We start from the raw sequence: 72,089 nt of genomic DNA on the forward strand, positions 1-72,089 counted from the left end.
AATTTAAAAAATTAGATGGCTGCCATGCAATCAGAATATAATGCACTTATAAAAAATGACACATAGACTTTATGTGATTTGCCTCCTCACAAAAAGGCCATTGGTACGAAGTGGATTTACAAGTTGAAACATAAGCCAGATGGTGAAATTGATCGCAATAAAGCTCAACTTGTTTCAAAGGGTTATGCACAACAAAAAGTCTTAGATTTTAAAAACAATTTTTCTCCCACTTATAGTATGACTACTGTGCGTTTTCTATGCAATAAAATTGGCCTATTAAGTTGAGAGTAGCGGAAATTAATGAGAGTACTTTTGAGAAATTACTTTGTGAGCATAGCGGGTGAACATAATTGAAGTTAGCAACATAAACATAGCATTTAGTTAATTTGGCATGAACAATACTTTTGCAAGAGAGAGAACTTAGAGAACATGATAACAATTGAGGATCGGATTTATGTGGAGCCGGTCCCCCCTCCAATAGGCATTTGTATTATGATTTCTCCAATTAAAAGAGACTTGTTACAATACAATCTCTGTGTTCCTTATGACCTAGGTGATGCAATGAAGATGGAAAGCTTCATGCATCACAAGCATAACATAAACTTTGTGGAAAGCATTAACTATCCCAAGCCTCAGTCCCAAGACCTCAAACACCTTTGAAGGTGGAGAGAGTAGCAGGAAATGAGGGCAAGGAAGAGGAAGAAGAAAAATTTCATAGGAGAAAGAATTAGTTCCTCACTTATCATCACTCTTCTTGCTAGCATACATAATAGCATAGTAATGAAGATGGAGAAGATGGCAAGCTTAAGCATTGAAGCATGGCTCTTGGTTGGATTGCACTCCATAGCCAAAAGTGTTGGTGTAGGCTCTCAACCTCTACTTGCTTGGAGAAGGAGAGGGAGCCCTTGCACTTTGCACAATGAGAGTGTGTGTGAGTGTGTGGGAGAGTATACCCCCTACGCAAGCCCCCTACTAGCTTTGGTCGCCCCCCCCCCCCCCCCCCCCCCCCCCCCCCCCCCCCCTCCTTGTAGCTCATGCTTGACGCTCATTGAACCCCTCTAGGCATAGCCAATCATAAGCAGGAGTCATACCAAGCAACAAAGGTAGCCTTGGGACAAGTGTCCCCCTTTCCCCTTTGAGAGAGAGGACTTGATAAATGCTAAACCAATTAATTAAATCTTCTAAATTATCATTGGACCCCTTGGGTGGCCAACCAATAGGCTTTAGGAACACCATGAGGACAACATGAGGAGGAACTTGACAAGTGTCCCTTTAGCTTTCTTTGTACTAGGCATGCCTTGTGTGAGTGTGTGTGTGTGTGTGTGTGTGAGTGTGTTCTCTCTGATCCCCCCTCATGTAGGGCTTGCCCCCTCCTTGTAGGGATTGGCATTGACTTTTGCACACCTCAAGCCACTCAACCTTGGGCCTAGTTCTCACCACAAGCTTGGCCCTTAAGCCCCTCAAGTTTGGGATGGGTTCTCACCTCAGGTACAACCCTTGCATCACAAGCATGACAAGCACCTCAAGCATCTCAGTCATCAGGCACCTCAAACACCTAAGTCATCAAGCATAACAAGCACCTTAAACTCCTTAAGCTTGGACCGGGTTCCCACCTCAAGCTCAACCCTAGCTTATCTACGATCAAAGGACTTTTACACTAATTATTGGAGGTCTTCAATGAAGCTAACCCTAAGGTCTTATGCTCCATTGGTTAGCTTTGCTCTTTGATAGACCATCTCTCATTTGAGCCCCTTTACCATTGGCCTCGTGTTGAGATAGATCTATAAGCACATGTCTATATCTTAACCCTTGGTCCCGTTTTGTTCTTCCACATTAAGTGATTAGTTTAATACGAGAAAATCGTTTAGGTTGGTTAGATATTAGATTTTATGGCATTCTATGTGCACTGGCAGCTCATTTTGGATGGGATGTACATCAATCAGACATTGTTACTGCTTTCTTGAATGGTGATATGTTTTAGGAAGTTTATGTAATGCAACCTCGTTGTTTTGTCATTAAAGGGCAGGAAGATAAAGTGTGTAAATGTAAGAAAGCCTTGTATGGGTTGAAGCAATCTCGTTATGCTTGGTATGAGAAAGTTGCACTCATTTGGTTAAACGAGGCTTTCGTAACAATCCAAAAGAAAGCACTTTGTATGTAAACCGTGAGGATGATAAACTTCTCATCGTTGTTCGATATGTGAATAATTTGTTGATCATTGGTCTGAATGAGGCACATTGTTGAATTTAAGGCTGATTTGAATGCTACTTTCAAGATGAAAGATTTAGGGTTGTTGCATCATTACTTGGGCACACAGTTTAAGCAGTGTGATGGTGGTATTGCCTTGTGTCAGACATGTTACATAGAGACATTACTATATAAGTTTGGACTTGAAGTTTAAAAACCTATTGCTAGTCTCATAGAAATAGGTTAGAAATTGAGTTTTCATGATGATGGTGATCCTATCAATGTCAATCTTTACCAAACTGATGTTGGATGCCTTATTTATGTATGCAACACCAGGCGGGATATTCAATTTGCAGTTTCACAAGTCAACACATTTATGCATAGCCCCCAGGTTCTAAGCATTAGCAAGCTATCAAGCGCATCTTTCGTTACTTGAGTGGCACTTTACATCTTGGATTGTTTTATCCCAAGGGGGGATCATTGTCGCCAGATATACATGCTTTTTCGGACTCATATTGGGCTAGTTATAATGACCCATGAGTGTCCACAAGTGGTCTTTGTTTCATGCTCACCAGTTCATACATATCATGGTTGAGCAAGAAGCAACCTACTATGGCCACTTCCGACTGTGAGGCTAAGTGCAGGGGTGTCTTTACAGCTCTGGGTGAGTGTGTATGGCTCAAATGCCTTATGGTTGATTTGGGTGTTGGACACGACACTGCCAACACCATCTACACTGATAGTTAGAGCACATTGGCAATTGCGAGGAACCCAGTTTTTCATTCTCACAAAAAGCACGTTGAGGTGCATTACCACTATGTCAAGGAGAGACTCTCGACAGGAGAGATTAGCTTGGCTTATGTGCCAATGCAAAACAACCTCGCAGATCTTTTCACAAAGGCATTCTCTTCTGAGAAATTCGAAGCTTTCCACAAAGCTTTGGGCTTACTCCCCTTTGTGGATTGATCATGTCCTCAAGGCATGGCACTTCCCTATAGTCTATGTGCCAGCTCTCGTTCACTACATCACTCCTAGAGGGGATTTGTTACTATATACATGTGGTAGTGATGTGTGTGAACACACTTAGGACAGTCGGGGCATTTTTTTCCTTATTAGGTTTTTTTCGCCGTGCATTATTTTTACGCCCATCACTCTAGAGCCAACTTATCTTTCCATTGCACACTAAGTAGTATACACTCTATTGTGTGCCTTGAGCTTCCTTCATCTTCTACAAGATGTGTGTGTGCCCCTGTAACCCTATTTCAAACAATGATGTGATATCTCACATCAATCTTTTTGTTTTTGGAATGAAACATGAAATTACTTGTGAACACAATGACACTTTGACTATCACAATGTAGCACTAAAGTCTGTTAACCCTGGTACAAGTCTCCCACTAAATGTGCCACGCATAATGCTTCCTTGCTAGCACCTAACATTACAACATATTTGCCCTCTATAGTGAAAGAAGACATGCAATATCAAAGACATTATATCCAAGAGATAGCCCCTCTATCAAATATAAAAGCATGGCCACATGTAGACCTCCTCTTATCTACATTCCTTACATAATCTACATTTGTGTATCCAACAATTGATGCATCATTGTTACCAAAGCATAAGCAATTACTTCTTGTATTTTTCAAGTATTTAAATATTTACTTCACTACTTTACAATATTTCTTGCCAGAATTTTCCATGTTGTGACCCATCACTCCCACCAGAAAAGCAATGTCCGGACTCATTCCCACCATCACATACATAAGACTACCCAAAGCTAAGAAATATGGTTACCTTGTTTATCTCGGCTTTCTCGACATTCAACTTAGAAGATTCTTCTTTGCTGAGTTTTACATATGCCAACAATGAGATGCTCTATGTCTTCCCCCTTGCATATTCAAACAATGTAAGACCTTTTGATTGTATGATTCGTGAGATAGTTGAAGAATCCGCATAGAGTTGTCACACATGAAACACATACCAAGAAAATGAAGTAGTTTCTCTCCAATCCTTTGTAGCAAAGTTTTGACTCAACATTGGCTCCAAATTGGCAATTATCTAAGTGCATTTCCTAGTGATAGGAATGTCATCAACACATAAAATGAGAAGTATCAATGAACCATCATTGAGATTCCTCATGTATAAGCAGTAATCCTCTTGACTCTCTCTTATAACCATAACATTGCATGAATGTACCAAACTTTTGATACTATTGCTTGGATTCTTGTCTCAAGCCACAAAAAACTCTTTTAATCCCATTTGGACCAATTCATTTCCTTAAAAGCTACTAAACAAAGTACCATGTGCAAAGTAGTCATCTTAACCACATGTGAGGGGGGAGAAACTTTCATTTAAATTGACACTTTCTCCACTTGAATACCTTAGCAACTAGTCCAGCCTAATACTTGGGCTTAACATCCCTCCAATGTATACTTCTACTTGTAAATCCATTTGCAAGGTAAAACTTTCTATCCAATAGGCATTTTTACTAATTTTCAAGTCTAAATCTTCACAATCGAGTCATACTCAAATTACTCGAGTCATACTCAGATTGCATAGCATGCTCTGACCACAGCTTATCATCCATATGCATGGCTTCTTGGAAGCAAGATAGTTCTCCACAATCATTCATAGAATTGCATAATCAACACTTGATTGAAACTCCTCATGTGAATTTGAAGATCTATTTCAATGTCGCAATGCCTAACCACTACTCTTTAATCACTCATGAGCATCACTAGTGCAAAACTGATCACTAGACTTTTGAGTTCTTACTCTGAGCTTATTTTGCGGCAACATCCTCAAAAGTAGCTTGCATGTATTCAATATCCTTTTAATAGTCTTCCTGTGCATCTTTGACTCGCTACTAATCATGTCAAAACTCTTGATAACCTTACAAGATTTTACATGCTAGAGGAAATAACCCATCTCAACGAAGGTGCATTTATGTGGCTTTGGATGAAGCTTTGAACATGCCTTGCAAACAAAGATACGTAAATGACCGTAATGCACCTTCTTGCTTGACCACAACTCTTTTAGAATCTTGTTATCCAAAGACGTTTTAGGAGACCAAGTAATGTGTGCCATAGAAAGCATAGCTAGAACACGTCTTGGAATTGTTCGTTTCATACGTTTAGTAACCTCATTCTGGGTGGTAGGTGTATATGACACAATGAACTGCTATCAAATCTCTCGCTTGGCACAAAAGTTTACCATCTCTCCAAACATACTTCCCATCATTGTCAGCCCTGAAGCCTTTAAGCGTCTTTCTCAATGATTCTCAACTAGTGTAAGGAATTTCTAGAACATAGAGAAAACATCAAGCTTATGTTTCAAAGGGTAAACCCACACCTATCTAGTAGTCATCAATAAAAGTTACATCATAGCTAGCCCTCCCTAGAAATTTACTCTCAACATAAAACCAAAGATATTACTGTGGACAAGCTCTAGTGGCTCTACACATGTTCTACTCAAAAGCAAACAAACACTCCTACTCTACTTCCCGTAAATGCAATGTTCACAAATGGAGTAGGCATTAAAAACCTTTAAGACAAAATAGAAAATAAAAATGTGAAAGATTCATCATTCCTTTTTGGCTCATATGGCCTAGCTGGCTATGCAACAACTTATAGAGACGACATGTTGGCTATTGCAATAAAATCATCTTTTACACACTACACATGTATGGAATACAAGGAGTCATACTTCTGACCTTTAAGAACAACCAAATTTCCCTTGCTGACAACTCAAGACGCATAAAACCACAGGACTAATTATGAAAGTTCCTGCATCCTTTGGATTCGACACGTCATCAATGCGACCTCTATGTCACTGAGACTAAGCAACATAAGCACTAGCGGTCTTGGTTGGCTCAAGAGATTTCTTGCAAATAATCTATATAAGCAAATTACCAACATTGTCATTATTATAGACTAGTTCTCCATTAGGTGTCAACGTTCTTATGGTTGAACAAAATGTATCACATGAGGAAAGTAAAGAAATTCATCAACAGAAAATTAGCACGAACTTCAAGGTCAAATTTAAGTCCCTGCAAAATGAGCTGACTAAAGACAATGTTAAACTCAAACTAACACACCGCCAACTTCCTTCATACAATGCTCACAAAGCTTTCTTATAAGGTAAACCTTGTTACTAGCAATGTTCTTCTCATGAGTGTTGAATGTTGCGTAACTTTATCCATAGATCTTGAGTGGTAGCTTCACCTACAATTGTAAAGAACACTAACTCTACAAGGTATAACTGAGTGGTAGAACTCCCTTTGCATCAAGTAACTTCCGCTCGATCTGTGTAATGATCACCCAGGTGGTTCAAATAATGACGCTGATTGGAGATTTTAAATCAACACATCCTAGATTTGTTCTTTTCACATAGAGAGGTTTGTGCCATCAAACTTCTGGATATTATAGATAATGACAAGGCCATAGCTACCAAGAGCCAATTTTATGGCAAGAAATAGTCTATAGAGCTACCAAAACATTAACTTTGTGCATAGAGAGTATCTTAGTGACCAAGCATATTAAATCTGACCCAAGCTTATCAAATTTGACTCGCCAACATGATGTACAAAGCACCTAGTCCTCTCTATAAATAACCAATGGTAAGGTCACGAAAGGGGTAACTCCAACTACCTATCTCCACAAAGAGATTTCAACATTTGAGAATCTCCTAGTCTCCTAGCTCAAACAAAACCTCACCGCAACCCTCTCAAAAAGCTACAAAGACTTGGCATCAATTAGTTTACCATATAATGTGCTACACAATGACTATACAAGAAGGCAGTATACATAACTCAATGTACATGTCACAAAATCTTTGCTGATCCAACCTTGAGAGGCTTCAGCATGTGTCACAGGTCGAGGTCTCCTGCAAGGAGGCCTTCAAGAGATATCCTATATGTATCCATATGAAGCACTGGTTCGAGATACGAGGGGAAAGCTTACGACCACTTGTTCTCCAATAACTAATGATCTCCAAGATCTAGGTACTTGCTCCTTCAAAAAGAAAACACGCGATAAGGCAATATTCACAAATGTTTCCACAAGGAGAGAATGACTCTTGTTTTGAGATCAAAACCAAAATGCAAATGCTGTAAACTCTAGTGAGCAACATGCCTTTTCTATTTAATCTAAAATAAGTGTAGTTATTCTACACCTTGTGCACTAGTTGACAATCAATTTCACTGGACTAGCATGCATGCATACATACTGTTGAGAAGTAAGACCCTACATGTATCTAGAATGGCATCCATCACTAATCAAGTGCAATTACCCTACACTTTGTGTACTACTTGAGAATCAATTTCATTGGACTAACATACATACATTTTAAGAAGTAAGAACTTAGATGTAGCCACTCACATCCGACACTAAATGACAGCCTTGATTACGCGTAGGAGCCATAGAGGCACAACTCGCTGAGTCTCTCTTCCGGTTTGCTTCTTCCTAGCAATCTAGTTCTCTATCTGGACACCCCACCCTCCGCGTATGATTTCCTAGATTTTTCACCTCCACCCTCTCCACCGTCAATGGGGTTCTTTTCCTCTCTGTGTCACCACAGAGTAGAAAGAAAGTATAGACGTGTTGTTGTCTTAAGATACTATTTAGACACAGCGAAACATTTTGTTCAAAAGACAATTGGCTTTACACATTTGGAAGATAGTTTGCCAAAAAGAATTCTGCATTTGACTCTCTGTACAATATGATAAGAATAACATAACTTTGAAGTTAATCTATCAAGACCTCATCATTTTATGAGGAAGAAATATGCCTTTATGAGCATGAAATACACCTTCATCTCTGAGGTTGGGACTGCAACAAAGCTAAACTTTTTAAGCAAAGATATAATTGTCACCTGCAACAAGACAACAGACTTTCTTAGACTTGGCTACGCATGCCAATGTTTATCCATGTATTACTTAAAAATTATCAGACTATCTATTGTCCTAAATGTATAAGTGTATGAAGGGCTTTCACATGCTTACCCTTATTCAAAAAATAACTCAGAGATTTTCATTTTACTTTTTAACAATATTGTTTGTTTTGAATTCTTATCCTCAAAGAAAATCCAATTGAGTTCCCCATGGCTGAAACGTTCCAAGTTTACTTCAGACAAGAACAGCAACCCTATTCAAAAAATGCTCCCAATTAACTTAGATAAAATAAAACCAGAGTTCCAAATTGTGTTGTTTTGAAGAGACCAATCAGGGAGGTATTTGTTACCTGACTGAGCTACCATTACTCCTCAAAGTTCTACTTTTTGAGCATTGTAATCAATTTCCTTAGCTTGGAAGAAAGAAAACTCTATTTTTAGAAAATACACAAGGTCAGAGACCGGTAGTCGGAGCAACAGCCTCAATAATTCAAATATGTCAGAGTACCAGGACCACTCATAGAAGTAGACTCAAAGTTTCTTTTAACCCCGTGACCATTCACTGTTTGATCATCAATAAGGCACTAGAAGCCCTATGATAAGAGTACTCAGATCATATCTAGTCAAGATCATCAGCTGCCCAAATCGAACCAAGTGAAAAGAGCCCCTCAGGTCATCAAGCCATTTGTTGTTTATAGCTCTGAAACCATAGCCATAGGGATCTGCTATAATAGAGCCAGCAGACCATTGGAGTGAGCCAATACTAGTAGGAAAGACTCCGTACATAGTACCATTAGTAGCAACAACCAACAAAATTTAATTTTACAAGTGAATGTTGACAAAACTTATTAGTAAGGCCAGAGCAGTAACCAGTTTTTGTGACGAGTGAATCTTCACAAGTGAGGGAGGACGCTCCCCCTACAGTATTCAATATTAGGGTTCAAATACAAGTATGGCAGCAATCTCAGGCATTCCCATTTCCTTCTCTCATTCTCTTCTTTGTAGTTAAAAGAACAAAAGAGCATCAAAAACCAAAGCTATCTTCCTCTCCCTCTCAGTTTCATTAATGAGGAAGAAAAGAAACTCAGTTTCCAAAAATGAGGGTTTCCAATCAGCGAGCAAAGAAAACCGAGCGAAGCCAATTTTTGAGCAAATATGAGCAACACCCCTGACAAATTGATGCAAGCGCAAGCAATATTGAAGAAAATAATCATGGCATGCTAGATTCCACCACCCAACACCTCAACGCATATTGAAGCGTACCACACCTTTAAATAAGTCACGCTGCAAGTCACATATTTTGTCCAAGAGTTCCCATCAAATCGTTGTTTCATACCAAACATGCTTGAGTTGTCACATTGTGGCGGCATCTCAAAAGAAATATATCCATCATATTGTAATGGAAGCTCATGGACATGCTTTACTTTTTGAGCTTGACTAAGCGCGATGGTAACGTTGGTATGCAATGGTAGGCATCTAATGATATCAACTACACTTGTTTAGTAATGGATGTTGTCTTGGAGATCCTCTTTGATAAATATTGGTGAGATCTTGGAACAAACAGTGCTCTATAATGGAGGAAAAGATAGAACCTTGTAGAACTAAGAAACCTCATGATCAATAGCATATACATGCTCTCCCATATTATTTTATCTGTGCCAAAGCTTTACATGCTCTCCTAACAAAGTGATAGGACCTCACATGTTTAGGTGTGTCCAAATGCGCCTCGAGTCTTTGGCCCAATGGAATAGTGCTACCATAGATAGCTAAGTTCTCCCGCCCTCTCATTTGAAATTCCTTTCCTCATCAATCAAAGCTTGGCTACTCTTCAAATTATTTCCTTGCATTAAATGGAAAAAACATGCATACCGACCAACAAAAAGCATTGCATGTTAGAACCTTATAGAAGTGCAAAGTCTTTAGGGGTTGACATGAAGGACCTTCTTATGAGGCTAATGGGCATGTTCTTTTTTGTTGCAACATGTAGGCCAAGAGAATTTTCTTGCGGGATGGCGACAACAGTCGATGTCGAGGGAGCCTCGACGAGCAAACAACTTTCTATAACTATTTCTGGGCTTGCAAACTGCAACTTTAATGTACCTGTTGTACATGCAGGCAGAGAGAGAGAGAGAGAGAGAGAGAGAGAGAGAGAGAGAGAGAGAGAGCTGAATGTGTATGTGTATTTGCCTTCTATGTGAGAGTGAGACATTGGGAGAGGCCAGCTGAATCTTGAACGAGCATGGCCTGTATATGAGCTCTCATACTCGTTGGATTTTTCTATGATGGTTTAGATAAGCCATCATAGCAGTCCTGCTACCTTTCTACTAACAAGCTAACAAAGAAAAGAGACTCTGAAGCCAACTAATTGCATGGTTTGCTCTAGTATCCAATCTTCCACATCCTTTTGAATATTGTGACTAACATGAACCACTACTTTTTTTGTGTCAAAATTGTCAACATGAACCGGTGCACCGTCGGTGGGATGGCCGAGGCCGCTAATTTGAGGAAGGATGGTATTCCTACAACCGGAATCAAGACAGAGTTTTTTTTTTTTTTTCCTAGATTTGCTTCTGGAGTTGAGCCATAGTGACAGAGATGAGCACAATGAACACTCCAATGCAGATATCAATAATTATCCAAAGCTTGAGCCCCAAAACTGAGGTTTTTTCTGACAGCTACACGTCTAGTAGAAAACCGCTGCCCATGCAGTCATTGGGCGAAGCAGACAATGCTAGTGACAAGGGGTGGAAGAAAAATGTATTGGGTAGCTGGAGATGGGGAGAGGGAGCTAAAGCTTGAGCTACGCATGACTGGGATGCTGCATTGTGAAGGAGAGCTGCTTCCATGGAGTTAGGGTGACCAACGTCATCCATCACCAGCAAAGAAGCTTGTACACAAAAGAAGCATATACCTCGTGAATTTTGGAGCAGAGGATCAAAGAGAGCAAGCTAGATCGAGCCGAAATGGAGTCAAAATATTAGTGATCAATACTCGACTGTGGCCACCCCCCTTCCTCTGTCTTCGCCCTTGTGAAACATGTCAAAACCAATCCTACTAACAGGACTGGAGTGCAACAAATCTGCCTGCTTGAGCTTGTTCATGCCACCAACTCTTGCATCATGATAGTTCCAACAACTCCGACCCACCCCCCAAGACTAGTCATAAACTTCTAGGTCGCCACGGCATTGTATCTTACCACTCATCAGAAAAACTCTGTAATGACGATAAGACAGGGTTTGTAATGAGATCGTAAGAAATTGCTTCCGACCCCATTTCTGAAGCCAATAGGTGTGCTCTAGGAGAAGGGGTAAAATGTTGTGGGAGCCAGTAAGAGGATTCAGCAACACCAAGTAGTAGGCCTCGCAATTGAAGCCCTGCCTGAGCATAGTATCGCAGGTGGCCTCGAACTCAACCACGTTTTCACCATCCGTGTGACGCCCCAGTTTCTGGGCGCGTCGGGGAGGGGGCCCGGCGGGGATTTATACCCGCGCGCGGCCGAGGGACTTCTATCTTCAAGGGCCCGGCGGGGATTTATACCCGCGCGCGGCCAAGGGAACAAGGTGTTGCTTCAAGGGGTCCTGGCGCGGACGGCACCGGCTCAGGAGGGCCCGGCTCGGACGGGACCGGCTCGGGTCAAGTTGCCTTCTCGGGGGGCCCGGCTCGGACGGGACCGGCTCGGGCGTGGTTGCGTTCCATGGGTCGACGGCCGTTTGCGTTTCACGGGTCTTCGCGGGTCTTGCGTTTCGGGTCCCTAGCCCCACGTAGCCTTAGGCTCCGCCGCACCGCCGACGGGTCATAGCGTGCCCCGGGGAACCTTGCGTGGAGTCCCCACGGTGCGCGAGTGCGTGGAGTGAGGCTACCGTGTCTAGGTGGGGGGTCCCCTCCCGTGGCCGGTCTTCGGGAGGCTCATACCCCTTATATACACCCCCGTTTGAAGAGAGTTCGACGACCGCGTCGAACGTGGGAAAAGAGTGCTCGGCTATGCATGAGGCCGTGGGGACAAAGGGGTGCATATAAGTGCAAGTGATCAAAAACTGTTCCCAAAAATGCAAGTAAGTAGGCATGCTTATTTTTGTACTTTTGCGAATAAAGTGAGTGTGTGTATTTTTGGGGTTTTGGCAGAAGGCTGAAAAAGTATGCTTTGAACACCCAAGTAGAATTCCCCGTACTTGAGCGTTCCCCGAATAGGTAACCCGATGTGCGCGGAGCCACCTGCTGCGTTGGCCCGCGCGGAGGCTTCTTGAAAGCCGAATCTGAAAGAGCGTTCCGTCGCAATGCAGCACTTGCGAGTTGGTCCCTGTTTGGACGTCATTTGGAGGACATAGCTCGGGGCCCTGTGGTCTCTTTGTAGACTTGAATGGGTCTTCAGTTCAGCATGGGCCACAAAAGTGGCCGGGGCGCGACGAACACCGTTGGCTTGGTTCGTCGCGTTTTTGGTCTTTCTCTGTTTTTATCATAAAGAGCCCTGTCTGGCTCGCATCTGCCTTTTCTTCATGTGGAGAGCCCTGTCTGGCTCACATCTTTGCTTTTTGTGTTTGGAGGTGCCCGGCTCGGATCGGGGCCGGCGCGGGTCACGGGTGACGGCCCGGTGTTTGGACGCGTCACGGAGAGCCCTGTCTGGCTCGCATCGTTCCTTTTTCTCATGGAGGTGCCCGGCTCGGATCGGGGCCGCGCGGGTCACGGGTGACGGCCCGGTGTTCAGGGAACGCGTCACGGGGCGGAGGGCGTGTGGTTGCTTTCTGGAGCTCTCTTCACCAAGATTTTGACGACCCGGGCCATTGCGGTTGGAGTCATCGTGAGGATCGTGCGCGTCGGGCACGTCGGTCTTCGGCTCGTTTCCAGAAGCTCGTTCTGGAGCTCTGATACCAAGTGTGACGCCCCAGTTTCTGGGCGCATCGGGGAGGGGGCCCGGCGGGGATTTATACCCGCGCACGGCCGAGGGACTTCTATCTTCAAGGGCCCGGCGGGGATTTATACCCGCGCGCGGCCAAGGGAACAAGGTGTTGCTTCAAGGGGTCCTGGCGCGGACGGCACCGGCTCAGGAGGGCCCGGCTCGGACGGGACCGGCTCGGGTCAAGTTGCCTTCTCGGGGGGCCCGGCTCGGGCGTGGTTGCGTTCCATGGGTCGACGGCCGTTTGCGTTTCGCGGGTCTTCGCGGGTCTTGCGTTTCGGGTCCCTAGCCCCACGTAGCCTCAGGCTCCGCCGCACCGCCGACGGATCATAGCGTGCCCCGGGGAACCTTGCGTGGAGTCCCCACGGTGCGCGAGTGCGTGGAGTGAGGCTACCGTGTCTAGGTGGGGGGTCCCCTCCCGTGGCCGGTCTTCGGGAGGCTCATACCCCTTATAATCCGCATTCTTGTCGAAGGGGCTGCAAAGAAAACAAGCAAGGCCACCTGTAGGGTATGCCGTTGCCATGAGGTCAGAGTACAGGGAGTTTTCAAACCCGGTTTTCTGTGGGTTGGCAACAAGACAAAAGGAAAACACTCCCAAGGCTGCAAGGGCATCCGAAGAGCAATTGGTACTAACAGAAGTTTGAGACAAATTCATTGGTTTTAGTAACTGTTCAGTATTATTATCCATTTGCTTATTTTGTGAAGAAAACATTGTCGGCAAAGGGGTCGCCTCCCAGGTCACATGAATTTCATATTCTCTTCCTCATCCTTCTAATCTATCTAGCATTTATAATGTAGAGACAAGCTTGGAATAGCCGCGAGGCACCTTGAAAAAGGGCTTTCCACATGGTGGTTTTAGAAGCTGCTCTATGCACCTCCTGGAATCACTCGTGCAGTGTTGGATCAGTATATCATTAGCTTATGGCGAATGACTTTGAGGTTTCGCATGGTGATTATTCGAGATCGGATGGTAGCGAACGCTCACCCTCTCACTGGAACTGTTCGCAACAAAGTTGGGTTGGGTATTGAGGACGAGGGTGGCACCCACGTGTGCAGATGTCCTCTTAGCCAAGCTTAGTAGAACTATGCCAAATGTTTCACAGCTATGCCAAAATTGGCATAGTTGAATAACATTACTGCCTTGGATTTAATGTGCAATGCATAGTGAAGCATTGAAGTGGAATCTCTCTCTCAATTGTCCTACAGATTCATTCTTAGTGCCCATAGCTGTTTCAAAACAAAGTTCATGTGACCACAACAGAGAAAAGTGTTGCTTGCATTAACTGAGAGAGAGAGAAGGAATCGTTTCTCTTGCATTCCATTGGGTGGTTTGAGAGCGTCGAGGCCACCATGACGACCATCACAAGGCTAGAGGTAGCGTCAGAGTGCCCTGCAAGCAACCCCCATGTAGCCGCTCATAGTTATATGGTGATAAGTGATACAATAAAATGGATTAAAAAGTGTAGCAAACTTGGACACTCCAAGTCAAGAATCAATCACCACAGCACCAAATAACCACTTCAAAACAATTCACAGATCACAATAGATTTGCTCTGGCCCGACGGAGTTTCGTCCCTAGAGATATTGGCCCCAAAGATTGGCGCCCCTTTCTGTATTTCTTTATGTATTAAATCAATGTCAAAGTACAAAGAGCGGTTAGGGTTTCACGCTGAGACTCTGCGTCCAGATGCTCTACAGAGTGAGCCCTAATCCGCGTATTTAAAGATTACAAGGGATGCCCAAAAGCAGAGCCCCCAAAAGCTTCCAGTTCAAAAGCAAAATCCTCTCACAAGCTCTCTCTCTCTCTCTCTCTCTCTCTCTCTCTCTCTCACATCAAATCAGCTTGGAGCTCCGTAATTTCCGAAAATCCGTACCACTTGCCACGTGGCATTTCAGCCTCCAAATTTAGGGTTTCCAGCCACTTAAGGGTTTCAGCCAGCAGTTAGGGTTAAGGTTTCTGCTAATTAGGGTTTTTGGCAGAAATTAGGGTTTGCAGGAATTAGGGTTTCTGGCAGAATTTAGGGTTTCTGCTTTCAGTAGGCACGTCATCACTTTGTGACATACCCCCCTCTTGAAAGCATTGTAATCGACCGTGATTACGCCTGCAAAACCAACACTCGCCATAAACCGTCTTAGCAGACACAGATTGTTAATACCTATGTACTAGGAACACACATCTAGCACATGTACCAAATCGACAGTCACATCACACGACATCACAGGACATCACCTGATATTCAACATTCATTCGGATCTTAGACCATGATTTATCGGCAATGTAGCTAGAAATCGCATCTAGATCCAATCGGGACCTCATCGATGTCCGATTGACTAACCCCTATTGCAACCATGTCTATTCGAAATCAATCAGACCAAAATGCTACAATCATTTCGCCTATCAGTTCCTGCACTCAAAAGAAGTCAAGAACAAATCAGTATCATAATCAAGAATTCCATTTCATAAAGTCATCCAGCAGAATACTGTCAGCTCTCAGTATCCCTGAAGCTCAAAGAGACATCAGTGACTTTAGTATCAAAATCAAGGCATCTGTTGACAAAGGAGCAGAGTGACTCCCCTCTTGTGCATCCCACTGCACCAAATCTCCGGTCAAGCTGAATTCTAGGTAAGCATCGAGGTACAATCTGAGGAGTATCTGCTAGGTCCTACTCCTCCATCCACTTCGCATCAAATGCAGGCTAGTTCTTGGACTTAACCAAGAACCACCTTCGGACTTTACCTTTCTTCGTATCCTTATGTGCCAAAATCTGTTCAGAAACAAGGATCTCCTCGTTTTCTTCCACTTCGGGTTGCTCATTAGGCTCCCCATCATCAGGCACATCATCTTTAAAACGTTTCAAGAGACTCACATGAAATGCATTGTGAATCCTCCAAGTATCAGGCAGTTTCAGTCGGAAGGAGACATCGTTTATCTTTTCAATGATCTGGAAAGGTCCGTAGTATCGCATACTAAGCTTTGAAAAAAGCCTCTCCTTTCTCTTTTCCTTTCTCAGGCGTGTCTTCTCAAAACGTAAGAGCGCCCACTCATCCTCCTTCAACTTCAAGTCGCGACGATGGCGATCCGCTACCTTTTTTTGTCGTTCTTGAGACTTCTGCAAAGTCTCGCGAACCTTGGCAAAAGCCGTATCCAAATCTCGCGTACATTCATCCGCTTCAAAAAATCTTATCTTTCGTGCTTAGGAAGGCTGGAACCTTCGCAACACCTTCAACAATCTCAAATGGCGCCTTCCCCGTCGAAGAGTGTATCATGTAATTGCAGGCAAATTCCACCAAAGGTAAGTACTTTTCCCATTGAGTCTTCTGATCCGAGATACAGGACTTCAATAAATTTAAAACCACTGAATTGGCAATCTTAGATTGCCCGTCAGTCTGCAAGTGGAACGATGACGAGAACTGCAACCGCGTGCCAATGTTCTCCCAAATTGCCTTCCAAAACAAACTCGTAAAATTGGGGTCTCTGTCGGAGACAATCGTCTCAGGCATGCTATGTAATCGGAAAATCATTGTGATCATTCTGTGTTCTCGAGAGATCAAAAATGAAATCCATTGCAATACTTTCCCAGGGGTGGGTGGGTATGGGTAAAGGCTGTAACAATCCCTATGCCTTATGCTTGTCAAACTTGACCTTCTGGCATACTAAGCAACTGCGCACAAACTCTTCCACATCCTTTCTGAGTCTCGGCCACAAGAAGTATCTCTCTACTCTTTTCTTGGTGGTAGCAATGCTGCGGTGACCCGTAAAAGGTGGACAGTGACATTCAGTCATAACCTTTTCCCTCAACGGCTATGTAACGCACAACATGGTTTTTATCATCAAGTAGCCTTCCCGAATGGAGTATCCTGCTACTGTCTCCCCATTCCGTATCCGTGTGAAAATATCTACAAAATTTGTATTTGTGGCATACTAATCGACTATATCCTCGAAGCTCCTATGATGTATCGCGGAAATAGCCAGAACCAACGGCTTTCGAGACAAAGCATCTGCCACCACATTCTTCTGTCCTTGCACATGGACAATCTGGAAATGGAACTGTGATAAGATGTTCGCCCACCGCATCAGCTTTTCCGAAAGCTGCTTCTGTGACAAGAAGTAGCGCAAACTTTGATGGTCTGTAAAGACCGTAAAATCTCTTCATTCTCCTCTATCGGAAATAAAGCTTCGATGTTGTGACCAAACAAGCATATACTTCGACCAAAACAGTCGTAGATATAGACGAGAGTCTAGCATCTATGATGCCTTGGGTCCTAAAACAACATAAGCTCATATCACAGGAGACTCATGGGATCGACAATATTAGGGCAAAGATAATGCTATCTACAACTTGACTTGGGGAATAATTTGTCATGTTTCACGGAGATACATAGGAAACTATACAAAAGGTTTACAGATGCCAAACATCAATAGTGCTACCCAAAGTGTACCTTCACAATCCCAAAAGGTGAGACTATGTACTATGGACACCCTCCATTCCAATCGAGGGGGGGAGTATATGTCTCATGAATTTAATGCATTTTTGGCTAATCGTGGGATAAAACACCAATGTACAGTGCCTTATACGCCTCAGCAAAATGGTGTTGCTGAGAGAATAGACAGGTCACTTACGGAAATGACACAATGTATGGTCAAAAGTCAAGCTTTGCCGCATTCGTTTTGGCTTGAGGCCATCATGTGTGCCACTTATGTACTAAGCATGTGTCCTACAAAAGCTTTGTAGTTTGTCACTCCATATGAAGCATGGCATGATAGAAAGCCTTCTATTGAGCACATGTGTTGACAAGTGCAAGTGTAAAATGGACCCAGCGGCCTCTACGCCAGGACCGTGCATGCCAAACTCGTCATGGGAAGTGAACATGGGGCACCACCTAGCTTTGAGCGGCTAGGATGCGGACAATAGTGATTTAAAATAACACTAATACTGCACACCCCGGAGAGAGAGAGAGAGAGAGAGAGAGAGAGAGAGAGAGAGAGAGAGAGCCTATAGTACGTTCTCTAGGGAAAAAATTTTCATATACACGGAGATTCTACTCTTGTGTGTGGAAACCCTTGGAGTCAGGGTGTGTGCATGGCTTCCTTCTCAAGTGCTGACTTGCAAGTGCTACATCTGATAGTGACCTATCAATGTTCTTTTATAGGTACAGACTGCATTAGTTTAGGATAATTTGATTAGGTTAGGGCCCTAATCAGGAGAGACAAAGCAAGGAGCCGGGTCCCAGATGGTTGACCCTTGCTTTGTTTTAGAAGAAGTTTAAAATGGTATCTCCTAGGTGGGCCTTTGTGACCATCACCTAGAGAGAGGTGGCAATATACAATTTGGTTTTTATACAAGGTTTTGGCTTGAAAAGGGAAAAAATAGATTAGCCTATGGATGTTTACAGCGGAGATGCATCGTGGACGAAATGTTGATGAATACGAGCTTTGCTGGTGCATCGGTGTAGCACGTTTGTCACTTTTGGGGCAGGTTGGGGCATGCCTTCGGCGTCATTTCTTGATTCGCCGTCGCCTTCACGTGATTTTGTTGTTCTTCTTTCATTGTTTTGGGCGTCAATGTCAAGTTTCTCCCGGTTTTCTTCTTCTTGTGCGTGCGTATGGCGTGCCTGTGTACCTGGGTGAATGGGTGCGTGCGCTCATGCGTGCAGTGTACTTGTGTATGTATGTGCATGTGCTTGTGAGTGTGTATGTGTATGTAAGTGTTTGTGTATGTGTCGGTAAGCGTGTGTATGTGGGAACGAGAGAGAAAGAGAGAGGTTTTTTACATGCTGGTGTCGATACAAGACAAGAGAGAGAGAGCGGGCGTGAGTGCTCAAGAGGGAGAGAGGAGGGAGAGGGTGAGTGTGTGTGTATATATGGGGTGTGGGGTTTGTGTGTGTGTGAGTGTGTATGGGTGTGTAAATAATGAGAGAGAGAGAGAGAGAGAGAGAGAGAGAGAGAGAGAGAGAGAGACTTATGCACCTGGCGTGAGTGCACAAGAGGGAGAGAGGGAGGGAGAGGGTGAGTGTGTGTATATACGGGGTGTGGGGTTTGTGTGTGTGTGTGTGTGTGAGTGTGTATGGGTGTGTAAATAATGAGAGAGAGAGAGAGAGAGAGACTTATGCACCTGGCTGCCGGCACAGGGATAGAGAGAGAGAGAGAGAGCAGCAGGTAATGCCGCCACTCAGTAAGAGCATGGATAACCGCCAAAAGCTCTTTCTCAAAATCTATGCTATCATCTCCGGCCTAGAGAACAATCGGCTCTCGTAAGCAATGACCTGGCCTTCTTGCATTAAGACCGCACCCAGACTACGACCACAAGCATCACAATATATTTCAAATGACTTCTGCAAGTCCGACAAAGTCAAAACTGGTCCCGTAGTCAAATTCTCTTTCAATGTCTGAAAGGCAGTCTCCTCTGTGGATCCCCACGAAAAAAGGGACTCCTTTCTGTGTCAACATATGCAAAAGGGGAAGCAACCTCTGCAAACTTTCGAATGAACCGCCTGTAGTACGAACACAGTCCCAAGAAGCTTCCAGCTTCATGGACATTCTTCAAATCGGGCCAATCACGGATAGTGTCTATCTTGGCCAGATCCATTTGCACTCCTACTGCTGAGACAATGTGTCCCAAAAAGTGTATCTCTGAAGCGGATGATCTCTGTGTTCTGCCTCATTCTTGGAGAAAACAATGATATCATCAAAGAAAGTGCCAACAAATAGCCTGTACTCTCGAAAAATCCTGTCCATCATCCGGTTAAATGTCGCAAGAGCATTGATTAAGCCAAAAGGCATCACCAAAAACTGAAATAACCCAAAAGTAGTCCGAAAGGCTGTCTTGTAGACGTCTCCCGACGCGATTCAGATATGATGATATCCACTCTTCAGGTCAATCCTGCTAAAGCACGAGGATCCCTGTAACCTGTTGAGTATATCATTGATCCCAGGAATCGAAAATCTGTTCTTGATGGTGATTTTGTTGAGAGTTCTATAATCGATGCACATTCTCCAAGATCCCTCTTTCTTCAAATCCAACAACAGTGGAGAGCAATACGGTGAAGTACTAGGCTGGACCAAGACCCTTTTTCAAGAGGTCTTTCACTTGGTTCATAATCTTTTCATTCTGTACTCGGCTCACACGATAAGGTGGCCGGTTCGGTGGCGTGCTTCCAGGTATCAGATCAATGGTCGGATCTTCAGGCCCTCTTAAAAGCAATCGGCGTGTGGAGAAAAATCTTGGCGTTCTTTTGTTCAGGTCAAAACATATTCAACCTTTATCCATCGTTCACTTCTCTCCCACAAGAATGAGTAAAGAAACTGAAATTCATCAAGTACAATCTCTGAGCCCTTCATTTGTCAAAGTCGCTTTCTTGGCCCGGTAGTCAACCACGGCATAGTTCTTGTGGTACCAAGGGATTCCAAGTAGAACGTCACTCGTGTGCCCTGAACACCCCTGTCATTGCAAACAAAGTTTGCCAATGCTCGGTGTAATGGCAACATCCCATCCGGGTGCCAGTCGAACTACCTTCGCCTGTGGCGTCAGCCTGTCGGGCATAATTCCAAATCGAGCCGCCAATTCCAAGTGAAAAGAAGTTGGCCTTGGCTCCTTCAAAAGAGCTTCCTGATCCTTCACTTTGCCCCAAAAGCGGCAAAGTTTGTATTTCATTTATTTGATTCGGTTCAGGTCCCACGCCATGTAGTATCAATTCTGCTTTTCTATCTGCCTTTTCTGCCACGTTCCTCAACTGCTCTCGAACTCTCAGGCCTGTCATCGTCCTTATCATTCTCTTCTTTCGGTGCCTTTTAGGGCACTTCGCGGAGATATGTCCATGTTCCCCGCATTCAAAGCACTTCCCCTCTCTGATGAAGAGAGCTCTCTCCTCAGGAGTAAGCTTGGGTCGTGTATCCTTTGTCTCTAGGTTGCTCTTTTTCTTTCCACTTTCATTCCCAGAAGTTTGTTTGGCTCGTTGTGTCATGGCCTCATCTGTGGGCTAGGTCAGACTCCCAGAGTGAATGGCAAGGCCCCGCTTCGCATGACTCATCAACTCCTGAATAGAAGCTGACTTCTATTCCATGCAGTGATCTCGGATCTGTGTAGGTAGACCCAAAGGTAAACCGCTCAATCTGTCCTATGAACGAGATCTTCTTGAATGAAGAGGCGGGTAGACAGTAAGCATTGATTGTATCTTTCTTGGTCATTCGAAGATGGTTCCAAGCAGCTCGTATATCTCGTTCATACTCTTGCGTCAAAAAAGAAGAAATAAAAAGCTTCTTAAATTTCAGCCATTTAACTGGCGCAGTCTTGTTTAAAAGAAGCGTGGACCACCAAGTACGAGCATTCCCCTTAAAGTAAGTGGCAGCTCTCCAAATCTTGGAGTACTCTTAGTAGCGTCCTCCCGCGAAAGCGATGTCAAACTCTTGTATAAAAGACAAAGCCTTCGAAGCATCTGAGTATCCTGAAAAATTATCAAATTTTATCGAGTGTCAACCTTCCTTAAACTCTAGGACTTTCTTGCTTTTATCTTCCAGAAAGTCATACTAGTTGGCTTTATAAAAATTCTTCTTGTTCGCATAAAAGTTTCCGTCATCGGAATCTGAGCTGTCTGTAACGAGTCCTCAGTAGAACTGTCAATCTCTGGGCAAGATTTAGCCTTCTTTCCCTTTTTCTTGCCCTTTCCGAAGCGTTGTTTCTTGCTTCTCTTTTTACCTTTTCTGTCTTCTTCGCTCGAATCTGAAGAGCTAGAAGAACTGTTGGAAGAAGAAGAAGAAGAACTGTGTACTCCTTCAAAGTGAACACGCTTCTTCTGTTTCTTTGCTTTGTCAAATGTCGACTGACGACCCAAATAACCCGGGAAGTTAGTGGCTTTCTTATGCTTTTTGCCATGCTTTTTAGCTTTCTTTTGCGCGTCAAACAGCTGAGCAATCCGTGCATCAACCACCTCTTCTAATTCCTTCTCTGAATATTTCTTGTGAGCAGAAGGTTTCTTGAGAGCGGGTTTCGGGGGTAGTGTAGTGGTTTTCTGCCACTGCTCGTACACTTCCTGAAAAGAAGTCTCTCTCATATACTTTGCAAATTTTGGGTCCTTCGCAAAATTGAGCATCATCTTCGTAGCATCGCCGATCAAACGACGACGCTCCATCTCTCATCGCTCCGCCTGAGTAGGCCGAGGCGGGTCATACTCTCTGGCAGAATCTTCGTTGTGATCCTTTCCCGCATCTCCAGATACAGAGGGAGTCGATTGATCCTTACGTGAAGACATAGGTGCCGTGGAAAAAAAAATGGGGATCGGATTTCCCGTAGAAGAGAAATTGGTCGTGCTCTGATACCACTGTAACAGACTTGGACACTCCAAGTCAAGAATCAATCACCACAGCACCAAATAACAACTTCAAAACAATTCACAGATCACAATAGGTTTGCACTGGCCCGGCGGAGTTCCATGCCTAGAGATATTGGCCCCAAAGATTGGCGCCCCTTTCGGTATTTCTTAATGTATTAAATCAATGTCAAAGTACAAAGAGCGGTTAGAGTTTCACTCTCAGACTCTGCGTCCAGATGCTCTGCAGAGTGAGCCCTAATCCGCATATTTAAAGATTACAAGGGATGCCTAAAAGCTTCCAATTTAAAAGCACAATCCTCTCACAAACTCTCTCTCTCTGTGGCTTTAATAAAATAAAGCAAGTATCCTTCTCTCTCTCTCACATCAAATCAGCGTGGAGAAAAACAAGAAATTTGCGTCGCCCAGAGGGATCTTTTTTCAGCTCCGTAATTTCCGAAAATCCGTACCGCTTGCCACGTGGCATTTCAGCCTCTAAATTTAGGGTTTCCAGCCGCATTAGGGTTTCAGCCAGTAGTTAGTTTCCAGAAATTAGGGTTTCTGAAAATTAGGGTTTGCAGGAATTAGGGTTTCTGGCAGAATTTAGGGTTTTTGCTCTCGGTAGCCATGTCATCACTTTGTGACACACAGATTTAGAAAAAAGTTTACTACTCCACAAGTTTCACTGACCTATTTGTGAATGTGGATCAGCTCTTCTCGCTTCTAGCCAATGTTGTGGATGTCACACAATTCAGATACTTCAAGGTGCTAGGTAAGAGAATTTTATTGAGGATTTGCAAGATGAATTTTATGTCCTGATGACGATTGAATTCAGCAGAATCTTTGTTAATGGGAAGGCTCTCCATTACTACACACACACACACACACACACACACACACACACAAAGGACCGGTCATAGACAACCTGAAAAGTTGAGGTGTCCATGCTAGCTGGATTGTATGTTGTCCACATGAGGTTGTCAAGGGTGAATCTAGTGCAGTGGGTTTGCACAAGCGGGGAGTTACTCCGCTCCTTTGTCAACATATTACCCCAATTTTTGAATAAGGTCATTGATGTCCCCTTTGAGTTTCAAGGATACTAATGGGCTGACTAGTATTCTGATGTATGACTTTATGACACGGAATTCCCGAAAATGAATACGATTGATTTGTACTCTCTCATTTGACTTGTTTGAGTGCAGGAACTGAAAGACGAAATGGATACAGCATTTTGGTCTCATAAATCTCTACATGCGTGATTGCAATAAGGATTAGTTAATCGGGCACAGGTGAGGTCCAAAATGGTTCTAGATACGATTACTAAATACATTGCCGATAGTCATGATTTGAGATTTAGAATGAATTTTTCTGTGATTTGTCATGTGATGTCGTGTGAGGTCAAGTGATGTGCTATGATGTGACTGTCGTTATGTACAACTGCTAGATGTGTCGTGTCTAGTGGGTCACTACTAACATTTAATGTCTACTAAGACCTCTGTCTGTTTTGCAGGCGTAATTGAGGGCGATTACAATTCTTTCAAGAGGGGGGTATGATAACGTGGCAGTGCCCGGACACTCACACACACGTTAACTTGCCTGTACGGAAGCCCGCGATACGCGTCGACAAGCTGACGTGGCAGCACTACGGAATTTCGTAACTTACAGTGACTTGCTGACATTGCAGAGCCTACAGATTTCCGCAGATTACGGTGACGGCTTTTTGTTGGCAAATTTTAGACGAGTTGTTTTTGGGACAGTTTGCTTTTGAGTTTGAAAGCTTTTGGGGCTCTGCTTTTGGCATCCCTTGTAATCTTTATAAGTGACCCTAGGGGCTCACTCTGCAGAGCATCTGAACGCAGAGTTTGAGAGCGAGCACCCGCATGTCGGTTATACTTTGCTCAAAGATTAATACCGAAAGTGGTGCCAATCTTTGGGGCCACAATCTCTTGGCACGGAACTACGCCGGGCCATGTCGACTCTCTATTGATCTGTGAATTATTTTGAAGTGAATCTCTGTTGTGTCGAGGTAGAATCTTAACTTGGGGTGACCAAGTTTGTTACAGAACCTAATTCTTTTGAGTTTTGAGGGAAGGAATTCTTGTCGAAACTTTGTGTGAGACCCAATTTTCACGTTCCAACGCATGATAGCACCAATCCCTGCAACCCCTCTTACAGCTTGGTGAGACAGGGCCCTTACAAATGAGCCGTTCTCACCAATGGTGTCAAGCTACCTGTTCAACTATCTTGAGCACCCATGTCTGCCTCAAAAAACGAATGTTTTCTTTAGTAGGCTTTTCTCTAGTCCTCCCTTGAAATAGTTGGCATCTTTTTCCATCTCTATGTCTCCTTCACGCATGGGGCATGCAAAACGTCCTGATTAGAGTCATTTTTTTGAACGAAAGGAAGCGCAATTTCAATTTCAGACGGTCTTTATGATCGTTTATTTTCACGAGTCTTAAACTTAAAATATGTTAGTGAATAAGTAAATGAAATGATTTTGATTCATACAACGAAGGGCCTTTTTCTTCCCATTAGCTGGCTATCAATGAACTAGACAGAGAGAGACAAAATAATACATCAATTGAGCGTTAACACTAGGGTTGTGTGAACATGAACCACTTTTGTGGCTATAAAAAACTTTTTTGTGAATTCTTGTTCTCATAGAACACAAAAAACCTCATCAAAACCTTTCAAGGATTTGTTCTCAAGGCATGTAGGGAGTTGAAAAAAAATAGAAATAAATAATTTCATGTAAATTTGTTCTTTTTTAAGAGCCATCTTTTAGGTACAATTGAAAAAAAATCGCTCAAAAGTTGATATCCCATGTAGACCTCTTAAAAACCTTCAAAGCACATTGATTTTTTTTTTAAAATACATGGATATGTATACAATGAGAATCTATGCATATACAATTTTAAAAACTGCCGACTTGTTTTAGGCCTCAAAAACATGTATGTTGTTAAATTTAAAAGCCATTTTTGTGGCTTCTTACTATTTTTAGAAAACTAAATTTTTTAATTTAGCACTTTTTTGGGATAAACGGTATACCAAAATTTTTCTCTATTGCATAGGACCTCAATGATATCCTATGATCAGGGTTTCTTAAAAAATAAATAGTCTTAGAGCCAATTTTATAGAATGGGGTGCCAAGACACTATTGTGGCTCAAGCCACTTAAGTGGCTTAAACACAAACCTAGTGTTAAAGCCAAGGGCCCAATTGATCTTTTGAAGGGACGATTGATGAAGAGGTGGAAGAGGTCTTCAGTAACAGAATGACACAGAGGGAAAACACCATTCTCATTGTCAAGTATTATTATCCATTTGCTTATTTTGTGAAGAAAACATTGCCGACAAAGGGGTCGCCTTCCAAGTCACATGAATTTTCAAACTAAAATGTTAGCGAGTCCTAGTACAAGTTTTCTAACCATTGGTTAAAGCTTAGATTTTGGTTATAGAAACACTTCGAAAATCATTTTGAGTGGACATGTGCATGAAAGAAGGGTATGATTAGCAGGAGCCTCTATACTGAATTTAAAAACAAAGTTTAAAAACAATTTCAATAGCACATTTGTCAACCATGACATCTGGGAAAATAACACGCTTTTGCAAAGATGTTGCCACAACCCTTCCATTATGAACCTTCTACAAAAATGTTACTTTTCCACTACCAAGAAATAAGTCCTTACAATCACCATGCTGCTTACTTCAAACCAACAATCTATTACACATAAGGGCAACCATGTGACCTGACTTTTGTGGCCCAGAGTAATGGAAAAGTGATTGAGCCATTAGTGGCAACTAATCTTCTGCATTTTATGCCACAGCCACAAGGTTCGGCGCACGTCGAAAACAGCAGTCACATCATGGCGTTCTTCATGGACCGGTAAATGATACCACAGATCCTTATCCAAATCGTACACCACAGGGGCATGATACCTTGCATCGTAGAGAGGATTGGGTACGCCCCGTCATGCAAACGAGGTTGCCACATGCCATGATCTTGACTAACATCTCATACTGGTTGCTCTGGTTACTGGTGCCCACTTCGTTGCAAAGATGCAATGGTGTCCGTGCAACCTCCACCCACCTAGATGTGACACCACCATGCATGGTCTCATCGGGAAGAGCCTTTGCATCTGGATCAAATTTCCAGATTGTGAAACCCTAGACAACAAAGTCGCCATGAAACTCCGGTGCCGCCAAGAGGACATGACCCCTATGCCTGATGAGCGCCCAATTTTCCACCTACCACCAACTAGAGAGTCTCGGAAGCTGGCCATACACTTCAGCTTGAGTCCACTCATCCTACCCCTCCTTGTATGCGTAAATCCTACTAACAGCACTGGAGTGCAACAAATCTGCCTGCTTGAGCTCGTTCATGCCACCAACTCTTGCATCATGATAGTTCCAACAACTCCGACCCACCCCCCAAGACTAGTCATAAACTTCTAGGTCACCAGGGCATTGTTTCTTACCGCTAATCAGAAAAACTCTGTAATGACGATAAGACAGAGTTTGTAATGAGATCTTAAGAAATTGCTTCCGACCCCATTTCTGAAGCCAATAGGTGTGCTCGAGGGGAGGGGGTAAAATGTTGTGGGAGCCAGTAAGAGGATTCAGCACCACCAAGAAGTAGGCCTCTCAATTGAAGGCCTGGCTGAGCGTAGTATCGCAGGTGGCCTCGAACTCAACCACGATTTCACCATCCGCATTCTTGTCGAAGGGGCTGCAAAGAAAACAAGCAAGGCCACCTGTAGGAGAGGCCGTTGCCATGAGGTCAGAGTACAATGAGTTTTCAAACCCGGTTTTTTGTGGGTTGGCAACAAGGCAAAAGGAAGACCCTCCCAAGGCTTCAAGGGTATCCGAAGAGCAATTGGTAGTAACAGAAGTTCGAGACAAAATCATTGGTTTTAGTAATTGTTCAGTATTATTATCCATTTGCTTATTTTGTGAAGAAAACATTGTCGGCAAAGGGGTCGCCTCCCGGGTCACATGAATTTCATATTCTCTTCCTCATCCTTCTAATCTATCTAACATTTATAATGTAGAGACAAGCTTGGAATAGCTGCGAGGCACCTTGAAAAAGGGCTTTCCACATGGTGGCTTTAGAAGCTGCTCTATGCACCTCTTGGAATCTCTCGTGCAGTGCGATCAGTATATCATTAACTTATGGCGAATGGCTTTGAGGTTTCGTATGGTGATTATTGGAGATCGTATGGTAGCGAACGCTCACCCTCTCACTGGAACTGTTCGCAACAGTGTTGGGTTGGGGTATTGAGGACGAGGGTGGCACGCACGTGTGCAGATGTCCTCTTAGCCAAGCTTAGTAGAACTATGCCAGATGTTTCGAAGCTATGCCAGAATTGACATAGTTGAATAACATTACTGCCTTGGATTTAATGTGCATAGTGAAGCATTGAAGTGGACTCTCTCTCTCAATTGTCCTGCAAATTCATTCTTAGTGCCCATAGCTGTTTCAAAACAAAGTTCATGTGACCACAACAGAGAAAATTGTTGCTTGCATTAACTGAGAGAGAGAGAGAGAGAGAGAGAGAGAGAGAGAGAGAGAGAGAGAGAATCGTTTCTCTTGCATTCCATTGGGTGGTTTGAGAGCGTCGAGGCCACCGTGACAACCATCACAAGGCTAGAGGTAGCGTCAGAGTGCCCTGCAAGCAACCCCCATGTAGCCGCTCATAGTTATATGGTGATAAGTGATACAATAAAAGGGATTCCACAGATTTAGAAAAAAATTTAGTACTCCACAAGTTTCACTGACCTATTTGTGAATGTGGATCGGCTCTTCTTGCTTCTAGCCAATGTTGTGGATGTCACACAATTCAGATACTTCAAGGTGCTAGGTAAGAGAATTTTATTGAGGATTTGCAAGATGAATTTTTATGTCCTGATGGCGATTGAATTCAGTAGAATCTTTGTTAATGGGAAGGCTCTCCATAACTACACACACACACACACACAAAGGACCGGTCATAGACGACCTAAAAAGTTGAGGCGTCCATGCAAGCTGGATTGTAGTGTTGTCCACGTGAGGGTTGTCCAGGGTGAATCTAGTGCAGTGGGTTTGCACAAGCGGGGAGTTACTCCGCTCCTTTGTCAACATATTACCTCAATTTTTGAATAAGGTCACCGATGTCCCCTTTGAATTTCAGGGATACTAATGGGCTGACCAGTATTCTGCTGTATGACTTTATGACACGGAATTCCCGAAAATGAATATGATTGATTTGTACTCTCTCATTTGACTTGTTTGAGTGCAAGAACCGAAAGACGAAATGGCTACAGCATTTTGGTCTCATAAATCTCTACAGACATGATTGCAGTAAGGATTAGTTAATCGAGCGTCAGTGAGGTCCACGATGGATCTAGATACGATTACTAAATCTGTTGTCGATGGTCATGGTGTCACAAAGTGATGACGTGTCTGCCCAGGAGCGGAGCTGCTGAAAACCCTAATTTTGCAAACCCTAAAATCTGCCAGAAACCCTAACCCTAAACCTAAAACATGTCCTAAACCCGTTCCCTAACCCTAAAAAGCAACAGCTGATATTTCTGTGAAATGCTTTGGCATGATGACGTGGCATCGTACGGAAATCTCCGGAAATTGCGGCGCTGATTTTCAGCTTTTGTCTACGCAATTTGTGTGAGAGAGAGAGAGAGAGAATTCCCTTGCTTTATTTTTAAAAACTCAAGTGAGTTTGTGAGAAAAACAGAGTTTGCTTTTGATCGGAAGCTTTTGGGGCTCTACTTTTGGCAACCCTTGGTTGCTTCCCCTTTGCATATCTTGACACAGAAAGGAGTCCCTTTCTCGTGGGGATCCACAGAGGTGACTGCCTTTTAGACATTGTAAGAGAAATTGACTACGGGACCAGTTTTGACTTTGCCGGACTTGCAGAAGTCATTTGAAGTATATTGTGATGCTTGTGGTCGTAGTCTGGGTGCGGTCTTAATGCAAGAAGGCCATGTCATTGCTTACGAGAGCCGATTGTTCTCAAGGCCGGAGATGACAGCACAGATTTATGAGAAAGAGCTTTTGGCAGTTATCCATGCTCTTACTCAGTGGTGGCATTACCTACTCGGAGCGGATTTTACTGTCTTTACAGACCATCAGAGTTTGCACTACTTCTTGTCACAGAAGCAGCTTTCGGAAAAGCAAATGCGGTGGGCGAACATCTTGTCACAGTTTCACTTCCAGATTGTCCATGTTCAGGGACAGAAGAATGTGGTGGCAGATGCTTTGTCTCGGAATCCGTTGGTTCTGGATATTTCCGCGATACATTATAGGAGCTTCGAGGATATGGTTGACCAATATGCCACATATACAGATTTTGCAAACGTTTTCACACGCATACGGGATAGGGAGATAATAGCGGGATATTCCATTCGGGATGGCTACTTGATGAGAAAAACCATGTTGTGCGTTACACAGCCGTTGAGGGAAAAGGTTATGACTGAATGCCACTGTCCACCTTTTACGGGTCACCGCGGCATTGTTACCACCATGAAAGGGGTAGAGAGATACTTCTTTTGGCCGAGACTCAAAAAGGATGTGGAAGAGTTTGTGCGCAGTTGCTTAGTATGCCAGAAGGTCAAGTTTGACAGGCGTAAAGCACAGGGATTGTTACAGCCTTTACCCATATCCACCCGCCCCTGGGAAAGTATTGCAATGGATTTCATTTTGATCTCCCAAGAACACAGAGTGGTCACGATAGTATCTGGACTGTTATTGACAGATTTAGCAAACAGGCTCATTTCATTCTAGTGAAGAAAACGGTCAAGCCGGATCACTTAGCGAGACTGCTTGTGGCCCAGATCTTTAGATTACATGGCATGCCTGAGACAATTGTCTTCGGCAGAGACCCCAGATTTACGAGATTGTTTTGGGAGGCAATTTGGGAGAACATTGACACGCAGTTACAGTTCTCGTCATCGTTCCACCCGCACACCAATGGGCAATCTGAGATTGCAAATTTAGTGGTTCTAGATTTATTGAAGTCTTATATCTCAGATCAAAAGACTCAATGGAAAAAGTACCTACCTTTGGTGGAATTTGCCTACAATAACACGATACACTCTTCGACGGGGAAGGCGCCATGTGAGATTGTTGAAGGTGCTGCGAAGGTTCCACCCTTCCTAAGCACGAAAGACAAGATCTTTGAAGCGGATGAATATACGCGAGACTTAGATACTGCTTTTGCCAAGGTTCGCGAGACTTTGCAGAAGTCTCGAGAACAACAGAAAAAGGCAGCGGATCAACATCGTCGTGACGTGAAATTGAAGGAGGATGATTGGGTGTTCTTATGTTTTGAGAAGGCACGCCTGAGAAAGAAAAAGGGAAAGGAGAGGCTTTTTCCAAAGCTTAGTATGCGATACTACGGACCTTTCCAGATCAGTGAAAAGATAAATGATGTCTCCTTCTGACTGAAACTGCCTGATACTTGGAGGATTCACAATGCATTTCATGTGAGTCTCTTGAAACCTTTTAAGGGTGATGTGCATGATGATGGGGAGCCTAATGAGCAACCCGAAGTGGAAGAAAACGAGGAGATCCTTGTTCCTGAACAGATTTTGGCACATAAGGATACGAAGAATAAAGGTAAAGTCCGAAGGCAGTCCTCGGTTAAGTTCAAGAACTATCCTGCATTGGATGCGAAGTGGATGAAGGAGGACCTAGCAGATACTCCTCAAATTGTGAAACTTTCACCGATGCTTTTGGTTTAGCATAGTCTACTCCAAATGGAAACCCAGAATTCAGCTTGGCCGGAGATCTGGTGCAGTGGGATGCACAAGAGGGGAGTCACTCCACTCCTTTGTCAACGGATGCCTTGATTTAGATACTAGAGTCACTGATGTCTCTTTGAGCTTCAGGGATACTGAAAGCTGACAGTATTCTGCTGTATGACTTTATGAAATGGAATTCTTGATTATAATACTGATTTGTTCTTAACTTCTTTTAAGTGCAAGAACTAATAGACGAAATGACTGCAGCATTTTGGTCTGATTGATCTCGAATAGACACGGTTGCAATAGGGGTTAGTCAATTGGACATCGATGAGGTCTCGATTGGATCTAGATGCGATTGCTAGCTACATTGCCAATAAACCATGGTCTAAGATCCGAATGAATGTTGAATGTCATGTGATGTCCTATGATGTCGAGTATCCACTATTCAAATCAATCCTACTAAAACACGAGGATCCCTGTAATCTGTCGAGTATATCATCGATCCTAGGAATCGGAAATCTGTTCTTGATGTTGATTTTGTTGAGAGCTCTATAATCGATGCACATTCTCCAAGATCCGTCTTTCTTCAAAACCAACAACACTGGAAAGCAATAAGGTGAAGTACTAGGCTAGATAAGACCCTTTTCCAAGAGGTCTTTCACTTGGTTCATAATCTCTTCGTTCTGGGCTCGGCTCACACGGTAAGGTGGCCGGTTCGGTGGTGTGCTTCCTGGTATCAGATCAATAGTATGATCTTCAGGACAAACAGGTGGTAACTCGCTTAACAAGCCCTCTGAAAAGCAATCGGCATGAGTGTGGAGAAAGTCTTGGCGTTCTTTTGTTCAGGTCAAAACATATTCGACCTTCATCCACGTTCAGTTCTCTCCCAAAAAAGAAAATGAGTAAAGAAACTGAGTCATCAAGTACAATCAATCTCTGAGCCCTTCATTTGTCAAAGTTGCATTCTCGGCCCGGTAGTCAAACACGGCGTTGTTCTTGTGGTGCCAGGGAATTCCCAAGAGGACATCACAACCTTCCAAAGGCATCATGTAGAAGTCCTCATGCCCCAAATACCCCTGACAATGCAACCGAAGTTTGCCAATGACAGGTGTAATGGCTACATCCCTGCCGGGTGCCGCTAGAACTGCCTCCGTCTGTGGCCTCAGCTTGTCGGGCGTAATTCCAAATTGAGCCGCCAATTCAAGAAGTTGGCCTTGGCTCCTTCAAAAGAGCTTCGTGATCTTTCCCTTTGCTCCGCAAAGTTTGTACTTCCATTCATTTGATTTGGTTCGGCTGAATGATGATGTGGCTGCTACGTACGGTGTTGCAAGTTGAATGATGACGTGGCTATTGCGTACGGTCAACACCTGGAAATGGCGGAGGTGGTGCCACGTGGCAGCAATACGGAATTCCGTGATTTCCGGGGCAATCAGCGCTCAGCTTTTGGCTATTGAGAGTGGAAGAGAGAGAGAGAGAGAGAGACTTGCTTTTTCTACGCAAGCTTGAGAGAGCTCTTTTGCTTTATATTAAAAGCTATTTTTATGGACAGCTTTTAGCACTTGCTTTATTTGAAAGCAAGAGAGAGAAAGAGCCTTTGCTTTATTTTTGGGCTTTTGATTTTCAGCTTTTGGGCTCTGCTTTTAGCATCCCTTGTACTCTTTAAATAAGTGGGTAGGCCACTCACAACTCAGAGCATCTGGACGCAAAGTCTGAGTGTGAGCGCTTGCTCGCACTCTTGTACTTTGAACACAGATTAATACAAAAAGAAATACCAAAAGGGGCGCCAATCTTTGGGGCCAATATCTCTAGGCACGGAATTCCGCCGGTGGGCCAGTGTCGAATCAATTGTGAATTGTGAACTGTTTTGAAGTGGTTATTTGTGTTGTTGCGGTAGATTCTCGACTTGGAGTGTCCAAGTCTGTTATAGTGTTTGTGTGTGAGTCCTGCTTTATTTTAATCCCTTTATGTCACTAGGGCCCCATCGGACGGGGTCCCCATAAGTTGGTAGGCCTTCTTCTTCTTTTGCTACTTGTTCTTCTTAGGGTTTAGGCCCCTCGGCCGACATCTGCAAGTTGGCTCTATTCTTCAGGGCTTTGACACGTCAACAGTTTGTGACATCTCCCCTTCTTGAAAGAGAGTAATCGTCCGCGATTACAACATATCTGCAAAACAACTCAAGTTAGCTAAAAAAAAATTGAGGGTCATTCCGAGGGACAATCAGTTTGCTCTTTTCTTAAGGAGTTAGCTTCTCCTTTCGGCTCTTTTTTATCAAGGAGTTAGCTTCTCCTTTCGGCTCTTTTGATCAAGGAGTTAGCTTCTCCTTTCGTCTAGATCGGAACTCTTGATATTCCGGCGTAGTAAAATTAGCCATCACACCCAGACCGTACTGATCTTCCACGGGTGTCTTAATGCACTAAAATTACATACCCAGGCAATCTCGTCCAATTAGGAATATTCAATAATTAGCACATCACAATGCAACACAAATGCTTACATATGCATGTTACAAGACACAAAAACAGCGCCGTTGAGCACTCCCCCGAGACAAACGGTCTACGGTATGAAGCTACTCAACGACTACCTACATATCGGTCTCAACATCTACCATTAAAGTGGCCTATATATTAGGTTGAGGACCACAACATATGTTCAAAGAGGCACAGTTAGACACTTTCACAAAACAGACCAAGTTGAAAGTGAGGAGGGCAGAAGTGGGGTTGGATCGGAACCCATCGGATGCTACGTGTGAGTGAGGGAAAAGGTGGTAGGTCATGCGATGAGACATGGAAGAGAGACAAAGCAGCATCCAAGGCATTGGTCAGATAATATGAAAAAAATCTTGAGGGCAATTCATATCTTGTTCTCATCGCAATGCACACTCCTATCAATCCCATTTTGAGACGGGATTGCGATCCGTGTAGCAGCCCTACGATCCGATCTCCATCAATCACCATGGGAAACCTCAAAGCCATTTGCCATAAGCTAATGATATACTGATTTAACACTACACGAGAGATTCTAGGAGGTGCATAGAGCAACTTCTAAAGCCACCATGTGGAAAGTCCTTTTTCAAGGTGCCTCGCGGCAATTCCAAGCTTGTCTCTATATTATAAATGCTAGGTAGATTAGAAGGATGAGGAAGAGAATATGAAATTCATGTGACCCGGCAGACAACCACTTTGCTGACAATGTTTTCTTCACAAAATAAGCAAATGAATAATAATACTGAACAGTTACTAAAACCAATGACTTTGTCTCGAACTTGTGTTACTACCAGTTGCTGTACGGATGCCCTTGCAGCCTTGGGAGGGTCTTCCTTTTGCCTTGTTGCCAACCCACAAAAAACCGGGTTTGAAACTCCCTGTACTCTGACCTCATGGCAGCGGCATTCCTAGCTTGTTTTCTTTGCAGCCCCTTCGACAAGAATGCGGATGGTGAAAACGTGGTTGAGTTTGAGGCCACCTGCTATACAAAGCCCAGGCAAGCCTTCAATTGCGAGGCCTACTATTTGGTGGTGCTGAATCCTCTTATTGGCTCCCACAACATTTAACTCCCTACCCTCGAGCACAGCTATTGGCTTTAGAAATGGGGTCGGAAGCAATTTCTTAAGATTTCATTACAAACCTTGTCTTATCGTCATTACAGAGTTTTTTGACGAGCGGTAAGAATCAATGCATTGGCGACCTAGCAGTTTATGACTGGTCTTGGGGGGTGGGTCAGAGTTGCTGGAACTATCATGATGCAAGAGTTGGTGGCATGAACGAGCTCAAGTAGGCAGATTTGTTGCACTCCAGTCCTATTAGCACGATTTACACATACAAGGAGGGGTAGGATGAGTGGATTCAAACTGAAGTGTATGGCCAACTTTCATGACTCTCTAGTTGGTGATATGTGGAGAGTTGGGCCGTCATCAAGCACAGGGGTCAGGTCCGCTTGGCGGCACCGTAGTTTCATGGCGACTTTGTTGTCGAGGGTTTTACGTTCTGGAAGTTTGATCCACATGCAAAGGCTATTCCCGATGAGGCCATGCATGGTGGTGTCACAACTGAGTGGGTGGAGGTTGCTCGGACACCATTGCATCTTTGCAAGGAAGTTGGCACCAGCAACCAGAGCAACCAGTAAGAGATGTCAGTCAAGATCATGGCATGTGGCAACCTCGTTTGCATGACAGGTGTACACAATCCTCTCTATGACAAAAGGTATCATATCCTTGTGGTGTACGATTTGGATAAGGATCTGTGGTATCATTTACCGGCCCATGAAGAGCGCCATGACGCGACTGCTGTTTTCGGCCTGCACCCGAACCTTGTGGCTGTGGCATAAAATGCAGAAGATTGGTTGCCACTAGTAGCTCAATCACTTTTCCATTACTCTGGGCCAGAAGAATCAAGTCACATGGTTGTCCCTATGTGTAATAGATTGTTGGTTTGAAGTAACCAGCAAGGTGATTGTGAGGACTTATTTCTTGGCAGTGGAAAAGTAAAATTTTTGTAGAAGGTTCATAATAGAAGGATTGTGGCAACATCTTTACAAAAGCGTGTTATTTTCCTTGATTTCATGGTTGACAAATGTGCTATTGAAATTGTTTTTAAACTTTGTTTTCAAATTCAGTATAACATGGAGGCTCCTGCTAGTCATACCCTTCTTTCATGCACATGTCCACTCAAAATGATTTTCGAAGTGTTTCTATAACCAAAATCTAAGCTTTAACCAATGTTAGAAAACTTGTACTAGGACTCACTAACATTTCAGTTTGAAAATTCATGTAACTTGGCAGGCGACCCCTTTGCCGACAATGTTTTCTTCACAAAATAAGCAAATGGATAATAATACTGAACAGTTACTAAAACCAATGACTTTGTCTCGAACTTGTGCTACTACCAGTTGCTGTACGGATGCCCTTGCAGCCTTGGGAGGGTCTTTATTTTGCCTTGTTGCCAACCCACAAAAAACCGGGTTTGAAAACTCCCTGTACTCTGACCTCATGGCAGTGGCATCCCCTACAGGTGGCCTGGCTTGTTTTCTTTGCAGCCCCTTCGACAAGAATGCGGATGGTGAAAACGTGGTTGAGTTCGAGGCCACCTGCTATACAAAGCCCAGGCAGGCCTTCAATTGTGAGGCCTACCATTTGGTGGTGCTGAATCCTCTTATTGGCTCCCACAACATTTTACTCCCTACCCTCGAGCACAGCTATTGGCTTTAGAAATGGGGTCGGAAGCAATTTCTTAAGATTTCATTACAAACCCTGTCTTATCGTCATTACAGATTTTTTCTGACGAGCGGTAAGAATCAATGCACTGGCGACCTAGCAATTTATGACTGGTCTTGGGGGGTGGGTCAGAGTTGCTGGAACTATCATGCTGCAAGAGTTGGTGGCATGAACGAGCTCAAGTAGGCACATTTGTTGCACTCCAGTCCTGTTAGCAGGATTTACGCATACAAGGAGGGGTAGGATGAGTGGACTCAAACTGAAGTGTATGGCCAGCTTTCGTGACTCTCTAGTTGGTGGTATGTGGAAAATGTGGCCCTCATCAGGCACAAGGTTCAGGTCCTCTTGGCGGCACCACAATTTCATGGCGACTTTGTTGTCGAGGTTTTACGTTCCGGAAGTTTGATCCATCTGCAAAGGCTATTCCCGATGAGGCCATGCATTGTGGTGTCACAGCCGAGTGGGTGGAGGTTGCTCGGACACCATTGCATCTTTGCAAGGAAGTGGGCACCAGCAACCACAGCAACCAGTATGAGATGTAGGTCAAGATCATGGCATGTGGCAACCTCGTTTGCATGACGGGTGTACACAATCCTCTCTACGACATAAGGTATCATATCCTTGTGGTGTACAATTTGGATAAGGATTTGTGGTATCATTTACCGGCCCATGAAGAGCGCCATGATGTGACTGCTGTATTCGACATGCGCCCGAACCTTGTGGATGTGGCATAAAATGCAGAAGATTAGTTGCCACTAAAAGCTCAATCACTTTTCCATTACTCTGGGCCAGAAAAGTCGAGTCACATGGTTGTCCCTATGTGTAATAGATTGTTGGTTTGAAGTAAGCAGCAAGGTGATTGTGAGGACTTATTTCTTGGCAGTGGAAAAGTAAAATTTTTGTAGAAGGTTCATAATAGAAGGGTTGTGGCAACATCTTTGCAAAAGCGTGTTGTTTTCCTTGATGTTATGGTTGACAAATGTGCTATTGAAATTGTTTTTAAACTTTGTTTTCAAATTCAGTATAACATGGAGACTCCTGCTACTCAAAATGATTTTCGAAGTGTTTCTATAACCAAAATCTAAGCTTTAACCAATGTTAGAAAACTTGTACTAGGACTCGCTAACATTTTAGTTTGAAATTCATGTGACTTGGCATGCGACCCCTTTGCTGTCAATGTTTTCTTCACAAAATAAGCAAATGGATAATAATACTGAACAGTTACTAAAACCAATGACTTTGTCTCGAACTTGTGTTACTACCAGTTATTGTACGGATGCCCTTGAAGCCTTGGGAGGGTCTTCCTTTTGCCTTGTTGCCAACCCACAAAAAACCGGGTTTGAAAACTCCCTGTACTCTAACCTCATGGCAACGACATCCCCTACAGGGTGGCCTGGCTTGTTTTCTTTGCAGCCCCTTCGACCAGAATGCGGATGGTGAAAACGTGGTTGGGTTCGAGGCCACTTGCGATACTACGCTCAGGCAGGCCTTCAACTGCGAGCCTTACTACTTGGTGGTGCTAAATCCTCTTACTGGCTCCCACAACATTTTACCCCCTCTCCTCGAGCACACCTATAGGCTTCAGAAATGGGGTCGGAAGCAATTTCTTAAGATCTCATTATAAACCCTGTCTTATCGTCGTTACAGAGTTTTTCTGATGAGCGGTAAGAAACAATGCCCTGGCGACCTAGAAGTTTATCACTAGTCTTGGGGGATAGGTCAGAGTTGTTGGAACTATCATGATGCTAGAGTTGGTGGCATGAACAAGCTCAAGCAGGCAGATTTGTTGCACTCCAATGCTGTTGGTAGGATTTACGCATACAAGGAGGGGTAGGATGAATGGACTCAAACTGAAGTGTATGGCCAGCTTTCGAGACTCTCTGGTTGGTGGTAGGTGGAAAATTGGGCGCTCATCAGGCACAGGGTCAGGTCCTCTTGGCAACAGTGCAGTTTCACGGCGACTTTGTTTTCGAGGGTTTCACGATATGGAAGTTTCATCCAGATGGAAATGCTATTCCCGATGAGGCCATGCATGGTGGTGTCATAACTGGGTGGAGGTTGCACGGACACGACCAGAGCAACCAGTATGAGATGTCAATCAAGATCATGGCATGTGGCAACCTCGTTTGCATGACGGGTGTACACAATCCTCTCTACGATGCGAGGTATCATGCCTTTGTGGTGTACGATTTGGATAAGGATCTGTGGTATCATTTACCGGTCCATGAAGAGCGCCATGATGTGACTGCTGTTTTCGACATGCGCCAAACCTTGTGGCTGTGGCATAAAATACAGAAGATTAGTTGCCACTAATGGCTCAATCACTTTTCCATTACTCTGGGCCACAAAAGTCAGGTCACATGGTTGCGCTTATGTGTAATAGATTGTTGGTTTGAAGTAAGCAACAAGGTGATTGTGAGGACTTATTTCTTGGCAGTGGAAAAGTAAAATGTTTGTAGAAGGTTCATAATAGAAGGGTTGTGGCAACATCTTTGCAAAAGCGTGTTATTTTCCTTGATGTCATGGTTGACAAATGTGCTATTGAAATTGTTTTTAAACGTTGTTTTTAAATTCAATATAACATGGAGGCTCTTGCTAATCATACCCTTCTTTCATGCACATGTCCACTCAAAATGATTTTTGAAGTGTTTCTATACCAAAATCTAAGGTTTAACCAATGTTTAGAAAACTTGTACTAGGACTCGCTAACATTTTAGTTTGAAAATTCATGTGACTTGGTAGGCGATCCCTTTGCAGGCAATGTTTTCTTCACAAAATAAGCAAATGGATAATAATACTTAACAAGGAGAATGGTATTTGCCCTCTGTGTCATTCTATTACTGAAGACTTCTTCCACCTCTTCATCAATCGTCCTTCATAAGGTCAATTGGGCCCTTGGCTTTAACACTAGGTTTGTGTTTAAGCCACTTAAGTTGCTTGAGCCACAATAGTGTCTTGGCACCTCATTCTATAAAATTGGCTCTAAGACTATTTATTTTTTAAGAAACCCTGATCGTAGGATATCATTGAGGTCCTATGCAATAGAGAAAAATTTTGGTATACCGTTTATCCCAAAAAAGTGTAAAATTAAAAATTTTAGTTTTCTAAAAATAATCAGAAGCCACAAAAATGGCTTTTAAATTTAACAACATACATGTTTTTGTGGCCTAAAACAAGTCGACAGTTTTTTTTTCTAAAAATAGTATATGCATAGATTCTCATTGTATACATATCCATGTATCTATAAAAAAAAATTCAATGTGCTTTGAAGTTTCTAAGGGGTCTACATTGGATATCAACTTTTGAGCGATTTTTGTTCAATTGTACCTAAAAGATGGCTCTTCAAAAAGAACAATTTTACATGAAATTATTTTTTTCTATTTTTTTCAACTCCCTACATGCCTTGAGAACAAATCCTTGAAAGGTTTTGATGAGGTTTTTTGTGTTCTATGAGAACAAGAATTTACAAAAAAGTTTTTTATAGCCACAAAAGTGGCTCATGTTCACACAACCCTAGTGTTAACGCTCAATTGATGTATTATTTTGTCTCTCTCTATCTAATTCATTGACAGCCAGCTAATGGGAAAAAAAAAAGGCCCTTGGCTTTATGAAATAAAATCATTTTATTTACTTATTCACTAACATATTTTAAGTTTAAGACTCATGAAAATAAACGATCATAAAGACCGTCTGAAATTGAAATTGCGCTTCCTTTCGTTCAAAAAAATGACTCTAATCAGGACGTTCTGTATGCCCCATGCGTGAAGGAGGCATAGAGATGGAAAAAGATGCCAACTATTTCAAGGGAGGACTAGAGAAAAGCCTACTAAAGAAAACATTCGTTTTTTGAGGCAAACATGGGTGCTCAAGATAGTTGAACAGGTAGCTTGACACCATTGGTGAGAACAACTCATTTGTAAGGGCCCAGTCTCACCAAGCTCTAAGAGGGGTTGCAGGGGTTGGTGCTATCATGCGTTGGAACATGAAAATTGGGTCTCACACAAAGTTCGCAACAAGAATTCCTTCCCTCAAAACTCAAAAGCAATTAGGTTCTGTACCAAACTTAGTCACCCCAAGTCAAGATTCTACCTCGACACAACAGAGATTCACTTCAAAATAATTCACAGATCAAAAGAGAGTCGACACGCCCAGGTGTAGTTCTGTGCCAAAAGATTGTGGCCCCAAAGATTGGCGCCCCTTTCGGTATATTAATCTTTGAGCAAAGTATAACCGACCCGCGGGTGCTTGCTCTCAAACTCTGAGACCAGATGCTCTGCAGAGTGAGCCCCTAGGGTCACTTATAAAGATTAAAAGGGATGCCAAAAGCAAAGCCCCAAAAGCTTTCAAACTCAAAAGCAAATTGTCCCAAAATCAACTCATCTAAAATTTGCCAACAAAAAGCCGTCACCCGTAATCTGGGAAAATCTGTATGCTCTGCCATGTTAGCAAGTCAGTGTAAGTTATAAAATTCCATAGTGCTGCCCTGTCAACGCGTATCGCGGGCTTTCGTACAAGCCAGTCAGCATGTGTGTGTGTCCGGGCACTGCCACGTCATCATACGCCCCTCTTAAAAGAATTGTAATAGCCCTCAATTACGCCTGCAAAACAGACAGAGGTCTTAGTAGACATTAAATGTTAGTACTGACGCACTAGACACGACACATCTAGCACTTGTACAAAACGACAGTCACATCATAGGACATCACTTGACCTCACAGGACATCACATGACAAATCATCTTGCGGTAGATCGTCCTCGAAGTCCGGTTCATACCTCTCAAGTTATTTATGTTATTTATAATATTCACGATAGTTCTATGATGTATGTTGGCCAAACCTTTCGAACAGCTTTTGTTCGTTTTCAGGAACATGTAAGAGAAGCGAGAAAAGTTCAAAGTAAGAGCACCGTACGTGAAAGTGTGAAACCCTTGTATGCGGCAATAGCAAAACATGGGTTTGAGTCTTTCCGTTGTTTTCGCATTGAGCACATAGAAGGTAATTTTAGAAACTCTAAAGAGTTCTATAAATCAGCGTGGCCTCGAGAGTTGTTTTGGATGAGAACTTTGCATACTTTTTTCCCTGAAGGTTTCAACTTGGAAGGAAAGTCTTCTTTACGTAAAAATAAGACAATTTACCATAAGGAACCTATGCTTTGGCGAAGGCATCCCAAATCCGAGTTAGTTCTCCCTTCAAGTCAATTTAAAAGAACTTGGATTCCTAAAGGTTCTAGTTCAGATCCGCCTTCTATCCCTGAAATCAATCCAGTTGTTTTGCACAACACTATTTCTAGTAGAGTACAAGGTCTCCCTAGGGCTTCAATCTCTAGAATTGAGAGTGATGACCCTTCTAACCATAGAATTTTTGCTTATAGAGACTTCAAACGGAGATTGATTTACCTATCTAGAGCCATGGATTTGGGTTCTTTTTCTTATAAAATATTTGAAAGGTATAATATAAGGATCCTATTTAAGCTCTTGTATACCCTTGAGAACTACTCTTATGAAGATTTGGAGCTAAGAGAGTCTCATAGTACTCAACTTCGAGTACTGTTAGGCAAATTTCTGAAGTCCAAATGTCCTAGTCTGAAAAATCCCTTGGTTGGAAAGAAAGATTTGTTGATAACTATCTTTACCTCCCCTGACTTAGACAAGATTGGATTAAGCTCTATTTTGAGATCTCAAGAAGCTTTGGATGCTCTCCCTCCTTGTGTGAGAAAGGTATGGAACCATCCTGTCGTAGCTTTCAAATATGTGAAAACTTTAGGACAAAAAGCTTTCAACTATAGTGACATAGGACGTAATCTTAAAAAGCAAGAGAGGCTTGCAATCTCAAGTATTGATTGCCCTTGTAGTAAAACTGCCTTTTCTTCTTACGTAAATGGAGCTTTGGGTCATGTAGTTACTGCCGATTGTTCTATCCTTCCTTCGGATTCCTTGAAAGACCTTTTCTCAAGAGGTACTAAATATAGGCTCCCTTCCTCAAACGACTCTTGCCTTCTCAAAGCCATAGAAAAAGGAATTTCTAGTTTCGTAGTAAAGTTTGAGGAGTCTTTAGGAGTTCAAGGTATTTTTACCCATTGGAAGTTTATAATCCTCAAGAAAGCTTCTTTGAAATTAGCATCTTGCTCTCGGAACGTTTCTTCAGGAAGGAACAGCTTATCTTCTTCTGATCGTGATGCTCTTAGGAAATTTCATCGTGATTTTGTAATCTCTTACGTAGATAAGTGCTCTAATAACTTTGTTGTTACGTGCAAAAAGTTCTATTTAGAATGCTTGTTAGGTGAAGTAAACTCTCAGACTTACAGTGATTGTGATCTTTCAATGCAAGAGGTTATCTTGAAACATCAAGACTCTTGGTTTCAAGTGCCAGCCTAAATTACCTTTTTTATATACCGTTTGGAAGTTCCACAAGAACCCTATAAAGCCTAGATTTATAGTTGCTTCTTGTAACACCTCTTTGACCGAGGTTTCCAAATGGCTTAGTTATTGTTTCAAAGCCGTTTTACCTAGCGTAAATGAATTGTGGAATAATATGCTAAAGGAAGCAGACGTACCTACCGATTCAAGTTGGATTTTAAATGATTCAGTAGGTGTGGATTTTAAATGATTCAGTAGGTGTGATTCCTGTTTTAAAGTTTTTTAACTCTTCAAGAAGCCTTAAGGAGAAATCTTTTCCTTTATGTCTCCAAACTTTTGACTTTACAACGCTATACACGAAGCTAAATTTAGAGGACCTTAAATTTAGAGTCAAGTCTCTTATTTCAAAAGTTTTTGCATACAAGCTTGAGAAGGATAGGTACAAGGCATTGCTAGTAGAAAAGTCAGCCTTGAACTTTGACTTCTTATGGCTGAAAAATAAGAATGTAGATGTAGACAAAGGAAGAAAGAGATTCACCAGGATTGTAGATTGCATTGACATCATATCTTGGTTAGATTTTCTTTTGGACAATTTATATATAACCATCGGCGACTCTCTTTTCAAGCAAACAATTGGTATCCCTATGGGCACCAATTGTGCTGTTTTTCTTGCTAATTTCTATCTTTTTACTTATGAGTTTGATTTTATGGAGCGTCTTGTCCTTGCTAACACTTGCCCAATATTTTTGCACAAGTTATGCAATGTAAGACGCTTTGTAGATGATCTTTTTGTCCCTGACGTTCCTTCTTTTCAAGATTTTATGTCCTTGAATTCGAGTTCTGTAGGCGGAGGAATTTATCCCAAGGAGTTTTGAACTGTACCACAAATAGTGATTGTTGTGCCTTTTTAGACCTTAAGATTTTTCAGACTCCCTTGGGATTAGAAGTAGATATCTATGATAAGAGCCTTGAACCAGAATATGCCAATCTAAAAATCATCCGCATGCCTCACATTTCTTCGAACATTTCTCTTTTAGCTAAGTACGGTGTCATTTGCTCTCAACTATTTAGATTTTCTCGTCTTTGTTCTAGTAAATCTACTTTTGTTGTTCAATCTTGCCATCTTAAAAGGATACTCATTCAAAAGAATCATGAAAAAAGTTCGTTCATTTTTGCATCGTAGTAAGTTTATTTTTAGTGTTTCTTCCTTTGGAATGTTCAAGATAATCAGTAGTAAATTCAATAGAAGTGGGGAGCTAAAAAGCCCACTTATTGTTTGACTCAATAACACCTTATGTTGTTGTTTTGATTTGTAGCGCTTCTAGTATTTTCACTATAGCTTGACAATTGCTAGCCTTTATCCTGAGGACTTATTTAGCTTACCTAAGGACTTAAGAATGTGTTCCGTTGTAAGTCGTTGTGTGAAGTTTGATTTCTAGGATTAAGTTTTTAAGATGTCTTATCCTTTTTTTGTTTAAAGTTGAGTACTCGTTTTAAGCCAAGTAAGTTGCGTCAACTTATTTTACACATGCCTTTTCTAAAAATATTTTTAAGTTAATAATGTTTTGTTTTATCTAGTTTTGTTTCGAAGCAAACAAAGTGATTTAGTTTGTTTGTTTGTTTGTTTTTGTTTTTCTTTTCTTTTCGTGTGTCCCTTGCCTTTATAGTTTTATGAGTGCTTTATTCCCTCTTATAATTCGTGAGTTCAGACTATTCTGAACTTATGAAGGTATATCACATGACAAATCACATAAAAATTCATTCCAAATCTCAAACCATGTGTAACCGACTTGGACACTCCAAGTCAAGAATCAATCACAACAGCACCAAATAACCACTTCAAAACAATTCACAGATCACAATAGATTTGCACTGGCCCGGCGGAGTTCCGTGTTTATAGATATTGGCCCCCAGAGACTGGCGGCCCTTTCGGTATTTCTTTATGTATTAATCAATGTTCTAAGTACAAGAGAGCGGTTAGGGTTTCACTCTCAAACTCTGCGTCCAGATGCCCTGCAAAGTGAGCCCAAACCTCTTATTTAAAGTTTATAAGGGTAGCCAAAAGCAGAGCCCCAAAAGCAAACTTTGTTTTTCTCTCACAAACTCACTTGAGTTTTTAAAAATAAAGCAAGGGAATTCTCTCTCTCTCTCTCTCTCTCTCTCTCTCTCTCTCTCTCTCTCTCTCTCTCTCTCTCACACACACACACACACAAATTGCGTAGCCAGAAGCTGAAATCAACGCCGCAATTTCGGAGATTTTCGTACGATGCCACGTCATCATGCCAATGCATTTCACGGAAATATCAGTTGTTGCTTTTTAGGGTCAGGTTTAGGGTTAAGGACATGTTTTAGGGTTAGGGTGTTAGGGTTTCTGGTAGATTTTAGGGTTCGCAGGTTTTAGGGTTAGGTTTTGCAGAATTAGGGTTTTCAGCAACTCGGCTCCCGGGCAGACACGTCATCACTTTGTGACATACCCCCCTCTTGAGAGCATTGTAATCGCCCTCGATTACGCCTGTAAAACAGACAGAAGCCATAAACCGTCTTAGCAGACACTGACTGTTAGTATATATGTACTAGGAACACACATCTAGCACATGTACCAATCGACAGTCACATCACAAGACATCACTAGTGATTCATGCGAAGAAAAATGAATTTTTCCTCCCAGAGATGCACTTTTTAGGACACATTGTGTCACCAACACGAGTGCAAATGGATCCGGCCAAGATAGAGACTATCCGTGATTGGCCCGATTTGAAGAATGTCCATGAAGTTAGAAGCTTTCTGGGATTGTGTTCGTACTACAGGCGGTTCATTCGAAAGTTTGCAAAGGTTGCTTCCCCTTTGCATATCTTGACACAAAAAGCAGTCCCTTTCTCGTGGGGACCCACAGAGGTAACTGCCTTTGAGACTTTGAAAGAGAAATTGACTACGGGACCAGTTTTGACTTTGCCGGACTTGTAGAAGTCGTTTGAAGTATATTGTGATACTTGTGGTCGTAGTCTGGATGCGGTCTTAATGCAAGAAGGCCAATGTCATTGCCTACGAGAGCCAATTGTTCTCAAGGCCAGAATTGACTGCACAGATTTGTGAGAAAGAGCTTTTGGCGGCTATCCATGCTCTTATTCAATGGCGGCATTACCAACTCGGAGCCGATTTTACAGTTTTCACAGATGATGGGAGTTTACGCTACTTCTTGTCACGGAAGCAGCTATCGGCAAAAGCAACTGCAGTGGGCAAACATCTTGTTACAGTTTACTTCCGGATTGTCCATGTGCAGGGACAGAAGAAATTGGTGGCAAATACTTTGTCCCAAAAACCGTTGGTTCTGGCTATTTCCGCGATACATCATAGGAACTTCGAGGATATGGTCGGTCAGTAAGCCACTGATACAGATTTTGCAGATGTATTCAGTTGAATACAGAAAAGGGAGATAGTAGCGGACTATTCCATTCGGGATGGCTACTGATCAAGAAAATCATGTTGTGCGTTACACAACCGTTGAGGGAAAAGGTTATAACCGAATGCCACTGTCCGCCTTATACGGGTCACCGCGGCATTGCTACCACCTTGAAAGGGGTAGAGAGATACTTCTTTTGGCCGAGACCCAAGAACGATGTGGACGAGTTTGTGCGCAGTTGCTTAGTAATGCCAGAAGGTCAAGTTTGACAGGCATAAAGCACAGGGATTGTTACAGCCTTTACCCATACCCACCCGCCCCTGGGAAAGTATTGCAATGGATTTCATCTCCCGAGAACACAGCGTGGGCACGATTGTTTATTGCCCAAGTCTTCAAATTACATGGCATGCCTCAGACAATTGTCTCCGACAGGGACCCCAGGTTCACGAGTTTGTTTTGGACGGCTATTTGGGGAGAACATAGACACGCAGTTGCAGTTCTCGTCATCGTTTCACCCGCAGACTGACGGGCAATCAGAGATTGCTAATTCAGTGGTATTCGATTTGTTGAAGTCTTCTTTGTTGGATCAGAAGACCACTTGGGAAAGGTTTTTACCTTTGGTGGAATATGCCTACAGAAACACGATTAACTCTTTGATGGGGAAGGTGCCATTTGAGATTCTTGAATTTGCTACAAAGGTTCCACCCTTCCTTAGCACGAAAGATAAGATTTTTCTTTGAAGCTGACCAATTCACGAGGGACTTGGTCCGGAAGGTTTTGTAGAAATTTCAGGAAAGATAGAAAAAGGCAGCAGATCGCATTGTCAGCAATTTGAAATTGAAGGAGAAGGATTGGGTGCTCTTACTTTATGGGAAGGCACGCCCGAGAAAGAAAAAAGGGAAAGGAGCGGCTTCTTTGAAAGCTTAGCATGAGATAGTGTGGACTTTTTCAGATTTTCCGAAAAGATAAATAATATCTCCTTTGGACTGAAGCTGCCAGAATACTTGGAGGTTCACAATGTTTTTCGTGTGAGTCTCTTAAAGCCTTTTTGAAGGCGATGTGCCCAATGATGGGAAGCTAGATGTGCAACCCGAAATGGACAAAAACGAGCAGATACTCGTTCCAGAACAGACATTGGCACAGAAAGAAAGAAAGAAGGTAAAGCAAATTGACAGTTCTTGGTTAAATTCAAGACCTATTTCGCATTGGATGCGAAGCGAATGGAGGAGGAAGACCTAGCAAATATTCCTCGGAATGTGAAGCTTTACCTTGAAGCTTTTCATTTAGCATAGTCTATTACAAATGGAACCCAGAATTCAGCTTGGCCGGAGATCTGGTGCAGTGGGTTTGCACAAGAGGGGAGTTACTATGCTCCTTTGTCAACAGATGCCTCGATTTATGAATACTAGAGTCACTAATGTCTCTTTGAGCTTAAGGGATACTGGGAGCTGACAGTATTCTGCTGTATGACTTTATGAAATGGAATTCCGGAAAATATGAAACTAACTTGTTCTTGACTTGTTTAAGTGCAGGAAGGAACTGGTAGACGAAATGACTGCAGCATTTTGGTCTAAATGATCTCGAATAGACATGGTTGCAATAGGGGTTAGTCAATCAGGCATCTATGTGATCTTGAGTGGATCTAGATGCGATTGCTAACTGCATTGCCGATAAATCATGGTCGAAGATCCGAATGAATGTTGAATGTGATTTGTCATGTGATGTCCTGTGATGTCAAGTGATGTCGTGGATATGACTGTCGATTGGTACATGTGCTAGATGTGTGTTCCTAGTGCGTAGGTACTAACAGTCAATGTCTACTAAGGCAGTTTATGGCTTCTGTCTGTTTTGCAGGCGTAATCGAGGGCGAATACAATGCTTTCAAGAGCGGGGTATGTCACAAACTATGACGTGGCTGCCCAATGTACACACACACCCTTCCCCCTAAAGCATGGACAGTCCTGCCGATGGACACGCTGAATGATGACGTGGCTGCTGCGTACAGTCAATATCCGAAAATGGCGGAGGTGGTGACACATGGCAGCAGTACGGAATTCCGTGATTTCTGACGCAATCAGCGCTCAGCTTTTGGCTATTGAGAGTGGAAGAGAGAGAGAGAGTTGCTTTTTCTACGCAAGCTTGAGAGAGAGCTCTTCTGCTTTATATTAAAAGCTATTTTTATGGACGGCTTTTTGCACTTGCTTTATTTGACAAGCAAGAGAGAGAATGAGCCTTTGCTTTATTTTTGGGCTTTTGATTTTCAGCTTTTGGGCTCTGCTTATAACATCCCTTGTACTCTTTAAATAAGTGGGTAGGCCACTAACAACTCAGAGAATCTGGATGCAGAGTCTGAGTGTGAGCGCCTGCTCGCACTCTTGTACTTTGAACACAGATTAATACAAAAAGAAATACTGAAAGGGGCGCCAGTCTTTGGGGCCAATATCTCTAGGCACGGAACTCCGTCGGGCCAGTGTCGAATCAATTGTGAACTGTGAACTGGTTTGAAGTGGTTATTTGTGCTGTCGCGGTAGATTCTCGACTTGGAGTGTCCAAGTCTGTTACACACTCACGCAAAGCTGATGACGTGGCAATTGTAGGGAAGTTCCAAAAGTTGGCTGATGACGTGGCAAGTTGTACGGATTCCCGCGTTTTGCGTTGGCTCATGACTCGGCAAGCTGTACGGATTTCCATAAATTACGCTGGCAGCTTTTGGCATTGCTTTTGGGACCAGAAGCTTTTGAGTTTTGAAGGCTTTTCATTGTAGTTGCTTTTCAGGCCGAGGGTCTTTAAATATGAGGTTAGGGCTCATTCTCTGCCATGCTTCCTAGAGAAGGTGCAGAGTCTGGAGTACTGGCTTGTACTGTGTTGATGCTGCAATATAAAGAAATACCGAAAGGGGCGCCAAGGTTTGGGGCCAATACTCTCTAGGGTGGAATTCCGCCACTCCGTGTCGCGTGTCGTCTCTCTCTCTCTCTCTCTCTCTCTCTCTCTCTCTCTCTCTCTCTCTCTCTCTCTCTCTCTCTCTCTCTCAGTTCAGTTGTCTCTCTCTCTCTCAGTTCGGTTGTTATTTAAGTGCTAAAAGTCTGCTCAGTCTGTTCTTTGCACCACACCGGTTCTCAATGCCCATGTGATCGTGGTCGCTACTACATGTGGTGGTGTGGTATACTTTGTAGCCATTTGCTGCAAACATGAAAGTGTTGGTTGTAAAGCTTGCAGATCTTTGCAATCCTTGGATCCCTTTAGGTCTTTGAAGGTGGGATTTGTCTTCTTGTGAGTGTAGACCTTCACATCATCTCTTTGTTCTCTGATTGAGCTTCCCTCATTATGTAGCTCTAGTGAGTCTGCTATGATTCGAGGTGTGATTACTGTTGAAGATGATGAAACAGGAAACAGAAGGAAGACAGCAACTCAGAGTAGGAAGAAGATGGAGAAGGAGAAGACACAGAGCTTGTGTACGAGATCTCTGTAGTCTGTCTCTCTGTATTGGAATAATAGTGTATCTACAAACTCAGAGATACAAAGCTTATATGAAACCCTAAGAGATAAGGTGTCCTTTCATAGCAGGTGTCCAGGGGGAAAAACCCAGTGGGAGAAAAGTACCCCTGGTGAAGCGCGTATACACACTAACACTACTACATGTCTACAAATCCCCCCTGTAGTGATGGTGTGAATCCGTACAAGGTAGCAGATCATCATGTGTATGAGAGTAAGCCCAAAGCTTTTCGGAAAGCTTCAAACTTTTCTCGTGATAACGCCTTCGTAAATAGATCTGCAATGTTATCCTGTGTAGGACAGTAAGTTAGTGTGATCTCCCCTGCATGTAGCCTTTCCCTGACATAGTGGTATTGAACCTCTATGTGCTTTGTTCTTGCATGAAATACTGGATTCCTTGCAACTGCCATAGCACTCTGACTGTCAGTGAAAATGGTGGTGGGTGCCTATTGACACTCACAAAGATCTGCCAATAACCTGCGTATCCATACACAATCAACTGTTGCCGTGAAAGCTGTCCTGTACTCAGCTTCACAAGTTGATGTAGCCACTGTGGGTTGCTTCTTGCTTAGCCAAGATATACATGCATTTCCCAAGAAAAAACAATTGCCACTTGTGGAATGTCGTGTGTCAAAATCACCAGCCCAATCTGAATCGCTGTAACCAAGAAGCTGCATAGAACTGTGCTTTCCATACATATCCCCCCTTGGAAAGAACATGGCAAGATTAGGGGTACCTGAAAGGTAACGAAGTATGCGCTTCACAGCCTGCCAATGATGCATACCTGGGCTGTGCATAAATCTGCTTGCTTGTGAAACCCCAAATTGAATGTCTGGACGAGTGTTGCCTGCCAAATATATCAAGCAACCAACCGCTGCTGCATAAGTATGTACATCAAAAGTTTCTCCAGCATCATGCATGCTCAACTTTGATCCAGTTTCTACGGGTGTAGAGATTGGCTTACAATTTTGCATACCAAACTTATCCAAAATTTTATGCAAATATTTTGCCTGCAACATGTATATGCCATCCTCTGATTGCACAAACTGATTACCCAAGTAATAATGTAGCAAACCAAGATCAGACATCTCAAAGGTTTTTCTCAAAGCATCTTTAAACGCTTCAATTTCATTTGCATTATTGCCTGTAAGAAGCATATCATCCACATAAAGTGTTAGCATAATGAGAACTCCATCTCTCTTTTTGACATACAAAGTACTTTCTGTTGGACTATTCTGAAATCCCTGGCCAATCAAATAAGTATGTATCTTCTCATACCATGCTCTTGGAGCCTGTTTGAGACCATACAAAGCTTTACGCAATCTACATACCTTTTTCTCTTGACCTTTTACAACAAAACCACTTGGTTGACTTACATAAACTTCTTCCTGCAAATCACCATTCAAAAAAGCAGTTTTGATATCCAACTGATGCACTTTCCAACCATGATGAGCAGCAATTGCAACTAGTGATCTAACTGTGGACGCACGAGAAGTAGGAGCAAAGGTTTCATCATAATCTATGCCTTTCTGTTGCGCATAGCCTTTTGCCACAAGCCTTACTTTGTACCTGTCAACAGTACCATCTTGTTTTCTTTTTACCTTTAAAACCCACTTTGTACCAATAGGCTTTTTACCTGTAGGCAAGTCCACTAGATCCCATGTGTGATTCTTATGAATAGAATCAATTTCTTGCTGCATAGCATCTTTCCACTGAACACACTCTAAAGCTTGTTCAAATGAATCAGGCTCATCTGCATCACAAAGAGTGCTAAAGCAAGCCAAATCTACTTGCTCTCTACCAAAAGTAGTACCAGCACGTGTTTTTCGTGGCAACGGTGCATCCAACTTGCTATCCTGCAAAGTTTTCTGAACCCATTTAGGCAAGGTTCTTTCTTCCCTGAGAACTTCTTGCTCTTCACGCACAATTTCCTCTACATCATGAGGTGTCACATGCTGATCAAAAGATTGATCAAGATTATCAACCTGTTGTGATTCTTGATTCTCCACAAAAGAAGGAAGCAAACCTTCAAATACATCATGTGTCTGCATATGAGGTACATCAAAAGCAACCATAGGTTGAGCAGTAGTTTCTGCAAAAATTACATCACGACTTTCAAAAATCTTGTTTGTAGCAGGATTGTAAAGTCTATAACCTTTACTTCCACTACTGTACCCCACAAATATACATTTGATTGCCTTATCATCAAGCTTCCCACGTAATTGCTGAGGGATGTAAGCATAAGCAAGACAACCAAAAACACGAAGATAACTGACTGAAGGTTTTCTGTCATACCAAGCTTCATATGCAGTAATGGTCTTCAAGGCACGAGTAGGACACCTGTTCAAAACATGTGCTGCACAAGCAACTGCCTTCATCCATAGCTTATGAGGCAAACTCTTAGCCTTGAGCATACATCTAGCCGTCTCTATTAAAGACCTGTTCTTCCTTTCTGCAACACCATTCTGTTGTGGTGTGTATGGCATAGTGCATTGGTGTTTAATGCCTTTCTTTCCCAAAAAATCCTTCAATGCACCTGACATGTATTCACCTCCTCGATCGGTACGAAGAGTCTGTACTTTGCAACCTGTTTCATTTTCAACCATGGCGACATAATGTTGAAAAACTGCAAACACATCTGACTTTGCTTTGAGTGGATACACCCAACAAAACCTGGAAAAGTCATCAATGAAGGTCACAAAATAAAGGTTGTTTCCTATAGATGGCGTCCTCATAGGACCACATACATCACTGTGTACAAGCTACAACTTTCGTGTCGCTCTAACTGAACCATCCTGCGAAAATGCAAATCTGTGCATCTTTCCAAGAACACAACCTTCACATACATGTCTTGGTGGCATCTCCAATAAAGACAAATCATGCACCATATTATGACGTTGTAAAATCATCAAACTGCCATAACCAACATGCCCAAATCTAGCATGCCACAACTCAGCATCTTGCATGGCCTGAGTCTTTGTTTCTGCAATACATACCTGAATCTGCTTTTCATAACGATCTAGCACAAATAGTCCATTGTCCAGCGTACCTGTAGTGATAAGAGAATAACCATTCTCTCGATCTCGTACAACACATCTGTCATCCTCAAAAATGACCCGAAGACCATTTTTTGCAAGAGAGGATACAGACAACAAATTCTTCTTGATCCCTGGAACATATAAGACATCTGGCAAGCATAAATCTGAACCATCTGAAATGGTAATCAAAATCTTACCAACGCCTTTGATTGGATAAGAAGCATTATTTGCACATGTCACCTTCTTTCCTGCTGGAGCTGCATCCAATGAACAAAACAAATCCTTCCTTGAAGTAATATGCCTGGATGCACCACTATCAAAGTACCAAATCATTTGTGTCTTGTCAACACTGTAAGTAGAAAAATCTGAACATACTACAAAAGCATAAGAATCCTGCACAAAGTTTGCAGACTCTTCTTTAGCTGTAGAAGAATCACCAGAAGCTGAAACAACCAAACTTGACTCTTTCTTCTTTTCTTTAGCAATTCGCTTTTTACACTCACTAATGTAGTGACCAGGTTTCTTGCAGTAGTGACATTTACCTTTCTTCTTGGACTTGTCGGAATCACCTTTAGACTTCTCTGAAGACTGTCCTGCACCAGACTTGGAGTGATGAGCACTCTCTTTACCCTTGTTTTTGTTCTGTACAACAAGAGCATGATCCATACCATCCACCTGTAAAGACTTGTTCTTACGTGATTGATATTCCTGCAATAGCAAAGCCACTAACTCTTCAAAATGAAGAGGATCAGGATTAGCTCGCAAAGACAGAGTCAAAGAAGTCTGAAAAGTCAAATAAGATGGTGGTAGTGAATTGAGTGTTTTGGAAACCAAGTCCTTCTCTGGAATCACTTCATCAATGCTAAGCAATTGCTCTTTAAGATCCCTGATTTTTGTAAGATGCTCGACAATATCGTCACCATCGTCCATCTGTATTTTGTCAAGTTGTTTCTTCAAAAACTCTATTCTGGCAGCGTTTCTTCCTCCAAACATAGCTTGCAGAGTGTTCCAAGCATCCTCAAAAGTTCTGCAAGATCTGATCTTTATGGTTAAGGCAATCACAGCCATAGCCTGTGCATCTTTAGTATCCCATCTCTTTTGCTCTAGAGTGACTTGTGACGGTCCTGCACCAACAGCTGCACCACGACCAGGCGTGGCAGGTGCAATGCGACCTGGACGAACTTCATCTCCAGATACATAATCCCACAATCCTTTACCAACCAAAACATTTTTGGCCATAAAAGACCAAAGAGAATAGTTGGTACCATCCAATTTGTCTTCGGATGTAAACGCACCAAAAATCTCTTTCTCCGTAGATTGAGCCATACTGTAGATGCACACAAGAGAGCAAAAGAACCTCCAAGAGATTCACAAATCTCCTCTCCAATCCAAGCAAAACTCTACACAAAATCTCAGCACAAAGCTAAGACAAGCTGCTTCCCAAAAGAACTGTTTACCTGAAGAAAATCTGTCAAAAAGCACACCCTCTTGATCTAAACGCCTCCGAAAAGTAACTTCTGCTACACTGCTTAGAACAAAATTCTGAGGGCTCGAACGGCTTTGAAAGGGGGGTAAAACCCCACGTCACCTTCTCAGAATACTCACTGAACGTCGAGGATGCTCCCACGAGCAAATTTTTCGAAAACTGCCTGAAAACTGCGATTGCGCGCGCGGACGCGAAAACGCAAGTAGAGGCTCTGGAAATCACCTTGCTCTGATACCAATTGTTGAAGATGATGAAACAGGAAACAGAAGGAAGACAGCAACTCAGAGTAGGAAGAAGATGGAGAAGGAGAAGACACAGAGCTTGTGTACGAGATCTCTGTAGTCTGTCTCTCTATATTGGAATAATAGTGTATCTACAAACTCAGAGCTACAAAGCTTATATGAAACCCTAAGAGATAAGGTGTCCTTTCACACCAGGTGTCCAGGGGGGAAAACCCAGTGGGAGAAAAGTGCCCCTGGTGAAGCGCGTATACACACTAACACTACTACATGTCTACAATTACCACCTTGGTCTCTTGGCCATCCAAGTCAGTAATTACTGCTCTACCGTCTCTCTAAATGGAGCTTGCTAGCTCGTAGATTCTCTATTGGCACGTGGTGACAGAGGGCAAAAGTGAGGCTGGATCAGAACCCACAAGATGCTACGTGTGAGTGAGGGAGAAGGTGGCAGGTCATGGGATGAGACATGGAAGAGAGACAAAGGAGCATCCAAGGCATTGGTCAGATAATATGCAAAAAATCTTGAGGGCAATTCATATCTTGTTCTCATCGTAATGCACACCTCTATCAATCCCATTTTGAGAAGGGGTTGCGATCCATGTAGCAGCCCTCTTCCAAAGGTTGTTGTCATCCTCTCTCCAGCTGGCTTGACAGGGCACTTTTAACTCTCTTTAGGAGAGGTTTTTGACCCTGGCATCCTGTCTTTACTGTTTGTCCATGTGCCTAGTCTCTATGTACTTGAAAGGCACAACCCTTTGGCCACACATTGGAGGGCTCATTGTCTCTCTCTCTGCCTGCTCCTACGTTTACTCTCTCTACACTCATGTATGTGTGTGTGTTGTGCACGAGAGATCTACATCATATGCTCCACCCACAATTAATTTTAAGTTTCCCACATCTACCGTTGCCACTCCTAACATGGTATTAGAGCCTTGTTGAAGTACCAATGTTACCAGAATTATTGGAGACCTGTTGATGTGTTTTTGGACCACAAGAACACACATTCAGCTTGATGTTTTCAGATCATATTGGACTGTTTTCGGGGCTGGTTTCGAGGTATTTGACTTTTCATGTCATCTATCGATCCATATCCCATCGTGACATCATCAGGAACCTACTCCTTGTCTTCAAGGTTAAATTAACTAATTAAACCAACCATTAGCTTGTCAGAGCAAGTAACAGTATAATGTCATGCACATACATGTATAACCAGTCAACCATGAAAAGTGTAAGCCCAAAACCAGTAAAAGTTTAGTGCCATCCAAAAGGAAGAAGTGAAGCTTGCACTCAGATCCCAACAAAAAATGCTAAAAGTTACATTATCTTATTTTATGCCAGAGCAGTTAGTAAGTATAAAGCTCCTGCAGACACTCATCAGAAAGGGGAGGTACAAGAGCAAATCCAAGTACAAAACAGCCTCTAGAGCCAATCAAGGCATTTAAAAAGCAAACCAGTTGTTACAGCATAGTATGAAGCAACAGCCTAAAGCAAAAAGGCCGTACAAAGTCATCAATGATCAGAAAACCAGCAAAGACTCACAGCATCCTCAGAAAAATCAGGTATCCTATACCAATCACAGCCATCATTATAGGATTGGACTCCTATGAGGAGAAAATACCCATCAAAAACCATCCAAGGAGATTAACGAGGTACTCCAGTCATTATAAAGAGGATCTAGTTCAAAAAAAACAGAGCAAGCCTCCGATTAGCGAGACAGAACAATATCAGTAGATTAGCGAGATCAAACTCATGCAAATATACTTTTAGCCAAGTTACATGCTTCACAGCAACCCACTTTGGGATAAATTATTGAAGCAGTTTTTGAAGTGCCAATTCCTTCAAATACTTCAAGGCCTTATCATAGAACAGAATCCCAAGTTTGATGTAAAAGGCAACCCAGTCTTCCCTTGAGCACATGTCATCAAGCATAGGCCAATTTCCCTTTAGCAAAGAAAGACATCTTTTTCATAGACCAAATTAGCTACATTATCATTGTCATAAGAGCAAACTGGGCAAAACCCAAAATAGGCCTGCAATTAAGCCTTCAGATATCTTCAAGTTGGACAGCCACCATTTGTTAAGATGTACTCACTTCTAGTAGCCAAAGGGAGGTAAGCAAAGCAAGAACATTTGATTCCAAGGTGGTAAGCACAAAATAATCAAACAAAAGTAGAAACTTAGTGAAGGACCCGAGCAGAAGATGCACCCTCAACTATTTCCATGTGTTGCAAGACAAGTGAAGCCCTCAAAAATCAGTGACCAACCGAATAGCACACTCAAAGAGCCCTCTTACACTCACTCTCTCTAGCTTGAAAAAGCAGCCCAAGACTAAGTGAGAGATAGAAATCCCTCACCTTTAAGTAGATGCAAGGTTTGATACTGGTTGTCAAGTCATCCTCAGAGCCAAGAGCATGTCCGCTTCCTTCCATTTCATGCACACTAAGCAGATTACAGAGCCATCGCAGTACAAGAAAAGGAAGCCATGTATGGCGAGAACCATGAAGAGAATCGTCAGCCCAGTTCAGTATGTGCTATGTCCACGATGAGGAGCCATTATGCTCATTGGTGAAGACATGAAAAGGAGCGTGCAGCGTGCTACAAGAGGGCGACCAATCCCGTCATAATAGCCTAAGCATACGGGGAAATGGCGCAATGAAAGCCCGCAGGACGCTGCCATGCCTGCCCGTCAATTTTTATTTTTTTATTTTTTTTTTCCAACAAAGCAGAGAAGATTATATTATCCTAAAGAGGGAGCAAAAGTTACAATTGAACCAGAACATAGTACGATGATTGAGACGGGAGACTCTCCCACATTACATACCATCCTACATAACAACTAGTTCCATAAGCATTCCTGACATAAGTACATCAGAAATTCCCCTATGCCACCCCATATGCCCGCAGTGACTCAATCTGATTAGATAGCTTTTCCATGAAGTCTTTAGCTTTAGAGATTGCTTCATAGGTTTCTGCAATAGCTCGCATGTTAAACGCCATCATGTTTTGAATTTCTTTTCTCTTCCAATCAGTCAACAGCGGTAGATCTTGCTCATCATCCGATAATCCCAGCAGAGTCTTTGCTGCATCTTCATTGATCCTATTCCGAATGTAGTAGGTGTTGGACAGGGTAATTTTCAGCTTGTAGACTTGCAAATTAAAATCCATAAAAAGTACTCTCAGGCTTGGAGCCTGGTAAGCCTCTTCAAACACAAGCAGTTTCTCAGTTTCCAGATGATCCAAAGAAATTCAGCCCTAGTCCTATTCCAGTATGTGGTTAATATGCCTATGGAGTCACCTAGCAAAAGTTGTTTCCAAGAGACTTGAGTGGTCAAAACAGAGTTAAGAGGTGCTAGAATCGTGGTTGATTGGGGACAGGTCATAAACAGATGGACCACCGACTCCACACTTCTTTTACATCTTGAGCAAATCCCTGCCGAGATGCCTGCTTTCTACATTTTCTCCCCTATCCAAATTGCTTTGTGTAGAATGAGCCACATCAGCACTGACTTTTTCGGTTGTATGTTTTTGTCCCAAAGTTTTCTGAACTTGAACCCCCATTGCCTTCGGTCCAGGCTTACATTCCATTGTCTGTTGAGGGTGATGTGTAAAGGTGGGTTAATGTCTTTCTCGGCTATCTGGGGATGTTGGAGCTTGAAGCCCCCTTTCCAACTAAATGCATTTAGATGGACTGAGTCTTTGAGCGACACTTTCCAGCAGTTTTCCACCGGAAACAGAGCAATTTTAATCATGATAAGGTTGAGTTCCCAGGGTTGGAGAGGGAAGAGGACAAGTAGTTCTTCTCTAGTTTTCCATTTTTGAAGGTTAGAGTTCCATAGATCTCCCCACGAAGAGATTCCTTTTCCGTGACAACGAAGGGCGGTTTTTTGTTGTCTTTCATTGATGGCCGCTAGGGGGGCAAGGGGCCACCATATTAAGTCCAGTCTCCAGACCGCAAGGGAGCTGTTGGAGTTGCCATTTACCTTCAAATTGATTCTAGAGTGGTTCCATGCACCCCATAGTGAGATCAATAGGTCGGAGCCCCTAGGTTTAATCATTTGTGGCCCGAAGAAGATAGTGACCCAACTCAAATTTGTCCAGTTTTTACATTTAACCAGTGAGAATAGGTGGAGTTTCCTGAACAGGAGGCTGGCCCATTCTTGTTTGCGGGTCTTCCAAAGCTCGGACAATCAACTTAACCGCTATTTTGTATGCCCAATTGGTCAAGTTTTTGACCCCCGGCCCTCCTTTCTCTACTGGTAAGCAGCATACCTCCCATCGGACCTTGGCAGCACCCTTTTTGAAGGGATTGCCCGCCCAAAGAAAAATTCTTGCAATATTTGATTACCTGTTCTAGGTGTCCCTCAGGAGGTCTCCAGCAAACTGAGAAAGAATAGAATATAAGATGCAAGAAAGTGATTGTTCACCAATACTGAGCCTGCTAATGAAGACTGAAATCCTTTCCACCTTTCGAGTTTGGACCTAAACCTATCCATGACCCATTCCCATCTCTGTTTGAGACTGACCTTAAAACCAAACGGAATACCTAGCAACCTAAACACTTCCCCATCCTGAATAATTTTGCATCCCTGGCTGGTAAGCCAGTCCGAGAGGGGAGATAGAGAAGCTCTAATGCCTGTCTTGGTATGGTTGACTTTAGACCCCAATGCCAAACAAAATGTCTCCATAGCCTGCCAGAAATTCATCAGAGTTCTTTCATCATTGCACAGCACTGCATTCGTGTCATCAGCAAATTGTGAGAGGAATTGTTGTTTTTCATGTTAGGAAGAGGGACGCCCTTTATATTGCCTTCTGAAATGTTGCCTTTGATTAAGCAGTTAAGACCATCAGCACTTATTGCAAACAAAAGAGGGGCCAGGGGGCAACCTTGCCTAATAGACCTATTCAATTCAAATACTTCTGATAAGACCCCATTGAGGGCAACTCTTGCTCTTGCATGATCAAATAGGGTGGCAACAAACCGGATCAGACTAGGCCCAAATCCCATTTTATCCAGACTTTTCACGATAAAGGACCATTCAAGGCGGTCATAGGCTTTGTCAAAGTCAATCTTGACAAATACATAGTCAATTCCCATATTCTCAGCATGTTCAATGCCCTCCCAAAGGGATATGACCGCCTCAATGATCCTTCTCCCTTTGATAAACCCTTTTTGTTCCGAGAAGATCCACTTCATCAGGGCAGGTGTGATCTGGATTGCCACCACTTTAGCAAATATTTTGTAGCAAGTATTAAGCATAGTAAGAGGTCTCCAATTGGCAAGGTTTTCCCTGGCACCTTTTTTGTGCAGAAGTTTAATGATCCCCGTGTTGATGGAGTAGGGTAGTGCTTTGAATTTGACTGCTTCCTCCCAGACCTGAAGAAGAAAAGGGGAAATAATTTCCTTGAACATCAGAAAAAACTATGCTGGGAGCCCATCAATCCCCGGAGATTTATGAGGGGCTAGGGCGTCTATCGCATTCTGGATTTCTGAGATAGAAAAAGGCAAGTTAGCTTGCAGTTTGGTAGTCTCAGGGATAACTCTACACCTATGTTTCCACACAATTTCCCTTGCTCGGCTGACTGGTTCAGAGAGCATCTCCTTGGGGCTGAAGAGCTGCTCAAAGTGGCCTCTCGTATAACTGATGTTTTCTTCTTCTGTCTGAATTGTACTATCTGAGTCAGTGAAAAGAGGGGTGGCCTCTCTAACATGTTTTTTCCTCAGCATTTTGAACATTTCTTTGGTTAGTCGCTCTACCTTTCCAGCCCACCACTCCCAAAAAAAAATGAGGCATCTTTAAGGGCAAGATCCTCTTCCTGCTTAAGTTTGGACCTTAATTCAGAAATTGAGTTCTGAATGGTTTCATTCTGAGGCCCTGATTCAAGCTCGTTTAGGGAGCTGTAAAGCTGGTCCCTTCTCTTCCTCCTAATCGAAGTGACCTCCTTCCTAAATTTGGAGAGAAATTTTTGTGTTTCTCTGAATGCTTCTGACCAGGCTGCAGCCGGGCTGTTAGCTAAAGAAAATTTGGACTGCCAAACCTTGCATATGGCCTCTTGAACCATCGGGAGCTTGAAAAGGGCAGGGTCGGTGTGAAACCATTGGTTACGAATCTTTCTGACTTTCTGGTCGATTACGGACACCACTGGATAATGATCAGAGATGCAGGAGTTGTACTTGACTTTGCTTTTGACCCTAGTGGACGAGTTAGCCAGGGGAAGAGAAATGTAGCTACGATCAAGACGGGCTTTCCTAGCATTCTCCCCTCTCGAGTAATTCTGCCAGGAGAAGCATCCCTCTTCTCCAATGTCCCACAGCTCAAGACTGTCTTTTAATTTGTCCCATGCAGCCTTCTCGCTACCATTGATGACCGTGCCTTTACCAAGGAACGTGTCTAGAGATGATTCAACCATGTTGAAGTCGCCCATTATGAGGATGTCCCCTTTGACCTGAGACAACTCCTCCCATAACCTACTTCTTTGGGTAGTAGATCCTGCAACATATACCGAAACCAAGATGCATTTAACAGGCACCACGATACTAACAGCCACCCAGTGCTCCCCTCCTAGGACAATGGGCACCTGAGGGAGAAAGGAGTGAGGAACCCCTATCGAGGTGCCTCCAGATCCCCTTTGATGCGATGAAGAGAACCACTGTAAAGATTGCGATATTTCGTTGAGTCTTCTGGTCAAGTCCTCACCCGTGACCTTGATCTCTTGAAGAGATATAATGTCCACAGGATTGTCAGTAACCCAAGCTTTTATTTTCTTGGATTTAGTGGGGTCAGTTAGCCCCTTGACATTCCAATTGACGGCTCTCATCTATGCACCCGTTTGTCTTTTTTGGCTTTGTTGGCCGGGGATTTTACATTCTTCTGACCGACAGGATCGTGAGTCCTCTTGTTGTCTTTCTGAATCTCCATAGGTGCCGGGGCTGGAGAGGGGGGAATGTTTTCCTTATTCGTTGTTGCAGGTTGGGGGGTGGCTAGATTAAGATCGATAAGGGAATCTTCGTCCATTCTATTCACCTGGGATTCTAATTCCACAGGGAGAGATTCCTCTTCTGTCTACCCCCTAGGACCTTACTTAAGGGGGGGGCAATCTCAGCAAGGTGGGCATGGTAATGCATCGGTAGGTTTGGGAATTCGACCCAGATAGGGTAATTGACTAAAGACAAATGTTCTGGGTTAAATTCTTTGTGCCAGCAAAACAGACTCAGAGGTGAAGACCTAATGACCCACTGCCCATGGCTTAGCACAGAAAAAGCCATGGCTACAGTTTTGAAGACGAACAGATAGTGTCCTTTTGGTAACGCCTGAATCGTTTCCACTTCTGCCTCTAGGGGCCCCCATTGATTTCTAATCCAGTTTCTGAGGGACTCTATAGGGGGACCTATAGAGTTTCTGAGGGACCTATCAGAGCCCCTTCTAATCCAGTTTCTAAGGGACCTATCACAGCCCCTTCTTCAAGATCTTTTTGTTTCTTTCTGATCTGAGAAGCAGGTAGAGTGATGAAGGGCTTACCTCCGAGACCTCGTTGAGAGCAACCTCCAGCAGCTACTTTGCCTTCTCTCCCAAAAAGCTCCTCGGGAAGCTTGTCTTCTTGGTGATAGGGGCCTGGTTGATAAGCTTCTTCACCTCCTTCTGCAGCTCTTTGGGGATGGTATGACGAGGAGGGGAGCCCATTGTTGCCTGCTGAGAATGACGCTTTGACGCTTTGAGCTTCTGCGTGAGGCCATGCAGAAGCACTGTCAGTACTTCGTGAAACAGGGCTGTCTTCAGCAGCACATTTTCCTGCAGGGAGTTGTCGAGCACCAGGCTACGATGGGGAAGGGGGTTGGCAGGGTGCCACGCATTCGGGGACGAAGAAGTGAAGTTGCATGCAGCCTCGTGTGGAGAAGACATGAGGGGACTAACGTAGTGGGCGTAACCTCGAGGCTTACGCCCCTGACGCGACTTGTTTAGTCTAGTCTAGGGTTAGGCCATCGCTAAGACATCTTAGGCTCTGCGGATCGCGATTCTTGGGTCACCCGTCAATTTTGGGGTGGGCAGGCACGCGTTACACACTGAGTGCTCTAAGGGCATGGTCACGCGTGGCTTAGTTATCAGTTATTGATAACTATGCCAACTATCCAAAGACAAAGCAATAAATGAATAACTAAGCCTCTTGCATGGTCACACGAAGCTTAGTTATTCATTCATCCTCTCAACTATGCCTTGAACTTGACAACTGTGCCAAAATTGGCATAGTTACAAAGTGTATGCTGAGTAACTCATTTAATGCTCCTTTCTGCGTGTAACCAAAAATGAGGCTTAGTTATTTGTTCAAATAACTGATAACTAAGCCTCGCGTGACCATTGCACTTCTATGATCGAGTCCAGTCGTGGGGAGGAGGAAACAACCTTGAAGACAAAGTCTTTGCTCGGGACGATTGGGAGAATGAGATGGATATTGAAATTGCGCACCTTGAGGAAAGGATCAACGAAGGGCACTACTACATGGAATCTCTCCAAACTGAAATTGATAAGCTCCAATGAAAGTCTTTGTATATATGTACTCGAGGATTAGAGGGTATGTCTCAGAGCCAGCAGTAATCTTGGCAGGTTTTTTTGTATCTTTTTGCTCCCCTTTAATATAAAATTCACCCGCGTTTATGGTTTTAAAAAAATAAAAATAAAAAATGAGGCTTAGTTATTTGTTCAAATAACTGATAACTAAGCCTCGTGTGACCATTGCCTAAGCTCTTTATTTTAACAAGTGATAAAATCACAAGGCCGGCCATTCAACTAATGCACTTATGCACTTAAGGTTAAAAGCAAAAGCAAATGAATAATACCTTAAACTACAGTGTGCAAAACTCAAATCCCGAGAGAAAGAGAGAAGAAGAAAAACCCTAGCTATGGCGTGAACAAGATCTGACGCGCTCTGTCTTGTCGCGCTTTACTTCACCTGAGGTGAGATGACCTCCTCGGTCATATCACCTTCCTTTCGCCCTGATGTGAGGCCTCCTAACATCTAGGCATCGGGCGACCTCCCTCATCATTCCTTGGTACAAAATAACTCACCAGTCGACCACGTCGCAGGGGTTGGTGGCTTCAACCAGATCCCATATTCGCTTCATAGCCCTGCCACTGCAGTGTTTCTACACTGAGGCAAACAACTTATTGGCTACGACAGCGTTGATAAGCTTGAGGCTGCACGACTCCTCCGACATGGCGTCGGGTGCTACACACAGCTCCCCCCTCCCCTCCCATAGTCAGGGGTACATCCTGGTCCTATTGAGGGCTCTACCTCTCCAGCCGCCCATGTTGCTGCCTCAGTCTCTCAACCAGGAGGAAGCGGAGACTCTCCTACATGAAGCTCTCACCAAGCTCTAGACGGTAAGCCTATTGTCATATTGCCTGCTATTCAAATTCGACAAATTCAAAAAGATCTTGAGAACAGAGCCCTCATTGGCTTACTGGTTGGCCCTAGACCCCCGACCGAGGTCCTTAGAGGATGGATATGTAACCAATGGGGGGCCATCAGGGCTGAAGTGAGGACTATTCAAGCTCTCCCAAAGAATCAGTATATCTTTGTGTTTAGGACTGCAGACATGGCTTTCAGGGTTCTCAGCACTGGTCACTGGGCTGCTGCGCACCACACCTCTGTGGCTTTTCAAATGGCACAAGGACTACAACCCAGAGAGAGATGCACAAACTCATTTCCCTATTTGGGTAGAATTCCCGAACCTGCCCTTGCATTTCCATAACCATCTGAGGGTCATTGGGTCCCAGCTTGGAAAGGTTCTAGGAGGCCGTCCTAGAGGGGACTACATCCCCTCTTGGCACCCATAGGTTTTAATCGAGATGGACATCTCGAATGACCTCCCCTCAGCTATGGTTATCGCCCTGGATGACGGTGAATGCTTCGAACAACAACTGAACTACAAATACTTGCCTAACGTGTGCTTCCATTGCGGCATCAAAGGGCACTTTGTTCGAGACTGCCCTCTCAAGAACCCTAAGCCAGTGCCGAGGCCCCCTAGCCAGCCACCACAGGATGACAAGCCACAGTCTGAAACTCAAAAAGACCACCCCATCCTACAAGAGGAGAAAGGCAGATAGCTAATAGAAACAACACTAAAACAAGCCGCACCTGGACCCTGAATAGGTTTGCCCTTCTGGCCACCTTGCCTGAGTGGGAAGACTCAGAGGTAGTTGAGTCACTGGGGCAGGATTCAGATGAGGAGCTGGACACCGAGACCCGACTAGAAAGCCACTTTAATAAGGCTGACCTAGAGGCAAGCATTGATCTCAATAAGACCTCTCCCAACTTTGAACATGACAAGGAGAATGAAGCACCCAATCTAATTGAAGGTGCAGCCCACAGATCCTGCTCCTATGGAGGTGCAAAAAGACAATGAGCGCACTCATCAATCAGTTACCCAACCCTCCCCGAGGTCTTAGAGCAAGCACCAAAGACCGTTGTAGTAACCGATGAGAGTGCTTTCATGGAACGTCAAAGGGTTGTCATACCCTATAAAGGCCAACAAAGTAAGAGGGTGGTTAGCTAACTACCTAGTAGATGTAATAGGGCTCCAAGAGGTTAAGACAACGGGGGCTGAACTCACCCAAAGGGTCCATGTGGTCTTTAAAGATCACCAATGGCACATTTCCTCCCACTCCAAAGGCTCGGGGGGTATTGTTCTCGGGATACCTCAGGATTGGAAAGTTCACCTCCACTCCTTCATAGGAGAATACTGGGTGGCAATACATATTAAGTCCCCTATGAAGTGTACGCTAGTATCGGTCTATGCTGGTGGCTGAGTCAAAGATCGAGTGCAACTCTGGAGGAAACTGTGTTCTCTGTGTGGTCCATTTATCTTCGTTGGGGACTTTAACATGGTTGAATTCTTGGATGACAGATATCAATCAAAGGGTCAGACTTTGTCGGGGACTGAACTGCAGGAGTGGGAGCTACTCAGAACACACCTGGACCTTTGGGACGCAGGCATCCCTGGGGAGTTCACATGGCAGGACTACTCCACAGGCCCTAATGCTAGGAAAGCTAGATTGGACAGGTGCTACATTAGTGTTTCCCTTGCCAACAATTTTAATAGAGTGAAAGCTAAATCTAGAATCACCTCATGTGCTTCAGATCACTATCCAGTGGTCATCACATTGGACGACAAAACTAGCAAAATCATAAACATGGTTTCACACAGATAACTCCCTCTTTCAACTTGGCGAGGTCCAAGCCAGCGTCAAGGCAATATGGGTGCAAGCCTTCTCCAAAGTCCACACCCCGGCCAAAGCTTGGAATGAAGCCATCTCCTCTACATAAATCTCACTAGTCTACTTTAGGAAGAAAGTCACGGAAATTAGAAGGAGGAGGAAAGCTAGCATCTATAATGAACTGATTGAGCTGGAATCTTGCGGCACGCAAGATGCCATCACCCAGGATAAAATCGCTATGTTAAGGTAGCAACTAAGAGTAGAGGAGGGTCTTACTTTGCTACACACATCTGCTTTCTTTAGGGAGTGGTGGGCGGGCAAAGCAGACAAACCGACTAAAGAGATGTTCCAAAGCCTCGGGAAAAAAACACCAGAAGGAAGTGGTCCCCCTCCTCCAGGGCCCCAATGGCAAGGCCTCGTCCAACGTTGCGAATCTTGAAATTGCAAAAGACCACTTCTCCCAGCTGTTTAGCCCTAAAGAAAATCCTGATGAGGTGGTCTCCCTAGCTCGGGAACTCATCCGTAAATGCAGGTCTAAGGTCATTCCCCCCCTTCTGTACTCTTTTTTCTCTCATGTTGGAGACCCCCGGATTCCCACTTAAAAGATGTCACCAAAATATGTAGAAATTTTGTCAGGACACCGGCAAGGCCGGACTAGACAAGGGCAAGGCCTGTCTAGGCAGTGTGGAAAGGGAGTCCAACTACGGCAAAGGGCCAAGGGCCATGCTATATAGTGGGTGGTTGGGTGGTGGACTCCTAGGTTCTAGTTCCCCTTGTCTAACATTGGTATCAGAGCTCAGGGGGGAGAGCTATGGAGGAAATGGGCCTTGTGCATCTCTCTCTCTTTCTCTCTCGGTCGTTCATGAAGAATCATGGAGAAGATCTCTCTCTCGCTTGCTCTCAATCGAAGAGGAAAGCAATCTCTCTCTTGAGATCTATGGAGGACGTGGCCAAGGACCTTGGGAAGAAGAAGTCCATATAGTTCTTGGCACTATGCAAACCGGGGTCGGGGTTCACGGTGTGTGCAAAGCTGCTTGACAAGCCGAGGAAGCGGTCGAAGACCTGCGTGCACAGAGGCTTGGGCCGAGAAGAGGATCGAATTCGACCTTCACCAACTCAAGCCAGGGCAGGCTCGTTAGGGTCGCAAGGCCATGGGGAGGAATTCCCGACCCGGGCTCGGCATCTGTGGAGCATCACGGTGCGCCCGACTTGCAAATTCTCTGGCAGCGCGAAGGCGGTCCGCCATGGCAGTGCCGGTTTAGGGTTTTTTCTTGTTCATACGCGGGTGCCCAACGTAGGTTTGGGGTTTTTTTAAATCTAAACCCTAAGTAAGGGGGCATGCCCACCCCGGCCACACACCCCTCACTGTTTCAATCCCTTGCTTGGCCAAGCTCGGCGGTCCGAGGCCGATGAGCTGCCGAGTTTCAGGACGACGTCCCAGTAGCAGAGCCTTCATCCGATCGTGGCCGTTCACGGCGTGGAGTACAAACAAACTACTCCGATGGTGGCATCCACGGATGGAGTGGGGGGGTATAAGACATAATTGTGCCATGCAAGGGCATGTAGGTAAGCATACAGTTTTCGGGAAGATCCGATAGGATTGGCAAAGCATGCAATCCTATTGGTGCAACTTGGACAAGGACCTCGGCCCGCAGGAAATAAGGCATCTATTGAACCAAGCCAACACGATTAGGCATGTTGATGCAAGTATTTCAGAAGACATCACATAAGGCGTCGATGGTGAAGAAATTTCTTGATCTTGGCTAGGACACGAACGGATTATCAGGTTCTCAATTTCAAGTTTTTGCAATTTTCATCGGTTTATGTATATAATTGTATTGCAACACTATGTTCTTATGTTGATCTTGGCCATGGTGTCCGAAGAAATTATCTACGAGTCTAGTATGACCAAGGTCAACATATTACATCCAATATTGGTAGTCATTACCATGATTTGGACTAAGGAGCATGGCTCCAGTAGAGATAACCTCTACACAGGTTTTTACGAGGCAGGATTGTCTAGTAATAGACCCAACTCAGACATGGCATGTGCCTTATAAGGCATCGGTGATTGGCAAGGCCGATTATTCTTTCAATTCTAAGCAGCAGGCAATTCAAAATGGTGAAGTCGAATCCACTGTTGACCATGTCTATTGAACCAAACATCAATATCTAGAAAATCACTTCTTAGTTTTCTTCTTGTGGGCGACTCGTTAGATTCTTCCGACGGCAAGCTTCGTCGATAAGTGTACTTAATAAGGTACGCAATTGATTTACGCATTTGATTTTTGGTTATGGAGCATCTGCTTGATAGCTACGACATGCAATAGACATGCATACATTTTAGGCCTACACATCACAAGCATGGCTTGTGACAATTACTGTAAGCACCAAAAATCTGATTGGTTTAAGGATTGGAATCAAGCATGGCTTGAGTACCAACCACCTTGCTCTACAGCACGGCTTCTCAGTGATTCAATTTGGATTGCAATGTTTTGGAATCTCAAGGAGACATGCATGGCCTTTTACTGCACCTGTTGAAGAAAGCAAGTTGCTCGGCATGGCCGACTCCTTGTCACGGTTTCTATACGCTGATGGAGAATGTTTACCACACAATACTGGTTAATTTCAATTGAAATTTCTTGACATGGTCGATTAATTTTGTCATGATATCCGCAGCCACATCCGTTGGCTCTCCACACAAACACATTTATGTGAAGCAAGGCTTCAATTTACAACTCTTGCATTGAGATTTTTTTCGTTTCGAGTAGGCTATGAGCACACTCTTTTGGGGAGTTTCTCCATATGCCTGCAGGATATTTTCTCTCGTGCAACGGAGATGGTTATGATCTACATTTCAGCAAATTTTTCTTCCAACATCTCAAGACAACTGGTTACAGCAGGATGACTAGGTTAGACCATGTTCAATATTGTTTATTTTTTCATGTTTATCCATTTACATTGGAAACTAATGCTTTTGTACAAAGCAAAGTCCTTTGACAATTTTTTATGAAGCAAGGCTTCTCCCTTGTGCCAAAGTATTGCCCAATGACTTGGAATCACGAGCAGTGGCACAAAAGTTTGAAAAACTGGCAAAATAGTGAGTATCACCTCATAGAATCCCTACCGGTTTCAATTGTGCAAGGCACTAATGGTTATGGCTCTCACGTTGGAGGCCATCACTCTCGCCAAGGGCTTAGCAATCAGTATGCACGGCATGCTAACGAGGTGGCATGAATTCCACCGCTTCCGAGATTACTCTTCCGCTATCGCACCAGACACTCTGTAACTGACTAACTAAGTTTTGGATTGTTTCAATTTATGGTTGCTGTCAACGCACAATACCACTAAATGAAACCTACACCTAGGATTTAGTTCAACGGCAGGGAGCCATATTAAGTCATTTTTGTCAAGTGACGACCCCATACATGGTAAGGTGGGTCCAACTGTGGCTTGTGTTTGTTGTTTCCTCTCTTGATGAGAGAGTTGTATAGGCAGATTGTTGCATGCTTATATGATAAGCCGCAAGTCAGGCATACGATGCATCCGAGCACACAAATTGGGCACAACATATACAAACTCGTCAATTAAGGAAAGTTCCTCAGCCCATCATTTTCTCTCTCTCTTTCTTATTTCTCTCCATGAATAATGAGAACTTTCTATGCAGTTTTTGATACATTTTTTGTTTGGAAGTCAGCATGAGCCAAGGTGCTTTAACTCTGAGCTAGACATTGGGCAAGATGCCCTCTACATTAGTCTTCATCGTTTTGTCGATTGAACACTAATGGCCATAAGGGCTATGAGCCACACACGCGTACTAAGAGTCATTGTCAGATTTTGGGTATGAACCAACGATTGGCATTCCTTGGGGGATTGTTCTTAAGACCGAACAGACTTACCCATTGGACTACACAACGACGTTCATGGACAAGCAAGCGTCTTGTCATTCCGGAGGTTTATGGTGTCATTTCTGCACGACATAGTTTCAGTGTGACACTTGAGTTGAGTTTTGATAACCATAAACTCAACTCAACTGAATTCTACCATGGATTTTAGATGCAACATACCGTGGCGACAACATGGTTGTCAATACGAGCTAGGCTTTCCACTGGTGAGGATCTCTTCTCTCTCTATAGCACTATGAGTGTCTATGGACGATAAGACCCCACGGGTGCTTATTAAATCACCTCATATGCATTGAGGATCACAAGTTGATCTCTTCCCGTTATAATTTAAAGGAAAGAATTCCGCAATCTACCATGCGGTAGCGGACAACTTCGACTTTTCAACTTGATTCTCATCATTCTGTACACGGTTAACTAGGTTGGTTACCGTCACCTGCTAGTTGAGCAGTTTCTACAAAAGGTCTTACCAAGTGGTTTAACTTCTTAGATTTTTCCCAACGGGGTTGGATTGCGACAGCAACACCCAGGGTTCTCAGTGCAATGTTGCTTGATTTTTTCATAGGGGGGAGACATACTCCTCTGCATTTGAATACGGGTAACTAAACTTTCAGCTCAATCCCCAGGGCCATGCCAAGGGCATGATAAAACAAGTATTTTGGGCCGTAGTGTCCAAAGTACATTATGATGTTATGAATCCACTCATAGGATTCAATTTGGCACATGTTGTCACATGGGATACAACATGGTCTAGGGACTCAAGGAGTTCAGTTTAGCCAGTGTGGAGCAATGAATGAGGGTCCCTCTTACTCTTATCGCAGAGTGTTTAGCATTACCTCCACACACAAGTACATCTTGTACTTGAAGGATGTTCTATTTTCAGACATCCTTAGTTTAGACATATTCCACATGTGGCGAATATGAATCTCTGGGATTGACATTGGTGCCCCCTGTTTCAAATATGTGTCACAACAAAGTCCCTAGGTGCTGGTCAAATCTGTTTTCTAGACCATTTTCAGCACGACGTATCAGGAGCAATTTCAGTGGCCAGAAATTGTCGAATACTTAGAATGACTTGTTCAGCTACAAATATTGCTAAACAACATTACAGATAATTGTTTATACATGTAGCAAGGCTCTAAGCTTTTAATGAAAAAGTTTCATTGTTTGTACCTAGAAGTGATCATTGTTTCACCTTCTATTATGCTTCAAACACTTCAACAAGGTTTGAAAATAATTACCACTGAAAGTATTTAGTTTCTATTTGGAACTATTTACATTTCTCTTTACTATGTGCTACGCACATCACATTTGCCATAAGTATTGGCAAGGATAATCATGGATATACAGGTTCGGATCTGTTTTTTGCTAAATGCATGCACACAAGGTGTTATGGGCCCTAGTGTTTTGCAAATGATGATTTGGAATGGCATACGTATTCATCAAGTTGTTGCTTATGAAGCCTTCTGCACTCGGTGTGCATTATCTCAATGAGTTTACTTTTCGGTCTACCAATCACCAATAGAGGTCATGGCTCGATTTGGGTGCTTGTGGATTTTTCACGTTAACTATGATGGTTATTCAGCCAATTGTTGATTCCTCAGCAATGTGGTACGATATTGTGATCCCTGTTTACTTGCCATCTAGAACGACTGCATGTAAACCATGGGGGAAACACACCTCCGTACTGACACTTATCCAAGGGGATATGCAGATTACAAAGTGTAATTTTGTGCTAAAAGGATATGCAAGTGCGTACGTTAGCACCACATGATCCAATTAGTGAGCATTTATTGCTCTACTTGGAGTTTGCTTATAAAGTTAAAGCATGGTTGCCACTAGGTGTAGTCTCTTCATGTATAAATCAAGTTCTCAACCTTGAACACTAGTGATGGTGGGGTTGTTTACTACTAAATTTGGAAAACAAGTCAAGGACTTAAACTTGGCTGATGAGTATGTTAGCAAGTTATTTTCATGGAAAGTGCAAAGAAGTACTCATTAGGGTACATCTTTGTGTGATAACTCATTTTGAATACTCATGTGTGTTCTAACTGGAGTCTACACACAATGATAGGATACGAATCAGTAACACAAGCTGGTTGCTAATGGACAATAATGTGGAAAATCAAGATGTTACTCTTGGTTACATTGAACCTCCTACAAAACCGTGTTCCGATCAACCACACAACTGGATCCGTGAAGGATGCCACTTGGGAAAATGTTTGTGTTCTTAAGAAGCCTTAATCAAGTGGAAAGATCGACTTGAAGAAGGTGCCACTTGGGAAAACATTAGTGTTCTTAAGAAGAAGTTTCCCACTTTTGTTTTCGAGGACGAAAACTCTTCTTAAGGGGGGAGTAATGTCAGGACACCGGCAAGGCCGGACTAGACAAGGGCAAGGCCGGGCTAGGCAGTGTGGAAAGGGAGTCCAACTAGGGCAAAGGGATAGGGGCCATGCTATATAGTGGGTGGTTGGGTGGTGGACTCCTAGGTTCTAGTTCCCCTTGTCTAACAAATTTCCTTTGGTCAGGAGACCCACTCAGGAAAGGTATGGCAAAGGTCAACTGGGACGTCTGCTGTCTTCCATAGGACCTAGGGGGACTTGGCCTCACAAACATTAATGTTTGGGCAGACAAGCTCGCAGTGAAACTAATTATTAGAGCCCTTGAACAGCCTAAGGAGGAGTGGGCTTCTCTTCTGTTCCGAAATGTAACAAATTTAAACTAAAGGAGGCCAAAGATTGGGATAA

At 43.3% G+C, this 72,089-nt stretch overlaps 1 long non-coding RNA gene across 2 annotated transcripts; it reads right to left on the reverse strand.

Annotated features, from left to right (window-relative positions):
* Positions 1 to 6,917: 6,917 nt before the first annotated feature.
* LOC147432542 (uncharacterized) lies at positions 6,918 to 56,959 on the reverse strand. Of its 2 annotated transcripts, none has more exons than XR_015185452.1 (3): positions 56,585 to 56,959; positions 7,975 to 8,058; positions 6,918 to 7,199 (listed from the first exon to the last, which is right to left on the reverse strand). It is a non-coding gene; the product is annotated as an uncharacterized LOC147432542 (long non-coding RNA). The 2 variants fall into 2 exon arrangements; XR_015185453.1 differs by having other exon boundaries at positions 7,996 to 8,058; positions 56,585 to 56,956.
* Positions 56,960 to 72,089: the final 15,130 nt, after the last annotated feature.

This window comes from Adiantum capillus-veneris, chromosome 20 (assembly GCF_014529385.1).
Source record: "Adiantum capillus-veneris isolate H3 chromosome 20, ASM1452938v2, whole genome shotgun sequence".
NCBI lineage: Eukaryota > Viridiplantae > Streptophyta > Polypodiopsida > Polypodiales > Pteridaceae > Adiantum > Adiantum capillus-veneris.